A 69,336-nucleotide genomic window follows, 5' to 3' on the forward strand; every position below is an offset into this window, starting at 1 on the left:
TGGCATGGAGAGGGAACAACTGGCAGGCAGAGGCCTCCTTATATAGACAATGATGAGGGAATTTAGCTCCAGGGGAACAGCTTTGAGGGAATTTGGCTGGTGAGAAAGTACCACTGAGGGAATTTAGCTAGTCTATCTACAATGCGTCCCTTTGATATGCAAACAAGATCATATATATTCATACAAGGATTTTCCAAGACCATAGGTATGCAAATGGGAAACAAACATATGCAAGGGAAAATGGGAGATGAGGACTGATAAAAGGAAGGAAGAAAATTAATTCATGTGCCGTATGCATTATGCCAAGTATGGTAACCAAGAGTTGAGTCTGTGTGTGAACCCGCTCAGACTGGTGCGTGAAAGGGATGATTTGTGTATCTTCTGATCTGGTAGAGATATGAGGGTGGTTTCAGTGGGTGACTAGGGGTTATTTTGGTCCTAGATTCCATTTCTTCTGTCCATTTGGCTGTATCTTGAGGCGTTTTGTGAGTACACATAAAAGTTTTAAATTTTTCCTCCTACAAACACAGGAATAATGACCACACCGGCCATTGAAGAGAGTACACACCCTGTGCAATGGCTGGTGCAACTTGGCCATTGAAGCCCTCTGATGGCTGAGTTCCACCAGCCATTGAACATAGTGTTTACTCCGCTCAATGGCCGGTACAGCCCGGCCGTTGGAGGGAGTCTGCCTCTGATGGCCGAGCCATACCAGCCATCACAAGGAGTTCAGACTCCCTTTGATGGCTGAGTAGTGGCCACCAATAAAAATACATACACAATTCCTTCAATGGTAGCCACAATATGGCCATTGAAGGGAGTCAGAATTCCTCGCGATTTCTGGTACAACTCAGCCATCAGAGGCAGGCTCCCTTCAACAGTGTGAGCCTGAGTCTCTATAGTGACAGCAGGACACAAGAAATGGGGGGGCAATAGTTGGATTTCTTGGGATAAAGAAATTACAACTATAATAGAAAAAGAGAAAGAGAGAGAGAAACCAAGCAGGATAAGAAGGAAGAGAAGTACTAGGTTATTCTAGTGGGAATGCACGTCCACTGGCAATGCTACTCTTCAGAAGAGTGCTGCTAATCTGTGCAAGAAGTGCTATAGCTTCCTCTCAGGAGGGTATCTGGATTAGATAAGTCTTAATCCAGCCACAGTTTTTTAGACTTCTCTCTGGACAGTCAAGGTTCTTAAGGGGAAACCTGAGGGACAGCCCTGAACCTAGATTTTGAGGCAAAGGCCTGATGATAAGAAGGGACAGCCCTGTGATCAAGATGGAGGCAAAGGCCTATAGATATGGAGGGACAGCCCTGTGATCAAGGAGAAAGCAAAGCAAGAAGAAAAGGCAGATCCAGCAAGACACAGAGTTGTACCTCTGAGATAAACAAGGTTCAGTGAAAGAGGTTACTTACTGTCAATATCCTAGGCACCTGTGACGGTAGGTATACTGGGAGTATAGTAGGCTCTTTGGTGGTGATCCTGGAGTTATCTGGGTGGTGGTTCTGGTGTGCTGAAGTCTGTGGATCCGCCTCAGGCAAGGGGGATCCTGACTACGAAAATTTTCACAGTTTGCTTATGTAATTTACATATGTACATGTGGTTTGGCGCGCCTAGTAGCGCTGACACGTCACAACTGCGCAAGGGCGCTACAACTCAGTAACTCAGGGAAGGAGTATAGTTACAATGAATTGGTAAGTAGTAACTAGGGTTAAAATTGCATGAGGAAACAGAATATGAAGTCAAAACAGGGATATCTCTTAAGATGAAAAAGATATAAAGTAATTTATATGTAACAAAGGTAGAACAGGCAGCTTTTAGGTCAGCTGTGATGACTCTAAGGCTGACAAACAGCCAGGCTGTACCAGTCATTGAAGGGAGTCTCCCTGAGATGAACGATTTGCACCTGTGACATAGGTGTGCAATGTCACAAGGGTTCGTGCTTGACAAGTCCACCCTCAGGTTTGCCCAAACCTGAGGGTGGACATGGGCAACAACATTCCTTGCTGAGCTGGATATATACAAATATATCCAGTTTACCAAGAGGACTCCTCCCAGCGAGCTGGATACATCAGTACCCAGCTTGCTGGGAGGACCCCTCTCGGCAAGCTGTATATATAAGTATCCAGCTCTCCAGGAGCAGTCCTCTTAGCAAGCTGGGTATATATATATATATCTCCAGCTCAGCAATGGAGGTCTCCAGCTTACCAGGAGGACCTCACTCACCAAGATGGATACATATTTATCCAGCTCACTGGGGTGATTCATCTTGGAAAGCTGGATTCATATGTATCCAGCTCACTGGGAGGAGTCAACCCAGCGGTAGACTGGTATGTCAGCTTGCCAAGAGGCATCCTTCCGGCCTGCTTGGCTGAGAGGGCCTGTTAGGAGCAGTCCCTTGTCTTGGTGAGCTTATCCAGCTTGGCAAGGGAGGTCCTCCTGGTGAGCTGGTCACATATCAGCTCCCTGAGTGGACTCAACTCTTTGATGGAAGGCATTCCTCTGATCAACAAGGTGTAAACAAATCCAACAGGAGGGATTGATTCCTCCAGTCAGAGGTGTGTAAACCTCCTCAAACACAGTGCTTCCTCTGGTGGAAGAGTTATACATAAATCCAACAGGGGGGATTGATTCCTGTGGTCAGAGGCATATACACCTTGACTGCAGGTATTCCTCTGGTCAAAGAGGTATGTCTGCTTGACCAGAGGGAGGTCAAAGAGATGTACACAGCTCTTCAACAGGAATACCTCCGGCAGAGGGGGGTATGCCTCCTCAGCCAGGGGGATACCTCCAGTCAAAGAGGCAGTGCAGCTCTTTGACATGAGGAATCCCTACAATTGAGGACTGTTATTGGAGGCATTTACCCAGTCAGAGATGTGCAATTGTTGGAATTTCTCCAGCCAGAGCCTCAGAGGTCAATTTGAATTGCAGCACAGCAGTTGTGCTGTTGTATTATGTGTAATCCAACTGTAAAGATGTGGTACAAACAAGACAACCTGCGGGTCACAGATGTATGGTGAGTACTTGTACCAAATACTTGCCTGTTGTTCAGTCCAATATCCTGGCACCTGCACCTGCACCCGGCACCGTAGATGAGTACTTGTTGTAAGGCTGAAAGTAATACCCTACGAGTGCTGTGTACTTGCCAAGGAGTACTTTGTGCAATCCCTATGAATAAGCATGTACTGCACTGCTGCAACAGATGGCATGTTTGATGGTTACAGAAGAAAATATGCCTGGAAGTATCTCAATTGCCACAGCCCCGTGTTGTGTTTTTAACTCACCAGATTATACAAGCATGACTAGAGCAGAGATTGATATCAGTTGAACATGACATCAAGCTATCACATGAAAGAGTTAAAACTGAGGCACAGCTCACATCTGGCAGCCTTCCTGAAAGAAGTTACCATCTGGCACTCTCTGGAGAGTGCAACCATTTCCCCCCTGGTGACATGTGTATCGCTACATCAATGCATATGTATCACTACTTTGATACAAATGTATTGCTACTTCTTTACCAATGTGGGGTTACCTCAATAAATGGGTATTGCTACATCAATACATAGATAGTTAGCAATAAAAACAGCTGCACTGCAGCATCATCTCTAACCTGTATTGAGTGACAAGACACATGTATCGTATGACGATACACATGCATTAACACCCGTGCGGTCCGGGTGTGCGAAAACATTGGACACCGCAATAACCCTCTCTGATCAAATACTATCATTGGTCTAGAGGGCACCCGGTTGTGCTGACCTCTCGTACCAATACACGTGACGTGGATCAAGATGGCTGCAGGAGATGATTTATTGCAGGGTCCGGTGTGCTTGGGTACCCAGACCGATGCATGGGTGTTGATACATACATGTGTATTGTCATGCAATGCATGTGTATCTTCATCATGACGCAATACATGTGTATCGTCCCGTGACACATGTGTATTGTCACTCAATAGATACACATGTATTGAAGTAGCAAGACATATGTATCAAGGTGGTGTTTCATGTGTGTTGTGGTGGCAATACACCTGGATTGATATGGAGATACATGTGTATGGATTTGACAATACATAACTGGTAGCAAGTTAGCAATATACATGTAGTGATATGGCAATACATATGTATTGAGATGATGATACATATGTATCGAGTTGACAATACATATGTATCAAGATGGTGATATGTATGTATCGAGATGACAATACATATGTATCGACTTAGTGATACATGCAAATTGAGTTGACAATACATGTGTATTGAGTTGACGATACATACGTATCGCGTTGACAATACATGCGTATCGATTTGACGATACACACGTATCACGTTGACGATACACATGTATTGATACACTACACATGAATCGATACGCTACACATGAATCAATACATGTGCTGTGGTGGTGGCGTGCACGGATGTCGGCCCCTCGGGGACGGGAGCGGAGTTTTTTGTTCGGAGGTGGTTGCGCAATTGGCGTGATTTGGCGCGATTTGTGTCCCCTGTGAGCTTCCGTACGAACAGCGTAGCGACTTGCCGCTAATTCAGCGACAAGCGACGCGGAAAGCCGCTACGAGCCGCTGAGAATAGCTCGCTAAAAAAATAAATAAAAAAATGCTTGGCGAAAGCGAAGCGCCCAGCCCGCTATCAAAAGCGCAGCGAAGCGGAGGCCAAAAGCGCTACGCTTTCGCTTTCCTCTGGTGGAAGAGTTATACATAAATCCAACAGGGGGGATTGATTCCTGTGGTCAGAGGCATATACACCTTGACTGCAGGTATTCCTCTGGTCAAAGAGGTATGTCTGCTTGACCAGAGGGAGTGATGTTCAAGTTGTCTCCACATAACCGGCTTTTAGTTTTATCAAAATTTCAAGTGATGTATGAAAGAATAATCCGAGACCTGATGTAATCCGTATTGAATTGAGTGTGAAAGATTGACCTTTGAATTCCTCGCGAAGGGGCTCGATGAGCTTTAGTTTCATGTCATCAAGCCACCGACGTACGTGATGTTGTAGTGGGTCCTGATGGTTGCACTAGGCCCCTTGAAGCTACTACTCTCGAGGACATCGGGATAGGAAGTGCCTTAATGGAGGAGGAACTTGATTGTCTAAGAATGAGTTTTCGTAGGTTGACGCGCTTGTTCGGCCTCATCGTATCCGGGCGATCTCTGTACCGATGAATGTTGCCTATGTGGAACAAAGATGGAGACCTATTGAGCTTGCAATGGAATCAACCAACAAAGCAAACTGAAAGAAGGACTGGCCATGGTCCAACCTAGCTTGCCCTGACAGACGTTGAGCACGAATTCCTCGATGATTTGTTTACCATGGGTGGAGTGGGTGAGCTCCGGCTGAAATTGGACTCCAAAGATGGGGTTGGATTTGTGGGCGATGGCGGCAGATGAGGTGGTGGCCACGATTTGAAAATCGTCTGGTAAGCTGTCTGGACGATCGCCATGAGACATCCAGACCTTTTGTCAGCAACAATCAAGAACAGCAAAGACAGAATTTGGGGGCCCTCGAAGTTGATCATAAAATAATAAAATAATTGAAGCAAGTTCAACGCTTTCGGGAGGGACCCCCTCCTAGCTGTTGACAGGGCTGTATCAACCAGGCGGACCTTCCAGGTCATCAAAGCTGTTCTTGTCGACCGAGACGGATTCCGCCCGGCCTTGAGTCTCATCGACCGGGCGAACTGCCTCCCGGTATGTACACATTTGAGGCTGTGCAGTCCTATCGAGCCGGGAGAAATTTGCGCCGGCCTCGCTCGCAGTTGACAAACTCGAAATAGAGTTCTCGTCTTTCTCAGGCGGAAAAGGGCACTGAGCATAACCCCAAGCTTCGTGCGAGGCAAAAGCCTTGGCAGCGATCCATGCGGTCAAAGCAGAAGAGAGTCTCGCGGGCCTTACATGCACGGACCTCCAGCAGCAAGCAGTTGTTTTTCCTTAAATCGTTGTCCTCGATCAGATTAGTTAGTTATTCAGCGCTTTGTAACGGTCAGCAGTCGTCTGGCGATCCATCAGCTCGTCTGTGAAACCGGATCGCATTCGAGATCGCCGACAATATCTTGGGTTCTGTGAGCTGAAAGCCGGCTGGAGTGATACAAACCCGACCTCCCTCGAACCCGGTTAGCACGTGTCTTTGTTCCTGGTGCCGCGGGACGAGGCTCGAAAGCCGTCGGCCAGTCCGAAGCGATGGTCGGGGCCAGTACGAGGGGAACAGACACAGAGGCACCAGGCACACGATCCAGAGTTGAAGTCTTATTATATAGTCTGCTACTCCTCCAAGACCCACATGGGTTTCCCGGTCATCGCAGACGTGTTTTGGGCCACATCGACGCTATTCGGCAAGCTTCGCCCATCGAGTATAAACTGGCCCTCTGGCCTATCCCGGCCTCGACCCTGTCTCCCCGTCTATTTCCTCAGAGAGATTCCTAGAATCCACAGCACTCTGCCCAATCCCCGAACCCTGCCCAACACGAACAGCGCACATAATAAATAAATATTTAAATACTTTAATCATACCTTCCGACTGGAACAGTTTCCTGGTGCAGATACACTTGGTTCTGATCACTTCGAGACCTGGCTTACTTTCTTCCAGGGTGAGGCCACTCTCCCGACTCGAGGACATATACTCCCCTCCCCCCTTGAGCCTCTGTAGTCTGCACCTCCATCTCAGGTACACGTCCTCCAGGATCTTCAAAGCCTCATTTTGCATCTAACTTACTCACAAACACTCTTCTAGCCCGCGCAAATCCCCCAAGCTCCCGCCCGGTTCAAGCGCTGCTCGGCACAACCGAACCAAAACCGTTTTGCATTCCTACCAGGAGACCAAGAAATTGTAAGCAAGCAAGGTCGAAGACGGGCATGGAAAAGTCGGCCTGCATGGCTAACTTACCGCAGACATTCTACAGCTTTCGCGGGGAAATATGGAGCGCTCAACGAGTCGGTCGACCTACTTCTTCTTCCCAAACTACGAGGACCATTTCCCAGAGGACGGCAGCCCCCCCGGCGGCCCCAACAAGCGCGAAGAATCCATCCCATTCCCGGATAGTCCTACCTACGACGCCAAATTCACCCGGCCCGTGCCATTTGCCAGATTCAAACACCCCTCCTCCCCTCCTGGCGATCTATCCGGGAACCGGGAAGCAGAAACCAACCTGATCCTCCGATATCTTTACGAGGCCACCCAGGGCTCTAGCCTCAATCAGCTCTCCGACGACTTCTCGAAACCCTCTGCCTCCTCACTCTCTTCCAGCTTCCCGAATCACTCTACCCGACTACCGCTCGTCACTTATCTCAAGAAGATCTGGCGATCGAGTTGAAAATTTCATCCCGCTCCCCCAAAACTGTTGTACTATAAACTACATCAGCATCAACACTCCAGGCGCTGCAAGTGGTTCCAACTCTCAATCATTTTTTTTTGAACCCAGGGCATTTCAGCTCGCTCACTGTTTATCAAGCAATTTTCGACACTTTATGTACTTGTTTTCTGACTTAATAGATGTTGATGTAGTATAAGATTCCTTCTAATGTACCCAGCTCCCGCCACAGCTTTCACTCCCCAAAATGTTAACCATATGATTACTCCAAGACCATTTGAGGGTGTATTTCTATCAGTCATAACTTATTAGCCATATTACCTGTAACACAACTTACTATTAATATTACCCGCGAATCAAACCATCTGAAAACCTGTAACGTTGCATTTTTGTCTTATGCAAGTTTCTGGAAGATGCAGTCAGCCTCAGGGCTATATTTCACAGGGCCTTGGCATTGCGTAATTGACATGGGATCTCTTAGAATGCAGCACCATGATATGTGGCTTTGCGGAGAGTGACATTGGTCTTGATCCAAAATACTTGAGATCCCTATCCAAGGGCTGGCTGCCTGCTTACTGGCTGAACCACCGAAGATGTTAAAAACACGCAACCAATGGTTGGAGAAAGGTGATTTGAGAGTATGTGTGTGCCTTCAAGTTGCTTGCAATTTTTGCTAACTGTTTACCATCTGTGCTTGTTCTATTAAGACATCTATGCACGTCTAAACACAACTGCTATAAGGCTTTGCAAGGATCTAAACATCTAGAAGAATCAGTCTATTTAATTAGGATCGATAAAGGGAAAAAAATGCCAATGATGATGATGCAAGAGGTTGAGTCGGAGGGAAAGGTGGGCTGGAGGTTGAAAGAGCAGTCTATGTAAAGGACGGAATCAGCCGGAAAGACGTGAACAGGTGCCGATGAGAATAAGAGATGGAACACTAGAGCAAGAATATTAATGAAAATGCCTTGAAAGATGACACAGAGAAGGGAATGTGGAACATGTACTTGTAAATACTTGACCATTCTATCATATCAGATGGGTTTGTCACGCTAAGAATGAGACACGAACGAGTAAAGCTATTTTTGTTAGTGGTGATCAAGTGCCACCGCCGGATCGTTCGACGGGAATGACTCGACTTAAACTTCCGGATCCAGGCTTATTTTTCAGATGTTTTAATATATGAAGAGGGAAAAGGAACAACCACACAAACAGAAGTGTTGGTAGAAAATTCGGGTGTGTTTTTGTGCCAATCCATCAGGAATAAAAAGGGGAAAAAACATTAAGTCAATATATAGGTTATAATTAATATATATTATGTGTATAGAAACTTCTTGTTTTCTTTTTAGTTTTGGGTCCGGGAAAACCACCCAGGTTAAAATTCATGGTAATGATAGAGGGATATGAACGACGAAGAAGAGTAAAAAATAAATCCCCCGCATGACTTCTCCTAACCGACCTTCAGATCATTTTTTCCATCCTTGACGACCTCGTTTCCATGGGGGCCAACAGAAGCACTCATCGTGTTCGGCTCGGTGATCGGTGAACTTCCCTCCCCGTCATCGCTCAAGAAGTTTTGTAACTTGTTCGACAGAGATACTTCTTTGGCTGCTACCGCAATGTCAACTACAGACCAACAAAACCAGTTTTGTGTTGAATTCTTCGACCGCATTTCATTTCTCTTACTTTTTCAGATCATCATTGTGTTGGTAAAAAAACTCACGGAAATCCGAGAAATCGATCGAGCCGATATGATTGGTCTTAGCTCCAGAAACAATCATGTCCACAGTTTCCTACGAAATCAAGGAGTAAGAAAAATGAGACATCATAGTGACATGGTTTTGAGGTTTAGACGTGTCATCAGGCCAATAAAATATGAAAACTGAACCTTGGGAACATTGGCGAAATTCAAATGTTCAAGCGCGCTCTGCAAGTCGTTGGGAGAAATAACTCCGTCCCCATTCGTATCCAAATCCGCAAATTCCTTCCTCAACTGGGTTAATTCTTTCGGACTAAACATTGCACGAGCTGTAGAAGAGTGGAGTTAAGAGGGAGATTCAGACTTAATATGAGAAAACTTCCAAGCTGTGTTGTGGGGGAGGTGCTGCAGATGTTTTCTGAACGGGATTGCAAACTTACAGAACAGTTGACCCTCCTCAGCAGTTTGTTTCCTCAATAAACCTCTACGAACGTCGGCCAGAGAAAGTTTAAGTTTAGACCTAGGCAAGCCCATAGAAAGCAAGAACTGTTTAGAGTGACTGAAGGCGGCCTCCTTGTGCATATTGGTCCATCCCAACTCTTCGGCCATGATGTCGATCACCCGAGGTAAGACTTCCAAGGCGGCTTGGGCGTTCAAGAACGAGAGTCTAGTCCGACGAGCAATGATATCCACAGGTGTAATCGCGTATTCGTTCCGGACCACATAGCGGACTTCTTCTTCGAGATAAGGGTACGATGGGTCCAATCGTTTGCCATGCACTGGCCAACGGTTTCCCGTCGGCTCAGCCAGCGAACAGACCGACCAGGCTCGATCGCCGTAATTGTCCGTCAGATGCTTGGCCACTTCACTCTCCAATCCAAAGTCCTGAATCAGCTTGATATACAACGTCTTGTGCCAGCCATGAGCGCCAATCAATTGAAGAAGCTTGGTCACACATGGACCTCGCGGCTTTAAGTTGAAGGTCTCGATCGCCGCATCCACTGTCTCTTCGGCCATTGCTCGATAGGTCGTCCACTTGCCACCAGCGATCGTCAAGAGTCCCGATGGTGAGACATGAACCATGTGGTTTCTGACCAACGATTGGCTATCTTTTGCCGCTGGGTTGCGCACCAAAGGACGAAGTCCACACCACGCGGATAGCACATCTCCTCGTCTTACTTTGAGTTCGGGACTGAGATAGTTCCGAACTTCGCCAAGAACCCATTGAATCTCTTGTTCTTTAGGGAGAGGATCTTGCTCGACTGGCGCGGGAGAATCGGTCGTGCCTGCGATCGCATTCCCTTGCCAAGGCAGAAAGAAGATCACTCGGCCATCCGATGTGGCAGGATCAATCAGACCCATATGGCTGGGTGCGTAGTACGAAGGTAGAGTGATATGAACGCCGGATGAAGGAGCGACGATGTTCGGCACGCTCGGGTCGTCTAGCTGTCGGATCCCATCACAAAAGGGACCGGTGGCATTGATGATGCCCTTGGCTCGGATGTTAAATTCTTCTCCCGTAACCTGATCACGTAGTCTGGCCCCTGACAATACTCCAGGGCTTTCCGCTGATCCTCTAGGCTTCACATCCGTCTTCTCATGGGCCGGCTTCTTGTGCACTGGCAAAATAGCATGTATACATATCAGTCACAGAGCTTGATGCGGTGCATGAATCATCTACATGGTTTAATATATTAACTCACATTCTACTACCTCCATGTGATTAGCCACGACAGCGCCCTGGTGTACCGCAGACATCACCAGAGCCATATTCATTCGAGAGTCGTTGTGAGAACCTGAGAGAAGTGATTAAAATAGTTTCAATCTCATTGTGCACATACGCAAATAAAAATGAAGTCGAAAGGCACAGCGAAGCTCACCGTCATAATACACAACAGCTCCGCATAAACCATCGGCTTTTAACATTGGAAAGTTCTCTAAGGCCTTCCCCTGTATTGATTTTTGGGAGAAAGCGCAATCAGAATCCTGAAAATCTGAGGAGCGAGATGCAGAGATGCATTTAATGCTAAGGATCAAATGACTGACTTTTCCGACAAGATAACTAGTTTCCATGTTTTCTGAACCAGCGAGCAAATCATACATCTTACAGCCAGCATAGAAGTAGGGCACTTGCCACCACTTGTAAACTGGCAGCATGATCGGTAGGTGGAGCGAAAGATGTGGAGCGATATGTAAGAAAGTCTTGCGTTCATGGAGAGCTTCCCTGACTAATTTATACTATGAGGCAAACGAAAAGGTATCATCAGTATAAGAGGTAAATTGATGCCTGTTACGTACAAGATAACCGGGGTATTTATTGACATCATAATTATTGCTCGATCATGAGAAGATGAAACTAAACAGGACTCAACTTGTTCATAGTCCAGATTGAAGACTGCTTTTTGGAGATATCTAACTCCGCCATGGACCAACTTGGTACTCTTACTGCTCGTCCCACTACTGAAATCGTCACGTTCGACGAGAGCGACCTTCAAGCCACGACTGGCAGCATCCAAGGCGACCCCAGCGCCTGTGGCCCCTCCACCGATGACGAGAAGATCGTACTGGTCCTCGGCGCCCTTGGATTGGAGGTCGGCTGGAGACTTGATCTCGTGGACGAGCTTGCTAGCCTTGAGCGCATTGATCATGTCCTGTCTGCTCGGCGGGGTCCATAGTACCGGAGGGCGTTGGTTTGCTGGGTGGTTGACATCTCGGCTCGAGTCCAGCTGAAGTCTTGAGTCCCTCGACCGGTACTGGTAGTATAATAAGCTCGAACCGGTCAGCAGGGCTGAACCACCGGCTACCGCTCTAAGGTTCAAGCGGCCTGCGTTCAGGCGGAGACGGTTCATCGGGAGAGCTTAAGCCAAGCTCCGAAGCTGATTATGTTTCCTTCGTTGTTTCTTGAGGTGCTTGTTATGAATCTTGTTGACCTTGCTTGTGGGATGGTGGTGGTCAAGAGAACAACTCGGGAAGGTCGGCAACTGAAACTCTGTCGATCGACCCTGGGGTTCACGCTGTGTGACACCCTCTCATCCGGCTTGAACATCATCCATCGTGTGATCGACGTCATCCCTCCAATGGGACGCCACAACATTTTTCTTCAGCCAGGAGCTGCCAGGAGTCCCCTTTCCTCATCATTCAGCCACCCGGAACAATTTTTTAAGACGCGATGGATCTCACCCTCTTACACCCACCTCAAAGGGAATGAACTGCAGGGTTTCTGCTCACATGGTGTAAACTACAAAATAATTCGTCAGAAACTCATCGGGGTTAAATTGGGAACAATCAACTCCTTGTTCATCCATACCCCTCAGCGGAAACATTTCGAAATGGTTTTCAAGGATTATGAGTGCAGAGTCAAAGGCTCTTTTGAACCACTTCTGAATTCCTTGATTAGAATCTGCCATCAGTGGTTGATATCTTCACTGGATGAGATTTCATCCATGTGAGTAAAGAGAGGGGCCAGTGAGGTAATCAACAGAGTCTTCTGAAGGAAGGAAGCTCTCAAGACAAATGGTTGGATGGCCTTTCCCTCCTGCGACTGATCTATCTTGCCGTCCAAGGACTCTGGGCCTGATAGAAGTTTTCAAGAAGCAAAGGAAAGGAAGCAGTCGCAGTTGCAGTTCAATATCACCACGGCAGTTAATATTTGACATTGTTTGCCAGCGTTGTAAGCCGTAAGCACCAACATCACACAGCTGCCACCTTGTCCAAAGAAAGCAGACAGCCAAAAATGTGAAACATGGGACGTAACGAATAAATTAAGCAGTTCTTTCGCAGTCCTTTGACATATATCGTCTTCTTGGGCAATTGAATCCAAAAGTGTTGATGTTACAACTTGAAACGAAAACTTGAGTGTACATAATAATTAGTGCGATCGGGCGTCAGCAGAGCTCGGTGGCCCGAATCTGTCAATGTTTTTTCCGAGATAAATCGGATGGGCTTGCACAGGCAAATAAGTAGCACCGTAGACAAGCGATTCGATTGGAAATTTCTTGGTTTACGGCTCGCTGGGGCTTGACTCTACTCAAGGATTCATTCACATTGTCGGAACCACCTGACTGTGATTCCACTGAGTACGACTATCTCACCGATTGCAAATGAGCTTGATGAAATGGGAAGGTGGCTCTCAAGACCAGCCGCTCGTGTTTCTGAGCTGGTCCTAGCTAGGGCTCGTTGCCTTCCCAACACAGGAGGAGAGATACACTGGGGACAGCTCGTCATGGTTAGGCTGGATTCCTACTAGGTCGCAGAAATTCATCCGGAGATACTCACTGAATCGAAATTTCATCGCTGGACGACATTTTCAAGCATCGGTGTAAGTCATACCATTTGCTAATTGCAATCACAGTAAGGCTCTTCGAAAAAAGTCAGAAGGGTTAACATATCTAACTTGCCACTTCAAAAAACTTAAACCTACGATATTTGTTTCTTCTTACAACCTGCGTCATTTTCTAGAAGCCTGAGGTCTCTAGCTAATACACATAGCAGGTTTGGTTTGTAAGTATTTCATTCTTGCCAACTATCAAGAGTTTGCCGCATCGTTCGAGCTCACCTCACAGCCCTCACCGGCAGAAGTAAAAAAAACTGGAAGAAACAGAGTCCGCCATGCCGATAGGAAATACGACACATGCAACTAGGGTTGACCTCCTCACAAGCGCCACGCCAGCAGATCCTTTCTCCCCGATATCGGCCGCTATAGCTTATCAGTTTACTCGGCCTTTATCTAAGACGACAATAGCCCTCTTGGCCACTTTCCTCGTCTTCCATGCTTTAATTGCGCTGTTCAGTCTGGTCATCTTGCTCTTGCCCTACGTTGGTCAGAAGAAGCGGTCTCATTGGATCTTCAGGACGGCTTTCATCCCTAACCGGCCGGGAGAACCAGGCAAGCAAGAAGTTTCAAGCTAATCGTTGAGAACGTGGATGGATGCTCATAACAGTCGGATGATCTGTGCCTCAAGTCTGCAAGACTCCTCTTTACCTGATCAATACCGGTTTCTTCATGTGTATCGTGCAACTGTTGGGTTCTCTCAGCACTATCTCGTTCATATGCCTTCAAATCAATCCAAGTCGTTCGTTGGATTATGCCTTACACGCTCAGCCCCTGATTGCGTGAGTTTCGAATTCCATCCTGCCTTAGTTGGGGAGTTCTTCAATCATCCGTGTTTATTTTCTGATAGATGATCATTGGCCGTCCGTTCTTCAGCTTAGGTCTGATGTACCTCTTTGAACATCTCGCGTATTGGATAATGGCACACTGCTTTTTGGCACTGTTAGTCCGCTTGATTTGTTGCAAGATACTCCCAATTGTCACGCTAACATGCAGCGTTCTACGTCACAGCTCCTACAGCGCCTGTGAAACTTCTGGGTGGACCTCCAAAGGGCTGATCAACTGGGCTCCACCGCCAGTCTTGGTGAACGTGATATTTTCTTGCCTTCCAATTTGCTTTATTGTTGCGATCGCTGCTGCAATTGCACGCGGAGCTGTAGGTTATGGTATCATTCTAGAACAGACAAGAAAGACACTCGACTTTCTCAGCCAAGGCACATCAGTTTGGAATCAGCTACAAGATTCATCTCGCTCTGCGGACCAAAAAGCCCTGCTTATGTCCCACCTCGCGCGAATCCAGGGGGAGCTAAAAAGTTCAACCGAAGAATCTGTGACCAATCTGAATAGTACGATGCGTTATCACCACAAGACTCAAATTTTGTACTTGGTTTGCATCTGCGTGACTTGTCTGGTAAGCCTTTTTTTTCAAAAATCAAATCCAAGCACATTGGATGTTGAGGGCTTCACTGATGCTGATTTTTGGGGCTATACCACTTACCGGATACCTTAGGTTTTCATATTGTCCTTTTGGAAATTGACTCAAAAGTTGGTACTACAGGGCCAGAATTCAGTCTTCCATCCAAACGGTTCTGCCCAACTAGACAGTTTGCACGAATACCCCACCTCCCAAAAAGAAGCGAAAGCGCCATTTGGTACCACTGGTCGAATCTACTTGGGTGCTTTGCGCACGGATCGCCAACTTTGTGAGTACGCAAGTTAATGCATCCCAAGCATACCGATCCGCATTTTTCGGCTTCTTCGTCCGTTATCCTACAGCTAGATCCATTCGCTGAATCGGCAATTACTTCGTCAATGAATTTCAGTTGGTTTCACAGTCAGGGCCTATGCTACAATTTTTTCAATGATCACCATGATGGTCTTCCATCTAATGAACATCTTCAGAACGGCTGACGCGATCATCAAGTACGCGTTACCATTTAGCCTTAATGGAAAAATATGGCGCGCTTGTAAAATCTGACTTGTTCTTTTTTAGCCCTACTTGGCACGGAGTGGTCACGTGGATGCCCACTATCAGCGGGTCCTGGTCTGCTATTCCAGTTGCATGGCAATGCGTAAGTCTAGATGCACCTATCTTAATCAATCTCTCCCCGGCTATTTACCTTTCATTTTGTAATCTTTTTTTATCAAACAGTGGAGATTATACTGCGAGTAGCATTGAGTCAATGTTGAGCAGGCTCTAGCTCCTAGAAAGCATTCTTGGCCTTGGAGCTTCTTGTACAGTCTAGGGAGTCTGGCGGGGGTACAGACCAAGTGCTGTAATCTAATGTATATGCACGAAGCTAATGAGCTGGAATCAAATAAAGCATCCTGGTTATTTGTGTTGAACTTCTATCATCTTTTCTCTTCTTACCGAAACCAACATCATCACTATTTGAATTTAATAGACGCCTGCTATAACTTGATATGATCTATATGTTTATTGCAGTCTCTTGCAGTCGGGAAGTTACCCTAATTAATTGGCTCCATTTTTATTCTCATTCAAAATTTACCTCTCCTCTGTATTCTTTATTCTTTTCTCATTCTTCATAAATTAAGATATTATAAGGAATAAACATCACTGATTCTCCTCTTGTGACCCTGTTCCCCAAGTGTGATACTGAGGCCATTCAACTCTTGTTTCTGTCCTTCTTTGTCATCACATCTATTTCTTAGTTGAGCCTATGAATGAGATATATGAACTTGGATTGTGATTTGTAACATTGATGTATTGTGTTTCCAGAAAAGCTTGGATCAGGGCTGTTTTTCATTTATTTTTTTTGCTTTTAGAGTTTCCCCGTCAGCGGTGGCCAGCTGGAAATCCATACAGCTACCAGCTTGAAAATCCTCTGGTGTTCCTCCACCGGCAAAGCCGGTGATGACAATATTGCATCTGAGTTTGTGAAAATACAACTGTACACATCCAACCAATGTCCCCACCCCTCAGCATGATATTGCACACCTCTACTCAACAAATCAAGTGCCATCCCAGCATTGCCAGGTTGATTTTTTGTGACCGGGCAACAAATCAATACAAAACAATTCTTCACCATGGGGTTTGTTGCTTACTCGCCAGCAACAAAGGTGCGTCCACATTTCCCTGATTTCCTAACACCCGACATTCCTTTCAAGCTGTCCATTAACCCCTTTTGATGAAGGTCGCAGTTTTGAGGATCTCCAAGGTCATCCAAAAGATTTCATCCGCAAGGCTCTTGGCTACGACATCTCACCGCAATCGTTTGCTTGTTGGATTTCCCTCTTTGAAGAAACCCGATGTGTAATTAGGAACCCTGACACCTACGAGGAACTCGGTAGGCCGCGAGTGCTTAGTTCTGAAGATTGCACTTTCATGATAAGTCTTGTAAGGGAGGAGCCGGGTCTTTTCTTATCTGAGATCCGAGAGAAACTGCATGATAATGGAAACCCTTTGATGAGTGTCCAAGCAATCCATACCAACCTCGTCAATCGCTTGACTTTCACTTTGAAGAAGGCCAACACTTCCCACATCCGCAAATTTCTCGTGGCAAAACAGTTGTTTGTGGAAGAGATGATGTTCTTCCCAGCGGAGTTTTTGGTGTTTACTGGTGAGCAGTATTCCTTAAAACACACCTGGGAGAGTGGTAGCTGATGCCGGAAACACAAATATGAGAGTGCCATCTGTAGTCGCAACCTGCTGAGAACCTCTGCAAGATCTGAAAAGGGGACCCCTTCCACGCGCATGATGATTGATTCTAATGCGGAACGCTTCAGCCTCCTACCAGCAATTGGAATTAATGGTGTGCTTGCCATGACGGTCAGAGAAGACACATTCAACGGACCCAAATTCGAGCACTTCTTGAAGTGGGACCTTGTAAGTCACACAACACCCTTCCTTATCTGTACGAGTTGTATCCAATCAAACTGATGTAACCACGTCAATTTTAGCTTCCCAGAATGAACCTTTATCCAGCAGTCCACTTGGTTCTTGTTCTGGACAATGCTCGCATTCACAGGGGCAATAGAGTTCAGGCCCTTTGCAATGCCGTTGGCGTCCAACTGCAATTTTTGCCGCCATACTGTCCAGAGCTCAATCCCATTGAGCTCTGCTTTGCCACCCTAAAAGCTCACCTCCGCGCAACTCAGGTTCTCAGCTATACTCTTGATTCTGAATGGGAAATCAGGGATTCCTTTGACAAGCTAATCACCCAAGAACTTTGTTACAAGCTATACCAACATTGTGGCTATGCCGTTCCTGCTGTGTTGTAATTACAGCTTTATCTGTCTGCCTGTCCCTTTTTTATATTTTCCTCCACTTCAGCAAATCAAGATCCTTTAAGAATAAAGCCCATGGGCCTTATTTTTCTTTGCTCACACTGAGAAAAAACTTGAGTAATAAAAAAGCCTATATTGCTCAACAGCTATTATTAAAAAGTCACAAATTTTTTTGTTTGCCCTCTAAGTGGAGCCGATAATTGGCTACATTATCACACAGGATGGCAATGAGTCCGGCGGGGACTGCATACCTTGGGTTCTGAAGCATTTGGATGACAATCGGAGAGGCAAAAAGCTGGCATCAATCAATGTGCTGCTCCACGCATATGTAGACTAGCAGATTGTCAATGACCTCATTGCTGATATCACAGTAGTCAAAGTAGTTGCTCAATGGGGGTTGGCAAGATTTTGTGGGATTTCCGAGTCCATTAGGCTGATTGGATAGATTGCTTTGAGGGTTGGGTGATTCTGGGTCACTACATCTAGGGGGCTGATTACCCTTAGATGCTTGCTGTATGTCATTGCACCCTCAACATGAATCATTGGCAAACTACAGGTTCATGTCTCAGTGATTATTGGTATCAAAATTTGGGGCAAAGAAAGTGCACCGTTCCGTTTTTTTGCAACTCTGTGTGCTTGATGGCTTGACGTTTGACGATTTGGTTCTCTTGAGATTTGGTCGTAAGCTAATTGATAAAAAGATATTTTGGACAATAAGTTATCAAGGTATCAAACACAATAAAATATTTGTCTATCATACCATCATCAGCGAAATGTTGGAATCAGGCTTGATTTGATCTATTGACACCACCCCTTTCCCTGTTGTTGTCACACTGAGGCCCCAACGCCATTGCAAGTACAAGCTGTCATACTTGGGTCTCCACCGGACAAACTTGCGGAAGAGAGCCAGTTTGTTATCCGTCATTTTTAAACCCCAAGATGTGCAAGGGAGAGCAGACTTCATTTTGTTTCTGATAAGATCAGGTAGCTGTTCTTCATGCTTGCCGATAAATTCTAGAGCGAGTTCCTTGAAATCCTCAATTGAGGTCTGGCAAGTGTCAATTTTGATGAAGGTGTCATCAGGGATTTTGTAAACTAAGAGCACTATCTGACCGTCCTGGTGTTGACCAGGGTAATGGAGGGAGTACTCCACTCGAATCAGCACTTTGTGCGAAGCTGGAGCCACTTTTGTTGGGTTGTACGCGACTGGTATCTCGATTGGCCTCTTGTGATGCATTTGAAGAGTTGAAGTTGATTTTTAGGGATTAGATTACCCAGTTCGATGAACCAGATCATTTACAGGGGTACTAACAGTGACAAATAGACAGTGTTGGGGCCGATATTGGCCCAACACCAAATATCAGACAAACAGTGTGGCTCCTGAAACTACCAAACTCATGGTGTGTTAATATACGCTAGTGAAGGTGACCAATTCATGTGGCCTTCAAGTTTTTTTTTTTCATTTCAAAGGGGAAAACAACATGTTTTGATTCTCAGCATATTCAACGGGAAAGAAAAGGGTTCCAGACATGCCCAAGTCTTTTTTTTTAGAAAGAAACATGTGTAATGATAAAGAAAAGACACTGTTGGTTTCGCAAAAATAAGCATAGAGGCCACTGTTGATTTTACAGAAATAAGCACAGAGGCCACTGGCCAGTACAAGAAACATAGGGAAGAAAGAGGCAAATATCATTTGGTTGCTAGGTATTTGTCGTAGTTATCAACATTGTCAAACAAGAGGGTCACCACCCCAAGGGTCAAGCCAAATCCAAGTATTTCCTTGCAATTGAGGTCTTTGGACTTGAAGGCTTGATGGGAAGAGAAGTCGTTCTCAAGCAAAATTTCAACAACCTTGTTCACATCTCAAATGGCAAGGTATTTGACGTAGTCTCAAATAGTCGCCGGGTTTGGATTGGATATAAATGCAGGAACGGGATTGCTGGAATTTGTCGCAAGGGGGATGTGATTTTGCATTGCTTGCAAGGTATTGGTCTTTGCCTCCGAAGAAATCCGCGCCTTTTTTGCCGGTGTGAGTAATTGCCACTTGATCAGCAAGCTGGTTGGACTATGAACTGTCACACCAGGCTTCCCTTCAATCTTCAAAGAATAATGTGTCAGATTAAAAAGTTCATCATGTTGCAAAGGAGATCAAATGCAAACTAACCATCAAATTGGCCCATCTTTGAATGACAAACTGAGTCAACAAGGTGTATTGGTGTGGATTTCTGGGGTCAATATAGACAGGGGAGTATCAATCGTATAGAACGTTGGGCTTGTGAGCTGCGTGAATCTTCTTCATCTGCAAATTGATTGTGTCCAAGTCAAAGGCATCGAGCTCTCTAGTTTCCTCTTTGTTGGGCTCATCCCCTTCTTTGACGCTGTTACGTTTTCTTGATGTGGCTAAATTGATTCCCTCTTGGCGAGTCACCTCTTTCTCGAGAAGGATTTTGCTGCCGCTTCCTTGATGGCGTTGATTGGGTTATCCATCTTGATAAACAATGAGACATTTCTGCAGCAAAGATCAAGGGCAGCCTCAAGCCATTTGCACATCTTGCTATTGTTGGTAATGAGGAAATTGTCCAACTTTTTGAAATTATCTTCACCATTGATGATACCTTGCCAAAACACTTTAGAGGAGCCGTTTCCAATTGAATTTGGAATGATGGCACCGGAGTGTTTCAAGAACAAGTCACATGCAACGGCCGCTTCTTCCTGCAAGTCGGAAAACAAAGTTGATTGGGCAAAGATTATGATCGGAATTGTCTTCTTCTTTGTAGTGATTAACGTCCAAGTTTGCTTTTTTGCTTGGGTTTGGTTTGATAAGAATAACCTGAAGCTGATCTTGACGCATAATTTGTTGTCCTGACAAGAACCTGAAGTTATTTTTTTGTTGCAAAGAGCAAACAAACAAGAAAAGGACAAACTTCAACTTCTCGGCTGGTTTCTTTGGGCTGCTTTTTCTTTCAACGACTATTGGCCTTTGGGGGAAGAGGGTTTGATTGATCTGGCATGATTTGTTCAATTTCTTCCAACAATGATTCCAACATGGTTCTGATGCTGGATGAAGAGAACACGGCCTAGCACACCTTGAGGGTTTATTGGGGTGGACAGATGGTATGCGTTGACAGGCAGCCTGAGGGGATTTGATGCTGAGCATGATGCATTATTTGGCCCGGCAAGCTCGGCACTCAGCTCTGAGTCTGAGTTTATTTGTGGACTTGGTGCGGGTGAAGCCTGATTGCTCACAGTTGGTCACATTTCCAGTGGAGGAATAGGAAAATATTTTCAAGCTGGTAGCTGTATGGATTTCCAGCTGGCCACCGCTGCCGGGAAACTCTAAAAACAAAAAAAAATGAAAAACAGCCCCAATCCAAGCTTTTCTGGAAACACAATATGTCCAGGTTTGATATTCTTGCTTCTGTACTGTTATGATGTTTGAGTCAAAACTCACAATTATCAGGCATTAAGGGTCAACTTTGTACATACTTGAGGTCTTCCTGAAGTTGAGTGGAGGCAACCCAAGATCAAATATTGTATTTATTTTAGATGGGGGTGTTTGAATCAGAGAGCTAATGGATGTCAGCAAACCTGGTAATTAGGGTACGCTAGTTAATCTGGGATGCACCCAGCCCAAATTTTTGACATGATGGGTGAGGAATACGTAGCCAGCCTTGTTTGATGGATTTTATCTTACAGATATGGTTACATACTGGGCTGGTGGCTGACTTGAACAATTTCACTACCTCTCTGATGAGTCATTTCTGCTGGGGCACAAGGGGGGACAGGTCAAGACGCAACAGCAGTCTGACAAAGATTGTACCTAAGGAGCATATGGTTACAAGGAGACACACATGGGGCATGAAGCTAATTCCAGCCAATTTTCGAGAAATCCAGGACCATTGATGATAAAGGTAGTACCATAAACTTGCTGATGACAACAGAGGGTGGATTGATTGACATGCAGATGAGGTGCTCCCAGTTGCATCTGGGGTTGTCACCATGTACAGTACAACTTTTCCCGCCGAGTTGCATTTTAGTCGCAGACAGGTGCTTGGCGGAGGTTTTGGACTGCTTTGTGAGCCGTCAGGAGGGGGGAGATTTTGGATTTGAACCAGCCATGTTGGACTTGGAGGGCAGCTGGAAGCTTCGCCGCAAAGATGTTTCGGATGGGTCCGCCACACGAGCAAGGTCGGAAGGGATTGATTTACGATCACACCAGATGGAGGGTAGCTGGTTTTGTGTTTTGTGTTTTGGGTTGTCGTTTGGGGGGCTGTACATCCCTTACAGCTCCCCAGACATCCACCCCATCCGAGCCAAGCGCTAATAACAAGCTGCACCCCAGCTGTATGGTAGTGGGCCAGGGCGTAATTTAGTATTGTGCTCCCCTTGGGTGTGTGCTTGGCAGGTCTTATGTACTGCAACGCACCATACAAACTTCCCCTTTTCCGTCCCTCCATAAACAGACTCCAATCTCTGGCCGAGCACCCTCAGACTCTCCTCCCCTCATCTGTTTGTCTGTCCACTCACATCCTCCTCAGCCAGCTCAACCAGCCATCAGCCGCCGCATGACCCACATGAAATGGCCTCGGACACGTACGTCTGCTTTTCCCTTTCTTTCCTTTCCAGCACTCAAAAGCACCCACTGACCATAACCGACTCTTTTACACCAACCAACCATGCTCCGAATGCATCCCCCTCGTCATGCTCAAAATCGCCATTCCATGCCCCCGCTGGCCGGCCAAAAAAACACCCACGCACTTTCCCATCCCCTGGCATGGCACCTCCTACCAGTTCCTTCAAAGCCGCAAGCACAAAATCCACCTCAACCTTCATCTCGGCCTTGATCATCTCAGCAAGTGTCAGTAAACAGCAGCCCCTCCGGGAAATTCATCAACAAAAAGGTCTATGCGATTCGAGCACACCGTAACACTTACACATCACCATTCCTCGTTTTTTTTATTTTATGTTGATGTCAGGTCGCTGGAATTCAAGTCGCCGCATTTCTCATCCTCAGAACCAGCATTAGAAAAATATACGCCCCCCGTGAGTAATGTAATGTGTCCCATCCGTCCCTTGTTGACATACGAGGATCTAACTTTCATACTTCACCAGGCACATATCTTCCCATCCCTTCCAAACGAGCACAGCCCGTCTCAGTCACACCATGGGGATGGCTCCTCCCTACGCTCACGTCCCCCTCAAAGTCGATGATCCCAACCGCCGGCCTCGACGCCTACATGTACATCCGCTTTCTGAGGATGATGATGTAAGTACTCAAGTCGGCCGCCAAGCACTCGTGTATTCACCTAGACTGGCTTGAAATTCCCAGATTCATCTTCGCCCCAACCTCTTGTCTGGTCGCGGTCGTCTTATTGCCGCTCAACTCGGTGGGTACCAGTGTCTCCACCACCGGTCTCAACAGCTTTGCCTTCGGAAACATCCCCGCAAACCAACAGATACGATACGTCGGCCATCTGCTATGCGCGTACGCAATCACTAGTGAGTCCCCACAGCTCCTCCTTCCAATCGAGGCTCACTCTGACGATGGTTATGATATCCTTCCCCCCAGTATGGACCGTGTTCCTGATCCAAAATGAGATGTCCGAGTATATCCAAGTCCGTCAACGATATCTAACACGCCAGAGCCATCTTGACCTGCCCCAATCGCGCACCGTCCTGGTGACCGGCGTGCCGAAGAGCTTCCTATCCTCGGAAGTGCTCAACTCACTCACAGCCCGGCTGCCCGGCGGAATCAAGCGAGTCTGGATCTCGCGGGCACTCAACGACCTCCCGGAGATCTACAAGAAGAGACTCGAATGCGTGTCGATGCTGGAGTCCGCCGAGACGACGCTGGTGAAGAAAGCCATCAAGCAGCACAGATCCATGCTCGCCTCGTCCCCCGACGGCTCCCACTCGATCCCGCCCGAAGCCATCAAGCGCGCCCGGTCGAAGGAGCACAGCGTGGCCGAGGAGCACGACCCCGTCGACCAGTTCGTCCGCCGCAAGTCGAGACCCAGCCATCGGCTCGGCTTCCTCGGCCTCTTCGGAAAGAAAGTCGACACCATCGACTACTGCAAGGACGAGATCGTCAAGCTCACCAATCAGCTCGAAGAGGCCCGCACCAAAATCGACCAGCACCACCCCCACAACTCCGCCTTGTACGTCGAACAACACCCCTCTGTCCACCACTCGCTCACCTTCACCCATCCTTTCCCCCCAACAGCATCGAGTTCAACGAAATCCTCGCCGCCCAAATCTGTGAGTCGCACCCGGGCTCCCGCTGACCTGCTGAGTTGAGCGCTGAAGTACATTTGGCTCTGTTCTGCAGTTTCCCAGATAGTGCTCTACCAAAAACCTCTCCGTATGGCCAAACGTTATGTCGATGCGGCACCACAAGACATCATCTGGTACGCTGTCTAACCTTGTATCACGTATCCACAACGTAAGCGCTAACCACCGCGTCGGCTACAGGGATAACTTGAATATCAACCCATACGATGAGCGGGTTCGGAACATGATCTCATGGGTCATCACCTTGGGGCTTGTGATTCTGTGGTCTTGTACGCAATTACCTCTCCGTTCCTCTTCCAAAAAACGGGATGTTGACAGCCTCCATTTTACGCTCCTGTTTCAGTCCCGGTGGCGTTCATCGGTTCCTTGTCTAATATCACTTCCCTCTGCACAACTGTTCATTGGCTTTCATGGCTTTGTCAAAGTCACAACCATCTCCAGGATGTCATCCAAGGTCCGGACTAGTCACAAACCCTCAGCCTCCCAAAGACATCCTACTCATCTTCCCCCAATCTTCTATTCAGGTATCCTTCCTCCGGTCCTCTTGGCCCTGATCTTCTTGATCCTACCCATGCTTCTCCGCCTGATTGGGCGATACTCGGGTGTACCCCGGATTTCTGAGATCGAGCTGATCCTCATGACTCGCTACTACATCTTCCTCGTCATCCACGGTTTCGTCGTCACCACCCTCTCTTCCGGTCTCACAGCCGCCATCCCTGAGCTTTCAAAGGACCCCTCAAAAGCAGTCACCATCTTGACCGTCAACCTACCCAGGGCCTCGATCTTCTTTATGACATATATGATTACCACCTCTCTGACCAGCGCGTCTGGCGCACTCCTCCAGGTTAGGGTCCAGATTTCATCACTTCTTTTCTTCGAATGATAGTATGGCTAAATTGGCGCCTTTCAATAGATCTTCCCCCTAATCATCTACTACCTCAAGCTTTTCGTTCTCGCATCAACTCCTCGCAGCGTATTCGACGTTCGCTACGAAATGGCCCAGCCGCAATTCGGAACTTTGTTTCCGAACACAACACTCCTGGCGACCATCGGACTTGCCTACAGTATCACTGCGCCCATCATGTCGATCCTGGCACTCTTTGCCTTCACCATCTACTTCGTCGTCTACAAGTATCTGTTTTTGTTTGTCTATGACGTTCCGGCAGCACACGAAACTGGCGGACGGTTCTTTCCCCTGGCGATGAACCATGTATTCATCGGGCTCTACTTCTCACAGCTCTGTCTTACCGGTCTATTCTTCCTCGCGCGCGACGTCTCAGACAATGCCAGCTCGATCCCACAAGCCGCGATGATGATAGTCCTCTTCGTCCTCACCTGTTTCTCTCACGTACTCATCCGCAACAGCTATGCCCCGTTGACGATGTTTGTGCCGCTGAACATGCTCGAAGAGGAGGTAATTTCGAAGACCAAAAAGCTCAAACAACAGACCCCATCGGCCTCCGAGAAGCAGTCTCCGGCCGATCGAGTGAGGTTTACAGAGGGATCGGCTCAGAAGGACTGGTCCAGCCCAGCCTCAGACAACACCAACGAAACATTTGTCCAGCGGTCTTGCTCAGAAGCTGATATGACCCAAATGTCGATCTCCAAGTTGGATGGCCAAGAGTTCTGCCAGACTGTTCTGACCCCTATTGGCGAAGACGCGGGCGAATACCTGTCCCATTCCCAGAGACCTCCGCTCGAAAACCATGCAAACGCCGGTGGTCACAGTTGGGGAGAAGAAAACTTTGTGACTGAGCAGAGTCGGACTGCTTTCTTGCATCCAGCTGTGTGGGAAAACACGCGCCCCGTCTGGATCCCGGAGGACCCGATCGGGGTCGCCAAGCTCGAAGTTTTGGACATGAAGGCTCGCAAAATCCCGGCGTCGTTGAAAGGCGCTGAAATCACATCCTCTGGAAAAGTCTTTGTTACTCGGTGAGTCTCCATAAAAATTTACATTCGCAGAGAGACAAACAAAAAGGACTGACTGAAAATGGTGGACGCAGATCGCCGCCGGAGAATGCGGAAGTAATCGAGTTAGAGCGCAACAAGGTCCAGGGTATCTTTGCCTTACCCGGGGCGTTGGGAGGTGTAGCCCGGGCGGCGGGTGGGACGATTGGCGGACGAGTGATGCGGAGCGCGTCGGCGAGGACGAACCAGACGCATGCGCGGAACCACTCGAGCTCGTCGAGCACACAGTCACTGACGAACGACGGCTCGGCGCCGCCGCCGGCGGTTCCCAAGCTTCCGCTGGGGATCGACAGTCTCAAGACGGGCCTGTCGGCCCTCGGACGCAGGAAGACCCTCAGGCCGTCCCTTGAGGCCGACGATAGTCGCTTCCTCAAGCACATGAGCGACGTCCCTGAGGAAACTCCGACTACCGCCGTCAACCCCGGGTTCGGCTTCGAGCCGGGAGAGGACTCCCACGAGCTCCATTGCTTCGACCACGTCGCCGCTGCCCCCAATCAGTCCCACCTCCTCCTCCGCCCCACCGAACAAGCTGATCACCACTTCCACTCCCGAGTCCATTCGGCTGAATCCTCGGCTGCTGGATGCTCCTCTAGACCCGACACCAGTCCTTCCTTCGCCTATCACCCATCTGATCGTTAACACTCATCCCTTCACTTCCCAGAACTCGCCAAACCAAATAAGGGATGAATAGCTTTTTACCTCCTTGTTTTTTCTTCTTTTTGGTTCGTCGGGTCGGAGACTATTGCTTTTTGGATATCCTTTCCATCTTCACATGGCTGCTTGACCGCCCAGACCGTCTATATATAAATACATATCTCTTGATCTCTCCAACTATCTAATATATCTTCACATCGTTATACATCTATTTTCCTTCTTCCTCGTTGCATCCTAAAAAAACTTACTTATTGTTGTTCTACAAACAAAATATATACATATATATCGTCAACACCTCTTTTATTGATTTATCTTTGCATTGCTTATACATAGCCTTGTCGTTGTTTCTTCTCCTATCTTATTGGCTCACCCATATCTATTTAATCTTGTGATCTTAAAACCCTTTGCCTACGTCTTATGGATCCCGCTTGTCCTTTTCCCCGCTATCGCACGGTACCAATCCACACAGGCTTTGTGTCACGCCACTTTCTTTTGTCGTTCTTTTATCTTGTATCGTTCCTCGTCTTCCGTCTCCTCATTTTTATTGTTACATGTGCGAGGGACAGATATATAGAAATATATGCATGTGTCCTGATGGCATGCTTCGTCCATTCACCAGTTCTTTTTCTTGGTCTGTACTGAGACCCTCCTCTTGATAACCACAACCAAAAAACATCACATCTGCATAAATCGCATCGTTATCATCGTCGTCTTATATGTACAATAAGGGACTGGATCCGATTGTCTTTATCTATCCGTTTTTTGCTTCTGTTTTCTGTGATCTGTTAACACCCAATGTTGCTAAGAAGCATCTCTTGGGAGTGTCTCTTGACCAGCCTTCGGTTTAAGGATGCCTTCAGAATGACTCATCGGTGAGGAACAGAGGTGAGCAGTGCGCGAAGTGCGCGGTTCCCATTTGATCTACTATTGACAAAGGGCACCTTTACAGCTGTCGCGAAAGGTCGCGAAGTGAATCCAGTACTGAAGCTATTCGCGCATCTCAATCCTTCTCGGAGTAGCCACAGGAGGAGAAAGACAAAAAAGGTGGCTTTCCAACTCAAATCTGAATTCTCATCATGCGAGAACTTTGAGTAGGACGCAGGCCTCCGCCCTTGTAGATCTGATCAAGCAGCAAGCTCGCGCTTTTGGCACCCAAGCAATTCTTGGCGCCACTCACACTGCAGCGCCGTACCCGCTCTCCCGCTCCGATCATGAGGGAAAAAAACACTGTGCAAGGTGATTTTATTAGCGGAGTGGTGCCATTGCTTCGGCGGCGGTTCGAGTGGCGGGATCTGCCAATGGCTCGCAGATGAATGCATTGGTGCAGGCTTCGTACATACGAGTCACGACGCATCTGCTTGCTTTACTTCTCTTCCAATGAAAGATGCTTGGAACAGGCCCTTCTATTTGACTTTCCTTCGTATCACAAAATGACTGAATTGTCTCACACCCAGCGCTGGACTGTCGAAGCCAACAAGCCGGTGAGCGACATCAGATACAAGACAACTCACTACGCGTTTTAGGTTGCGGATCAAGACCTATTTGAGCAAGTAGAAGATCAAAAAAGAGTGGACGTTCCTTTGAGAACTGAAGAGTTACATTCTAACCAGCCTAAGTCAAATATTTCGAAATAAACGAATAAAATCATGTGAATTATCAGGCAAATTTCCGGGTCCGTAGAACCGGGTATGATGCTCACAGTATCCTCGATGGCACAGATACAATTTGGTCACAATATAGGTGACACGCTTTGCATTCCCTTCTTGAATTTTCTGGGTGGTGTCGAGACTCTACCAGTCAGATTCATTCGGTGTAGAGAAGGCTGCCCAGGTGAAGTACCTTGCAGCCAAGTGACGCGCCGAAGAAGACTATTCAAGCAACAGGTGCTAGCGACGATGTAAGGTCGATCAAAAATGACATTGTGTAACCGGTCCCACGCTCTAGAATTGGTGGCATTTGTCCATCTTGACGCGTATGACCCTGCCGCAAGAAGCTTTTCTGCGAGAGAGGACATGCCTCAGAGCTAGCAATAACAAATTTTGGGGTGATGATTTGATTCTCTTTAGGCTAGCAATCGAGCAATATTTGGTCTGATGAATTGATACAAGCACAGCCAGCAGTAGAAAAATTCTCCTCAAGAGAAAGGGCCCAGCCAGTGGCTCGTGGCCCGTTGACAAGTGATTCTACGCGCCTTTGTTTTAAAACTTAATATACCGCGACAAATTGTGCTCTATTCGATAGAGGCTGAGCACTCAGTTTGGGACGCTGCCGCACCGAGATTGCTATTTCATCTGAGCGCTCCCCTCCGAGTCGGATCAATTACTCCTCCTTTATCCCTATAGTAGCGAAGAGCAGTACTACCTAGAATCGACAATTCCTTTAGGTGTTTTGATAACCAATTTCAAACTCTCTACTGCTTCACCACATCCATAAGAAATTTTTAAATTCCGAGAAAAATGCCTTTGCTACAGGGGAAGATGTGCCAGGAGGAAGAATCCGACTCAGACGAATCTTTCCACTGTTGCGGAAGGCCAGAGGACCTGCTTGAAGATGCCCAATTGAGGATGGAAATTCCTAAGCCGGTTGGAAATGAAGTACGCGTCCCCGAAGATCAAGACTACTACCTCTATTCCGCTGGCCTTGGACGACTGAATTCTCCCAACGACGGGCCAAACTGTGGATCACTTTCATCAAGTCACGACTTCCAAAGGACTCTAACCGTCTGTTCCTCTGATTCCGACCGCACTCGGGTAGGAAGCCCTCTCCTCATCATCAAAACTGGCGAGGTAGTCTTACCAGCCTCTGCACTCGAGATGAGGTAAGTAAAAAGAGTGATTCTCTGGCCTTCCTGGGGCCTACTCCACAATGAAAAATGCCAGGTATTAATCAGGTGCTTTGCTTAACTTTGATTATGTAGGCACATTCCAGTCCAATCAGGCAAACCTAGCCTGCCTGCCAAGCCAAGGAAGAAGCCACAATGGAAGATTCAAATCCGTCCGCCCCACAGTTTTCTCCGAATGGCGATCAGTCCAACCGAAGACCCCGCAAACTCCCAAGCTTCTGACAGCCCAAGCCTCAGCCCTTCGTGGTCCATCACCACCAAAACGGTCTCTTCGTCGAGGGGGAATGGTTTTCAATCCCAGCAGCCTTCCTGTGCAATTGAAGGAATTGGCCGAGACTGAAGATTCAGAAGGAAGTGGTACTTGAACAAAAGGCCCAGCAGCTTTTTGAAATATTTGATTAATCTTGCCCGATTAAGAGCATCCCACTCCTCCATATTTTGTTTTTCGGTTCTACTCTCTTTAACATCCATCTAAAGCTGTACTGTGTGATCACTGCTCTACGCATTCATGATATATTTGCAGCTTGAAGCAGATTATGTACCATCAAAAGGATTCTCAAATCATAGAAATTTTGTATCTTCCATATTCCCAGTGCATGAATGATAAATTTGATTGAACCTGCTATCTGTCTCACTGCAGACATCCTCATGCTGTAAAAGCTCATCGCAAAAGTTGACCATGTTAGATGGGACGTATTCCCCAATTTGATTAGTATTCTCAATCATTTCTGTCCAGAAAAAGATTATCCTAGATTAGATAGCAAGCGGCAAAAAGCCGTTGAACACGCTGTAATGCAGCGTAGCGGCCACATTTTCAAGGCCTGCGTGCGCAGCATCAGAGAAAAGCCCCCAACATTCAAAGGAGATCCTGTCAGTTGTCAACAGAATTGCGCTTTACTCTGCGCCAAGTAAATGCTACTAGCAGTGTCAGCCTAGCTGGCCCATCGCTGAGATGATTTTCTGTTTCCAATCTGTCTCTAGACGATATCTGGACCGAGTGATGCAAATTTGACCAAGGGATACGGTGAATGGAAAGTAACTTCGATGATAAGCATTGAGATATGTCAGTAATCTTGGATAGGCAAAGCAGTGCAAAAACAGAAAAAGTAACTTGGGTGCACGATAGGTATTAGCGATATCATGAAATCATAGCTGCAATATATTCACAGGTAAGGTCTCATCCGGGGGGGAGGCTTTTTTTACAATCATCAGGTCTCGGATTATTCTTTCATACATCACTTGAAATTTTGATAAAACTAAAAGCCGGTTATGTGGAGACAACTTGAACATCATGTGTGAGTTGTGAACTAATTTTAGCTGGTCTTCAAATATTATGATTGGAGCTGAGACAATAAATATATCCCTAAATCCTCAACTTCACGATTGAACTTGCCAGCTTCATACGGCTGTAGAATAGTATAATTTGCGTAGGTGGAAGACGCCAGACACACAAACAAGGCTAGCAAGTACGTGAAGTGCTCTGGACAAGCCCTTTTTCCATTGCTCAGCTGCTGTAATTTATAAAAAAAGGCGCCGCGACTCTGTCGCTCAGCTCCCGGAAGCTGCTGAGCCCACCTACTCTACGTTAGTCCTTTGTGCTGCACCTCGCGTTGCTAGGAGAGACGCAGCAGCCTCAGTCTACAACTTGTGCAGGCTCAGCAGACAATTGGCATACATATAAAGACATCCTATTCTTGGTTTCTCTGCCCTTCACCAGCTAGCTCGCCTTCTCCATCCACAACAGCTCTTCCCCCCCCCCTCAGAAATTACAAGGTAAGCTTGGCCTACTTGTGCTTTCATAACAAATTCCTCCCCTCCATAGCCACCACCAAAGCTTTTACCAAAGTCTGTTCGTTCCTTCAATACAACCATTCTTCTATCATCTCAGCAGTCTTCAAGTCCCCCGATTCTAGCGCTCTAAAGCTTCTAGAGCCCCCGCAATGGTTCAGGAGATGCCACTACGTAAGTTCAGCGCAGCTATTCACACTCGCCTAAATACCCGGTACCGAGGGCTGAAAGTTGTGTCTAACTCTTATAGACATTTTCATGAGATATCATAGCACCTTGGCAGGGATGGCTGCTGTCCACTGGCCCGAAGATGAATACCAGGAAACAGAACGAGAAGCTTCCACCGAGCCACAAACATCTTCCTCGCCCCCGCCAGCAGCGCCTTTGCAGGCTATCCCGGTACATTCTTCCATTGAGCAAAGGGATGCTCCCGACACTGAAGGTCCCCGAGTACCATCATCATCCTTAGAGCAATATAGCACCTTGGCACGGATGGCTGCTGTCCACTGGCCCGAAGATGAATACCAGGAGACGGAACGCGAAGCTTCTGCTGAGCGACAAACATCTTCTTCGCCCCCGCCAGCAGCTCCTTTGCAGACTATCCCGGTACATTCTTCCCTTGAGCGAAGGGATGCTCCAGACACTGAAGGCCCCCGAGCACCAGAATCATCCTTAGAGCAATTGAATACCCCCCCTGCCGAACCGACCCGACTCCCTTCATCTTTCCTTACGCGTTGCAACGAGGCTTGTATTGCCGACAGAGAGCAGCGAGCTGCAGGAAGTAGATCACAGCGGCAAACGCTCCCTTATGTCGACTGGGAAGCAAAGATTTCAACGTTAAACGAAATTTGCGCTGAAGAATCGCCATCAACTCGCGCCGGAGGACCCCGCCACCCACGGATCCACACCCTGATCGGCCAAGAAGACTTGATTCCTCCGCCACGACGAGGAACCCCTGCCACACCGGCTGAAAACTCTCAATGGAGGTTCAACAGGAGGCTTCCACTCATCTCACCTCGACCGCCAAGCAGCCCAATCGGGCCAGTCCGGCGAGAGAGGACGCGCTGTCCTCGAGATGACCCCTACGCCGCGAGCAGCCGTACCCGAGCCAGGGGACCATAGGCGAGTGGAATTTGAATCATAGTAAGCTTTCGTTGCTTTCTTCTTTTATCTATGCAGACTGTGAGGACTAGTGCTGATAGAGAACTTCTATAGATCAATCATGTTCTTTTTTTGTTGTTCTTAAGGGGCTCTCCTTGTCACATCCGAACGATATCATGTACTTCTTTTGCCTAGAATTATTGCTAGTAATCCATTTATTCTTCGACTCTATATCCTGAGCGACTCCCATATCTTGACCATGTGAGCAGCCCCGGCGTGAATTGCTTTGATCAATGAAGGTAAAGGATCCCTCAAGTTTTGCATGTTACATCCACATGATTCATTTATGTTCGCTCAAGCTTCCCATTACACGATCACGAGTGCATGTAGGTTATGAGCGATGAATTTAATAACGATGGACTTCAACTTGAGGCTTAAAATTCTTTGACTGTAAGTACACACTCCGCGCCGTCTCCGAACCAAGTGGACCAGATTAGCTGACTGATTTGGACATTAACCAAGTTCATGCCTTTGCCTTAGGAAAGACTGCGATGGGTATACGAAAGAAGGGCGAGTGAAGACTCTCAATAGCTAAAGACTCTGAAGAATGACTGATGCGGAACAGTTCAGTGATCGGATGACGCGACCTGGCGCTGCTCAGCGACGAAACCCGAACCCGGATCATGCACTCGAACAGACTCGAACCACGCAGCCCCGGTCGCGACACATCATGGTTCCTTCAACGCAACGGCGAACAGCTCGCCCATCAGACGGCTATAACGCACCGAATTGGTAAACGTACACTGGCCTTTCTACTGGTGTCCGACAGAGGGGCAGCTACCGAGCCCTGCAATTCGGAGCGTGCGTTGAGTTTACCTTCTCTGTGTCAGTGCGACGTTTTGCTGGAATGCTCGTCCTCTTGCCACAGGAATTTTGGGGCTATTAACACCTGAGAAGGATGTAAGTGTTTACTTGTGCGACTTTCTGGCTTTGTTTCTATGCCGCAAAGTCCCCACAAGTTACCACTGTGCCCCAAGACACTGTTACCCTTTAGAAGCTGGAACCTGACAAGGCTTTCCTCGCGAAATGATTTCATCAGAGTCGAAAGCGCTGTGGTGTATCTTTATTTTCTGATTGACTTCTTTCTTAAAATGCCGGTGTTTTGACGAGAAATTAAGTATGACTTTCGAACACTCAGCTATCTCCTTTTGAACCGCAGCCCGGCGGCCCCAGTGGCTAAGCGTCGGCCGGCTTACCCCACGGCTTGCGCAGATGTTAAAATTCAACCCATACGCCGGCCGACGGACTGCAACGTCACTAATGGGCAGGAAACCGTCAGAACACCCAAGGTGATCGTGCCGGCTCTGAAACCACCGGGCGGAAGGTGGCGAGAGCATTGGCAGAGGCTGTCAGGAGTGTCAGCTCTCACAGAGGTTGAATGTCGGGCGGATGGATAGTTACGCCAGCCAGGACTAGGAAATCCGGACGGTTATCCTGCCTGCCCTTACATGCCAAAGGGGTATCTTTTACATGTATTCATTGGTGGTGAGCTCACACCAGCGACCCTTGAGCATGCAAAAACTAATATATATATAAAATGTATGAATCCCTTGTTGGGAGTTCATGTTGGGTCCATCTGGGAGGTTGCACCGGCCGCGGCCCCTGCAAGACACTCCGCACCCAAGCATACTAGGGTGGTGTTGGGGAGGTTGGCTCGCTCCCATGCAATGTTGAACTGCCTTCAATTGTGGTTGATGTGCCGTGCCCCACTGGCAGCGCCGCAGCTTCTATGGCAGTAGTGAACGCTGTCAGATGCACAGCAAAATCAGTGCGGTGACAGCGAATTAATGGTCAGCAGCCAAAGCGCGTTTTCCCGCTGCGCTGCACCTTTTTTCAGTGCTACCAGCTGATTCACACTAGGATGAGGAAACAGGTGCGGACTACATAGATAGGCCTTCCAGGTCTTGTGATATTCCTTGTGAAGCCCCGCAATATACTGTGTCCAAAAAACTATGTAATGTGCTGGGTCTGATTGCTCATTCCAGAACCTGTTGGAAGAAATCTGTCAAACAACTTCACAAACATTCATGTCCAAGCAGTTGGTTTACACAGTGTTTTACTGTATCCACCAAAATGAAACTCTATAGAAATATAATCCGGCGGAACTGAGGCAGTCTAGCTGATGATTTGAGGAATATTGTGGTGGCTTCAAAAGCTTGTGGATTGACAAGGGCATGGCTGAAAAGCTATGGAGGCTCTCAACCACCAACATGGCCAAAATGTCATTTTTGTGAAATGAAGGCAAAAACACACCACAGTGCACAATGACACAGAAAAGCAGCCAATCCTGTGATGGTTCTCACCTGGCACCAGATATAAGCTCAAACCAATTATGAAGATTTTAGATTAAACTAGATCCAAGGGGAAGACACTTTGTAAATACTTCTAGGCCTGCATAGTCCCAACTCCCACTTCAGAAAATAAATGACTGGACATGCTTGTCCAAGCAGTTTCAGGCAGATTTTGTTTCACAAGTTCAGCATCCTGAAAATTGGGAACAGCAGAGTGCATGGATTATTGAATACAGTCTGTATGTACACAGACTGATTTGCCACCCTTGTCCAAGCTGTTAGTTTCTAAGTTCCCTCAATGGGTAATTGTAAACATATGACTTGGGCACATAGCCCAAACTTGCTTGATCTACCACAAACATGATTGATCAGGTTTATTACTCTCCTTGAATTTATAATACTGAAATTATCATAGATTCTGAATCTGATTCTCTGAATCAGATTATCAGTTCCTTAATTAGGCCTGTACCATGGGCTTCAACTTGGGGAAGTTTCAATTAATGAAATTCTTAATTTTTGGGCTCAAAAATGTTTTTGATGGTCATTTTTAGCCTGAAGAAATGTTTATGGGGTCAAAGTTGGTTTGCATATTTCTATGCATGCGTAAATCATAAAATCATAAAAATATTTTGGTGAGAAAATTTTGTATTACATAATCATACAGTCATATCCCCTGCACAAGATTTTATGATTTTATGATTTATGCATGCATAAAATTATGAAAACCAACTTTGAACCCATAATTGAGGGAAATAAATTTGGAGAAATTCCATTTTTATGACCTACAATACAGGCCCTTAGATTTTCATATTGGTAATCCTATGTAGTTCCTACAAATATGAACAATGCTCTTTCCTTGGTCTCTCAACTCCCTGGCTTCTTTTTACAGGGAAAAACATTAGGGAAAGACTCAGAAAAGGTTGTGTTTTGGTAAAAAAATAGTTCTGAAAGAAAGTGCTTGGCTTTGCATACGTACCTGGGGCCATGAGATCACATACTGCCAAGTTAAAACTACACTCGGTGTCAATTTTGATTGGCTTTGAACTATTCATGTTTGGTATAATTGAGTCACCAAGTTATTTCTTTGGCATTCTTGATGACTAAAGTTCAGAAAATGGAAATATCACTAACGAATTCCAGACCTCAGGCTCAAACTCCTTAGTGTTTGATTGACATTTCCAGGCTCTTTCAGTTAGAAATTCTGTGGTAAAATTGTACTTGTCAAATACTAAATGACCATTGTAAATTTCACTTGTGATTTTGTTTCGTGTTTTGAGTTGAACTATCTTCATCATGCTGTGGAAAGGGAAAATAATGTCAGCCCAATCATTGGTTTGATATATTCCAACCTATGTATCAGGATTTCATAACTCCTCTCACATGTTATCTGGGTTACAGTAAGACAATTCATTCTTTTTTGAGGAAGCACCATTTTTCCCATCTCCATCACAAGGGTCCTAATTAAAAAAACACAATTGAAGTCAATCAATCTTCTAAGGCTTGTAGCAGTATCAGCCTTATCCAAAATATACTGTGATTCAAATTTCTCACACTACCACGTAAAATGAAAAACTTCTATTTTTTTCAGAGTGAAAACAAGAATGAGAGATTGTTCTTTGCTCTATTCATGCTGCAAAAAAAGAGAAAATAATATTATAACTCACTTGTTTTTCCCAAATAGCTGCCAAGAGATTTAACTGAATGGATAATTTCATCTCGCTTTGTTGACCAGCTGCAAGATTAATAAGGTTTTGACAATGGACATGGTCTATTAGGAAGCCTCCATCTTTGAGTACTCCGTAAATTCCTTCCTCTGTGCTGATCCCGGAGCTGATAATCTCTTCTGAGTTCTGGGTTAGTTTAGTCTGAATCAAGTCTTGAGTTTTTGAAAGCTGGTAAATAAAGTAAGTCCACTGAATGATAAAAAAGGGAGTGATTCAATGTATTTAGAACTTGGGTTTCAGTACAACATTTGACGCTTTGCAGCTTATAAGAATGGATGACCATACCTTGTCGTGTTGGTTAACCGGATCGGGTATGACTGCGTAATCCATAATGTTGGCTTCACCCGCTGCCAATCCAATTTGTCCTTGGACCAATTGCATCCACCATTTGGTGTTTGAGATGTGTCCTTCCGTTGGATGTACTTTTGCACAACTCGAAAAGAAGGTCAAGTATGCTTTGGCTATTGCCCAGTCGTCATGCTTGTCCGGGAAGAAATCTTTAATCTGAACTTCAAAAAATCATTCATTCAATCTCTTTTTTTAGTTTGCGTCTTTCGGTGACTGGGGTCCTGGAGGTGAAGAGTAAAACCGCTAACCATTGATGGAATAATTCCTGTAGAATCAACCAGATTGTCAGATATCTGCAGCTGACTAGCTCGTCTTATCGTCTTGGAAAATTTGAGTTAAAATGTGCATATTCCATTACCTTGCATCATGGTCATGGCAAATCCAACGGCTTGATATACCACATTCATGTAAGAGTTCCATTCTTGCGCGGCGACCAAGATATACCAATCTTTCCCTATAACTGGCGAGCAAAGCTGAACTGGACATGTTATAGTTTTTTGTCTTGTTAAAGTAAGGTGATGTAAACTTTTTTAACTTACTTGACCGGCGTAGCATAATTTATTGATTCCACAATCAAAATTCAATAATTTGGATTTAACTGCTAATTCCTGTTATTCCAAAGAGGATTTTAAACCAACATCATCAAAAATAGAAAGCAAATTAATGCTGAGGTCAATAATGAGGTATCACGGAGCTTAAGGAATCGGTACCTCAAGACTGGTTTGCTGTCCTCCGGGGTATTCGAGTAAATATTGATTCAAATTCAACTTGGACCACAGCGTTGGAGAAAGTGTCCTGGGTCGACAAGCATCCCTGGCATTGTTTTCCTGTGAATTCGTCAAGAGTAGTGGGTGAGCCAGAGTTTGAGTGGGGTCAGGGATTGGTTCGGTTTCTTTCGTTGCTCTGCGGATCAATCCGGGTGAGCTTGAGTGTGGTTCACCGACTCGGATTCCATCGAGTAAGACACCACGTGCAGTAGAAAAAATGATCACAATGAGAGCAAGATCCCGATAAAAAGCTAGGGAAGAAGGGTAGCTCTTCCAGGCTTTCATTTTGTCTTCTTCTGGCTTCCCCTAGCGTATTGAGTCACGGTTGATATGAATTTTGCACAGCCTTGAGGTTTGAGAATCCTGCGGGAGAGAACCTCCATCAGTTCATGATTGATGATGTTGAGCGAAGGATATGCGGCGACTTATGGCTCATCGAGCTTGTAAAAGTGAAACATAGCTTACCAAAATGTAGATAAGTCCCTCAAAATTTTGAGGGACTCGAGGACGTGGTTCAGCTTGATGAGACCAGCCTCAGGTTCTGTCTAGAGTATACCTCGGGTGCACTCGAACGTCTGGGGACGGGCTGATCCTTACGTCTCACGACAGGACCTCCCCCGCAACATCATACGGCCCAGTCACGGCCCCCGTGCCAGGCCCCACGACGGCACCGTCTTCCACCCCCTAGCCCAATCTTCCACATCATCAGACGGAAGCAGCCGACGTTAGTTGGTTGCTTGCAGCACGTCCACCAAACGGGGTGGCCAGAACAGACGGCCAATGCAGTGGCTCATAAACCACACGGCCGAAACAATGCATGCCATTTGTACGGCACCCCAGCACAGCTACCGCGTGCGACCGTCTGCGGCAAGATCAAACTGGCAGGTTTTGCCCGCTCGCTCGTGGTGGCGGGACGCAATGTGCAACGCACAATGCCACCGATAACACGTGAGAAATATTAGAGAGAGTCGGTGTTTATTGCGCACACGTCCGAGGTAGGAAACAATCTGCCCGGAAAAACACATTGCAATAAAAAAAAATAAACAAAAGTGAAGCTGGAGAAGTGGAAAGAAAAGAGAAATACAAGAGCTCAGTACAGGGAGGGTTAGAAAGTTGGGAACCAGATATGTACAAATGCATAGATCATAATAGCTCACGGGTACGGATATTTGATTGAGGTGCCCATGTCGAACTGTTTTCTTTTGATTTTTTGGCAGGTTTCCGCCGGTGTTGTTTGTAAATGAGCTCATGCACACACGCAGGTTGGGATCATCTCGGCGTCAACGGCAATGCAGCCACTAAGACTCGGAGCTTCGCAAATGACGCAGCCAGCCCTTGCAGGCCCTTGCCCTTCCCTACATCTCCCCACGTAGGAATCATTCTGATTGTATGGCTGGTGGAAAGCCGAAGTGTCTTGTAATCAAAACAGGTCTGCATGCCACCCATTTGTAGGGGGTCTCCAGGGTCCTCCCATGTGGTTATTCAGTTCATACTGAAAAAACCCATGGGAGAAGTGGCCGGTTTCTGATGAACTTGCTTGAAAGAAATGTACCAGATAGCTGTGAGCCTGTGCTCAAGGGCTACAACATGGCATCCAACAATTTGAGTTATCAGCTGAGGGAGAGCTATAAAACAGATGTAAGGACGATAAGCAGGATTTTTGAAGAAAAAATCTGTCAGCACCAGGCCAGGAGTGCAATTTTAGTCCTAAGCCTCTCCTTCGGAGATGCTTCGCGCCTCCTCCGAGAGGCCAGTTAAGCTCAAAAGCTTTCACACCCTCCCGAGTTAAGAGTGTGGCTCAAGCATACCCCATGGGCCTGCCACAAGCAACCCAAACAGCCAAGGATGTATTTATTTTTGGTGTTTTGCTTTCAAAGAAACAGAGAGAGAGACATGCACAGAGAAAGAGACAGACAAGAGAGATTCTAAAGGGATGGGTTTCCAGAAGGAGCCTTGTAGCCATACAGCAAGAAGAGAATAAACCAGGTAGAAAAAATGAGACAAATAAATCGACGCAGGTAACTCTCCAAAACCGCCATACATTAGCCTGTTTTTCTTTCTATAATATAAATGTAAGGGTATGTATATATCCACATGAGATGAGTACATTACATTTTGTTGCATTTAAGAGCGGCAGAACAGGCAAGGAAAGAGGAGAGAAAAAGAGATGGAAGCTGGAAAAAGAGGATAGATAAAAGCAAAGAGAGACGACGATGATAAGTTACGAAAAGAGGGAGCCGAGTGAGGGTCTGTTTTGGAGACCATTAAGGAAAGGGGAGAGACGGTATTGTTCAGTGGTTGGGAGGCGAGGGCGGCGGGGTGAGCGGGTTTTGGGTGGCTGTGGAGACGGGATGGGTCTGCGCGGGGCCGGGGGCGACAGGCTTAGTGTGTGCCGACGGTGGTTGACTGGGGGAGACGGGGGAAAGAGGGGGTGTAGGGTGGATTGGGTTTGGGTGGGGGGTGGCAGTCTTCGCGGGGATCTTGAGCTTGATGACGGTGTGGCTCTTGGGGGCGGGGGGCGATTTCCTGCGGGCGGCCGGGGCGCGTCTGCTGGCGTGTTGGGCCGCCGGATGGGGCTTCTGGTCCGTCCGTCTCGTGGTCGGCTTCGGCGCCTCCGCCTGGCCTGTCGGGTCCTCGTCTCCACGCTGGCCGTCACTGGACGATCCGCTGGCCTTCGGGGAGGGCGAGCGGGCAATGACCCGCGTGTTTGGGGGGCTCGGATTGGCGATCGGGTAGTAGCGCATCTGCGCACAGCCGCGCACCCATGCTGAATCAACACAGAAATATACGTCAGTTTCTGACGTCGGGTATTGGTGACGAGGTTGGATCCTCTTAAAGCTTACAGTTCCAGATCACCCATTTTTTCAGTCGCAGAGCTGCTTCACCAGGTTGGTGGTTCGAATGCATCCTCAAGACCGCCAGCAGCTGAGCCTTCAGTGGTGCGACTTGGGGGCCAGCAGGGGAAGCGGCGTGCGACATGCCGTGGGGCTTGGCCAGAGGGACAAACTTCGGGACTTTCGAGGCGCTCAGGGGGGACCTGGGCCTGTGGTTGGACTGGATGATCCAGCTCTCCGGATTGCCGGTATATTGCGCCTCGCGGGGGCGCATCTTGCTCGATTGCCCGTCAGCAGCAGCAGAGGTGTGGAGCCACTTCGGCTTCTCGATCGGCTTGGAGCGAGACGACAATGCGAACGAGCCGGGGGTGCTCGTGGCGTAGTTCACTGGGTAGAGCACCTGCGGAGAGCGAAAGAAGGAGTGGTGTAGCTTGATCTTCTTGGAGCGGACGTGATGGGCTTGCGGCAAGGCCAGTCGCCGCTTGCTTTGAGGCCTGCAGGATGGCGATGTGATGGACCAGGTGGGAAACGGCTGCAAGTGATAGGCCGTGGGTGCGGGGAGAGGGACCGAGTGGCGCTGGCCAGGATGGGGTGGCGGGAGGTGGCGGACAGGGGTGGGCAGGGGGAAATGGAAGACGAACTGGGCGGGGAGCGGTGTCGCTGGGAAGGAGAGGAGCAGCGGCGGTGGACGGTGTGGCTGCGAGAAAAATGCGAACGAGAGCTTGGGCTGTTGTCTGGGGTTGTCGGCGATGGGCGAAAGGGCTTGCAGGGGTTTTAAGGATGGGAAAGGGTTTTTGCGAGCTGTGGATGATCAAGGAGAGAAAGCATGACATCAGTATCCTTTCAGTTGATGATGGTGTACAACATTCTGCCAATCCAATACAGACATCCATGTCTGGACCCGGATAGGATGGATACAGCCCATCAGGGTTGAGTGGGACAGTGGATATATGTATTGTGAAGTGGGCTTGACTGATCGACTGGTTGTGGATGGTGTATCGATAAGCTTGGAGAGGGAAGATACAAGCTGGTGTATTTATTATGTGTTGTATATGGCGGGATCATCATCCTGGGCGCGATCGGCCAGGTTGAGAGAGAGGGAAGTTTAAAAATAAGAAAGTTTTTTTTTTTTTGGTTGAACCTACCTGGGCGAGCCGGCGCAGGATCAGGCTGGTTCGGATCGACAGACACTGAAAGTGTCGAGGAGACGGTTCCCGGAGCTCCGAAGGCGGTCGCAGTGAGGGCCGAGTGTGGGATGGACAGGCTGAGCGGGCTAGTGCTTGGATGGGAGCCGGCGGCCCTGCAGTGCTTGGAGCTCGCCCGTCGGCGCTTGCTCTTGGGCGGGGGAGGCGAGAGGCCGGATGTGGCGGCCGGGCTCTGGGGGTGGGTCTGGCTGCTGAGCCGGGCCGAGCAGCGGAGCGGGGTGGCCCTGCGCTTGAGGTCGGCGGGCGGGGCCTGGATGGGGACGAGGAGAGGCTGATGATGGCAGGCAGTGAGCCACTGGGTTTTGATCGTCGTCTGAGTCAGAGTGGTGGCCGACATCGGGGGGTGGCGGACAGGCTGGGCTGGAAGAGGCTGGAGTCTAAAGCACCCACTGGGGACTGCTGCTGCTGCTTGAGCGGCTTTGGAGAGCGATCGACTGGCTCGGCGCCTCCAAGGGTTTCAAGGCGGGGATGGCCGGAGGTAAGGCTGGGAGGCGATCTGGGACTTGGCACTGGCTGCACGCCGCAAGATTCGAGGAGAAGAACAAGAAAGGGGGTGGGGACGGGGTGGACGGCTGGTTAGGAGCTCCGCTGCCACGAGATCCCTGGGCAGTGTGGTGCGGTGGGGATTGGCGTGCTGGTTGGTGGACGGCGCGGCGGACGAAAGCTTAAAAGACAGCCGACGCGACGAGGGTGGATGGAGGATAGAAAGTGTGTTTCAGGATCCTTGGCTACAATTTTGTTTACGTATTGTTTATATAAACAGCTGAATAAATAGTAAATAACGATAAAGGTTGTTGGTATGTATGTATGTATGTATGTAAGATGTAAATCAACGATCAACACGTTTGGCCAAGCGTCGGGAACAGGGTGATGATAGAACAGCCAGCTGGGGGATATCCGATGCAGATATGTTGATGGGTGTGTCGGGGTGTGTTTATGTGTTGTAGCTGTGGCTGGAAAGTGATGGGTGCGAAGTTTGTTGGCTCACACGGCGCGCGGGATGAGGCTCGGGCCGAAACAGATCTCAGGGTGTGTTTTCCGGTACTGTGTATCCGACGGGTGGAGAGAGGTGTTGGCTGGAGTGTCTGGGATTTTTCTATCGAGCTGAGGGGCGTCTGGTCGGGTAGGTGGCCGTCGCGGAGCCTGTATGATCCAATATCCACTGGGAAGCGGCTGCTGGAGAGTCTGCAACAAATAAAATTATTCTCTGAAACGGCGGGCTGCAGCTGTTGATCATGAGAGGCCTGGCCTGTCGCTGTTCCGATCGTGCTGTGAAAGAGCATGTAACAGCCGCAGCCCGACATCAGATGGCTCTCGATCACGCGTGTGGGTTGAGGATGCTGTACCACATGCCACATTGCAGACTTCTCTCTTGCAGCTCCGATGGACCTCCTCCATATACGCTGTGCGCGGATCCTGGAGCGCCGGCCGAGTCCGCACCCGATGAAGGCGCACTGATCACCACTGCAGCCATCTCGCTCCATCCTACCGGTCATCGGCCGGTTCCGTTCAGAAGCCTGCAAACGGCCGACCCCGCCCGTCTGTATCCAGACATCTGCTGTATGTACATAAAGATGTCTCGGATCCTGTACTTCATCGGCCAGGGGAAGGTGTACATAGTCATACATGTGGGGTGGCCAGTGGCGTCATGATGAGCCGTATAGAGTGTTTCATAAAAAAGAAACATCTGATCATGAAACTTCTATATGCATTTAGTACATACAGCTTCATTATCGCCAAACTCCAGGCAGAAACCACAAGTGTACCAAATTGCGCGCGCAAACAAACACAACCTCATAACTATGAATCTGCATTTAATAAGGGGCCCAAATGTATGCGTGGTGGGTTGTCGGAGCATGTGTATCGATCATGTTCCCGGTTCGATCTGATCGAGTTTCGGAGTCTGCAGATACAGTGTATACAAGATAGATGATACAGACCTCTCAGCCATTCCTAGCTCTTCCGAGCTGCCCGCGTCGGCGTCTTGCCCTGCTCCCCACTGATTTGCTGGTTGTTTTGGCCAGTTTGTTTTTTTAAAAAAGAAAAAGAAAGAAAAGAAAGAAAGCTAGACTAAGCCTCTCGGGTTTTGGTGAACCTGCCCGGAGGGCTCTTTGTAGGAGAGGCTTATGAGTAATGTCTGCAGGCTTTCAAAGAAAAAAAAATAACAAGCAACAAGTGCAAAAATATTATTGATATAAATGTAGAAGATAAGATAGTCCAGAAAAATAAGGTCAAGCAAGAACAAAATGAAAAAAATAAGAGATGCAACATTGAGAGGATCTTACAGTGCACACATACAACAAACAGCCCCAAGAAAGGCAGGAGTGTTGGAGTAGGAAGGTAGAAAAGAAGAAGATGGATGCTAGGGGGAAGAACAAACATAAAGAGATGCAGATAAAAATTAGTAAGAAATACAGTCATATTTATTCAGAAGATGGTTTAAGAATATTGATGCTGGCACCAGGAAAGCTTTGGGGGCACTCTCCAGGAAGTGCCACAGCTGAATTTGGGCTCAGGCAGAAGTCCTTACAATGTGATGGTGAATTGTTCAATTACTGAGCAAGAACTACAGACCAATCTAATTTGGAGTGATATGTAACCATTGGACGTGAACTATCATTCAAAAGATTGAATTCATCTTGAAGTCAAGTTCATGTCAATCCTAACTTAAGTTCTACATTTCAAAATCAGTTAGCTCCAAGTCCGGCAAAGCCTCCCCCTCCTTGTTTAGGCAAGTTCACTGGCCATCTTGGATGGACAAGTGTGTTTTTTGCCTTCTCCACTGATTTTTAGGCAACCAACCTTGATTTTATTCCTCCTAAGTTACCAACACAACATGCCAATGGTCATTCCTGCATGGAAACTTGAAGTCAAAAAAATGACTAAAAAATTTCTCAAATACCTGTCCTGAGCAATTTACCCATGAAAATGCAATGCCCCGGGGTTTGGGGCATGTCAGAGTGCCATCCAGAGCCCTGAACCCTGGGGTCCAAGCCCCGGGGCATGGGTTTGGGTTACAGCCTTATGCAGATTGATTTCACCCTCTGGTACAAACAACATGTGAGTGGTGCTTTACACTTCAGTTAAACTTTGGTTACAGACATTTTGTGTTCTGTGGTCCAGTTTAGTTGCTACTGAGTTCCAGATTAGTTCCAGCTGAGTTATGGATACTTCATATATAGTTGGATATCATTTCATTTTTGATTATACATATGATGTAGTAGACATTGCATTGATTTATGAAAACAATTCAAGGTAGGCACTCCCTGGGGAGTCCCCCCCAAGCTTCCCTGGTGTGGGAACATGGAATTTGTGAGTGGAGGCTTGTTTTTGAGGTTCAGTGAACTCATTGAGCAGAGATTTGATTTGGGAGACATATGACAGCTGACAACAATAGGCCTTTACTATACAGATATTGGTATAGTATAGTTATCGTATTTTGTTTGGTCCAATAACAGTACTGTTATTTCCATTTTCCATAATGAAATTTTAATACTATATCCAATTGCATGAGGTTTTTTTCTTTGAAAATACTATGTCCAGAGCGCCCAAAGCCTTTCCGGCCTCAGCAAAGTCCCCTGAGAGGGAAAAATCCTCACAAAGCCACATAAGGCTGCTGAAGGATTTTGAAGTAGTTGAAGGGAACAGACGACCATGTCTGGATCCACACACGTCTGCAGCCACAGAGAACAATCTCTCAAAAGAACAAGACCTACCCGGTGTTCCTAACAACAAAGGGTAGTTACGTTATTTTGCGTTATCTGCGCAATTTTGGTAATGTAACTATCCCTGTTATCTGGGGCCCCCGTTACTTTACTAGTAACGGGGCCATTTTAGGCCCCGCGTGTAACGTAACGGGCCTCATTTTTGAGGCCCGTTACCGCGTTATCCCCCAGATAACTCAATAATGGACCATTTAAGGCTTTTTAGCCACATTTTTTTGCCTGTTCTCAGGGGCTCTGCACGCCCGGATAACGCAACAAGCATGAAAAAAACCGGCTTAATGTGGTGCAATAACATAATTGTACCGCCGTTATGCGTAACACATAGATAAAGACAAAAATTCCATTACGTTACCGTTATCTACGCGTTAGGCATAGCGTAACTACCCTTTGTTGTTCCTCAATAAGCCCTTGCTATTGCCGCAAGCACCAGGTAGGTGGCATGGCTCACCTGTACATTCATCAGGAGCCCACATGTCATTGCCTTATGTTTACACCTGGTTAATTGCATTATCGCGGTAACCAGGGGTAAAAAAAGGTTACTATACCTGTATTTTTTGTTTCAGAGAAAAACCAAAGAATACTGTACGGGCCAATTGCAGCAAGGGCCAATACTATTACAGTTATTAGTATAGGGTGGTACAACCAGACCTATACAATAACAGAAAGGCCTGGTTATAGTAGAGTATAGTTTAGGCCCATTGTTGCAGCTGATATCCTCAGACAAAGGAAAAACAGAGAGCCTAGGTGGTTCAGTCAAGCTTTATTTGTTCCCCCTGGGCTAGAGATGGCAATTTGCACCTACAAGCAGGTACCTTGTTCCAGGTACACCAAGGCTAGGGCAGTAGCCAGAGAAATCCTCCGCAACAAGAGGATAAACACGGTCACAACCAGGACTCTCCTCAAAAAACCCCTTGGCCGTCCTGTCCACCAAAGCCTTCATTGAGCTCTTGGCCAGACTCCCTCAGTTCCGGAAGGAAGAAAAATCTTGGGGTGTCCTTTAGGATCCCCTCTCCTGACTTTCTGAATCCCACTCCTCTCCCGTCTTTCCTTTCCCTTTTACTCTTCCCATTCTCAAAAAAGAAAAAAAGAAAATCCAAATTAGCACATAAAATACCAGAAGATCCATTAAAATCCTTCTCTCTATTTTTCAATTGTAAAACTATGTGTTTATGTGGTATAGTATATTGTCTCCTATTTTGTATATGCATAGTGCGCAATGTTAAATCAAATCTGCACTTTAAAATAAAAAAGTAGGTACCTGTCAAACTTTGGAAGGCACTTTTCTTCCCTTGAAGGTGCTGTCTTCTATAGTATTTATGTGTCTTCCATTTTAGTGAAAATTCATGTAGGTAGCTGTGCACCCGTCATGGGTACCTGCAAGGGCAGAAAGGTCACAGGTATGTGCTGAATGGTGACAGGTACCTGCCAGCGGGTGCCAATCAAGCATCACCACAAATTAACAAATGAGGGGACTAGGTGTCAGGTGATGTGAAGCTAATTCCAGCCTTTATTCCAACCTTACTCCCAGGAAGAATTGTTGAAATCCCCTGATGGTAGCAAGGGGGCCATTGTTATTCAAGGGGTGTATTGCTGGAGTACCATTGGACTTTTAACACATTTTACTGCATGTCACCTGACACCCATTCACATCACTTCTTTCATGGTGCATAGTAATTCAGTACCCGGGTGCCCCACGACTTTTTGACCAGCTTTAGATACCTAGTACTGCACCTGGCCTCGCCTGGAAAGTACCATGGGTACTGCTGGCGGGTACCACAGGTACTGCCTGTGCTATTTTGGGCCTCCATTTCAGTAAAACTCAGACTCAGTCACTGAACTCAATTTTTAAAATTATCACCTACAGTACTGTGCAAGCATCACCAACTACCTGATTTTCTACCACATATAAACTACTTGATACCCAGCCTCTCTTTTGGACTTCTTCCCAGCCTTGATCCCATTATAAGGTGCCTCTTTCCATGCTGCCAAGGTGCCTTCTTTGAGTAGAAAGCAACCATCATTCCACCACTGATTGAGTTTGGTCCAAGTCAGTACCTCTTAAATTAGGGTGGGCAGTTATATTATCAAGTTATCCATTAATTTTGTCTGTAAGTTAGATTTTGGTGGCCTATATCTTTATTTATTGGAAATCAAAATAGAAAAAAGCTTTATGTGGTTATACTGAATCATTTTTTCAACTTTGGAGAAAAAGGCTTTACCACTGTAAAAAATTATCCCTGAAAAGAAACCAAAAATTAGTTATCCAAGCAAATAGTTACAGATATCTGAATTTTTGACCTAGATTTAATGATTAAAAAGCATCCAATGAGCCAATATGTAAATCCAATGAATGTATGTTAGGAGGACTATCAAGCAACACAAAGATACAATAACAAATCTATTGCACATCTCTACAGCTTTTTACAGTCAGTTGCAGACAGATTTTCATCTGGACAACTGCCCACCCTGACTCTTTGATGATATGTAATTGCTACCAAACCAGCTAAATGCTCACTCAACATCAACAGATTTTGCTAATTAATCAAATCTAAGAATGTTAGATGGAGGAAAAATAAGTCAATATTAAATTTTGGCTCACCAGGACATTCTAAAACATCAAGTTCCATATGTACAAGGCCGCCATGTGTGTTGCCAGAACGCTTCTAGTGAATCCACCACTTCAGAGGATTTACTGGATTGTTCTCCTAAAGGAGAAGGCTGCTGGCCAGACAGATAAAAAGTGCATTGGACTAGCTGTTTCCTCCTTGGGCAGAAGCAGCATTGCGAAGCACAGAAACACACTTGTCTTTGGCTGTCAAAAAATGTCAATAATACATACATAGTTATTTTTGTGTAGTAATATAACATCCAATAAAAGACATAAATTACCTTTGAGGCGGTAGTTGTCAGCCCTTGGCTAGTCCAGACAGCGCTAAGGCTGACACTGCACGCGCAGCAGAAGAACTGTGCGCGCATAGTGCCGCTCCAAGCACAGCACGCGCCAAAGACAATGAGTGCGTGAGTAAGCGCAACTAAGTAGAGTTCCACAACACTCACGGGTTGTCAAGCTCGAGTGAGCACAATCCACGCGAATGTTCCACGCGTGGACTTTTCCACAACACTCACGGGTTGTTGAGCTCGAGTGAGCACAATCCACGCGAATGTTCCACGCGTGGACTTTTCCACAACACTCACGGGTTGTTGAGCTCGAGTGAGCACAATCCACGCGAATGTTCCACGCGTGGATTTAGTCTGTCAAGCTCAAGTGAGTACAATCCACACAAAGGTTCCACGCGTGGACTTAGTTTCAACCAAGAACGTTGTGAAGACCTGACATCTAAGTGCGGCCATCACATTTGGCTATAAAAGACCTGGGGCCTCCGCCCCACAAAAGGTCCAAGAGATCATTTTTAGAATACAACACCCATCTACCTTGTTTGATACAAACGACCGGGGCTTTTACTTCTATTCCGCATCTCAACCCTTTTTCCTTAAAGTTCTTCTCCTTTACTCCGCCCTCCTCTCACCGCTCCGCAACCTCCTTCAAAATCCGCTTCCGTACCAAACCCCGGACCCAACTCCTTCTCCTTGACCATCTTCCTTCATTCGCTACCTTTCAAGGTAAGCTAGAGTTTAAGAACCACTTTTAGGGCTCAGGTACGACTAAGCTCTACCAGCCCCTCCTCCGGAGGCGCGGCTTTCTCCTCCCGCTCCGCGGTTGAGTCAAGCGTGTTTTCCTATTTAGGAACTCACCCTTTGTTATTTCCTATTCAGGCGTCATCACTTTAGAGACGCGCCCTGAAAGTAGTTGCAGTTGAAGACTGGTGTAGAAATAAACACCAGGGGTGATTTTGACGCACTCTCCAGAGAGTGCCATACCATACCCTTTTTCCGGGACTGTGCTGGATGCTTTTGGTGAAAGTAGTGTCAGAAATAATGAACAATGCTTGAACTCATCTACAACTGTTCTGAAGCTGATCCTGGATTCATCCATAAATCATCAAGAAGTCATGCAGAACTCAACTGGAACTCAATCAGAACACAATTGAAACCACTAAGACACAGTGGCCACAATTGCATCATAACTCAATTTGACCTGTTTGTTGATTGGGATGATTTTTTTGGGGTTCACTTCATATTATTCACATGCTCATGAAGGTGTTCATTGTTTTCACTTTGCTAATTTTTCCCTCATGTGGGTGCATAAAAGGTTGTTACAAATTGCAGGCTGGGCCTCTTTCAGATCAACAACACGTACACACTGGTAAGAATGATGTGAAAGGCCGGCCTGAATTGTCATATTTCCCTAAAAAAATGCAGGTATCATCTGACATCTATAATTGAGTCAAAAAAGGATGAAAATAGGGTGAAAGTATGTTTCAAGTCAAGCTTGGATGTTTTTGGTACCAGATTTCAGCTACACAACTTGCCTTCTTAACACATATAAGCTTGTGAGCTGTTTTCCATTTTGACAATGTCACCTTTGTGTACGCGCGTACATTGGGGTGACAGATCACCAGAGGGGACTTCACAGCTCCATGACAAGTAAAAACTGGTCAGAAAGCTATTAAAGCCCCAGCTAGTCACATTTATGTGGTGTGAAACCCCTTGCACATAGAGAAATTGATCAACATAAATTCACCAGCAATGATTGATAATTAGACATTGAGTAAATATCATTTCATTATAGGTTGTAATTGAGTTATCCTCAAATAATGAAACAGTTCTATGCAAAATTGCATGAGGTCCTGTGATACTTCCTCATAAATTATGACAGACTTCCAATTGACTTCTGAATAATTTATCAATCATTTCTTAATACACATCTGACTGACATCAGACCCAGAACAACATAAAATTACAGTCATGCACTCTCTGGAGAGTGTGTCAAAGTCTCCCCTGGTGAAAGGTTGGGTAGTGTGTAGAAATGACCAATTCCGCCTTCTTCAAGAATGTATATCCAGGCTGAGTGATTATTGATTTCTTGGCTCCGCACTGCTATGCTCCACTAGCCTCCAGCGCTCCGCAATGAGCCTGATCTATAGCTTAATAATCCGCAAGTGATGAAGCTCCATACTCCACAAGCACAAGTCCGCAGTAGTAATCAAGCAAGTAAGCAAAATAAGGGTCAAGTAAAACTCTTCTGATACTCTAGTAAGTCCGTAAGTCTAATTACAATGACAAGAAGTAAGTAAGATGATGAAAAGAAAAGAGAACCCTTGAGCCCTCCACGCAGGTCCATCTCTGTTCCCACCCAATTCAGACATTTGACCCTTTCCCGCACTAGTCCGCCATCTCCGCCCAACTTCCACACATCACTTTTCCAGAATCTGCTCCTCTCCAACGCTTAACCTCCCTTGACCTCTGTCTAGCCCCTGTCAGTCAGTCTCTCACCGGTGCCTCTGCTGTGGCAATTTATATGGGGCTAGCGGCGTAGAATGTCCGCTCAATGCAGCACATGCGGGAATGCAGTGGGGCGGCTGAGCAGATGCTCAGTCTACATATCCAAAAAATGGGGATAAGCATGCGTGCTTATGCCTCTGATATGTAGACTGAGTGGAACCTTGAATTTACTGCTGAGAAAGCACACAGAAAGTTGGTGTACGGGGAGTTTCAGGACTGGGGACAACGGAACCGGTTTTCAAGCCACAATCTGGACAAGCAGACTTAGCGGAACGGTTGGAGTAGGACTTTGGCAGAACTCATGGACGGACAGGCACCAGGTGAACTGGGGGGATGACGTTGGGGCGGATGCGCCTGGTAGAGACTGGGGTCGGAGGCTAGTCAGAGGGTATGGGAGAACAAGTGTTGGAGATGTTCTAGGCTGGGAAGTGATGCATGCGGAGTTTGACAAGTACGGGAAAGGAAGGATGTGGGTGACATTGGCTGGGAGCGGGGTTATGCTGCAGGTGGAGGGAGTGGAGGAACAGGGAGCTTTTGTGGGGCTTTTCTCTCACTTCTTTGTTTTACTATCTTACTATCTTACTACTCATCTTGCGGTATAATTTTAGTTGGAGACTTACTTGTGGAGCTTTTGTGTATTGCTGCAACACAGAGAGTTTTTACCACCCAAACCAACAGTGGGCCGCTAAACTAAACTACACCAAACTACACAAATCTACGCAATTAAAAACTGATAAAAAGCTAGATGGGTGTTATTGTAGCGCCACAAACATCCCTCTGGAGTAGTGCTTTGGCCACAGAGGAGCACAGGAAGGAATGCTTCGCTGGTAGATTTGTGTAGAGGCCAAACACATTCTTACTTACTTGCAGAGTTTTGCTACCTGCAGACAGAATGGCTGAAGATTACGCGGACTAGGCAGATCATATCAGGCTCATTGCGGAGTGCTGAAGAGGTATGTACATTGCAGAAACCCAGTGCCAATAACCATTCAAGCCCGGATTTATCTTAGAAGGAGGCATAGTGCCTATTCTCTTCAGGCAACACACTTTTATCTTGACACCGCCCCAGCTCACCTGCTAATGCACTGCTGCTATCAGTCCCTGCATTCGGTCCGCTGCAGTCCAGCTCTTGCCTTCCCTTATGATCAGCCACCCAATCCAAACTCCGTGGTATGCAATCCAAATATCATAGGATTCAGATTCATGCTTTCTGTAAGCTTTTTCTTGTTGTGCTTTTCTGACATCATCCTCAGTGCTTATTTCACCAAATTCACTCTAAGCTCAGCTGCTTGTGCATTCCCGCCTGCGCTATTGCCAAGTGGACATTCTACCACACTTGTAAATATAAATCACCACACCGGGGCTTGTAAAATGATGCACACACCTCTCAAGCCAAGCATATTGCGTCTGCTATCCATTTGAGTTCCCAGTTGGCCAACTTGAAGTATTCATCCTTAAGCAATGCATGGGTGTAGAACTGGATTGACTGGTATTTCAGTATGTAAAGCAGACAGAAAATTATAACTTATAAGATAATTTATAGGTATGAATGGCTATTCTTTAAAGCAGAGAGGCATTGGTTAAACTTTTGAAGCTATGACAGGAGGTCGAGGAGAAGAGGAAGGACGCAAGGAAAAACAACCCAGATAGACTCTGAGGGAAAGAACAAAAGGGGGACAACTCCAAGGAAGCCCTCAAAGAGGGCCAAAATCTTCTAGCCTGCGCGGCGGAAAAGCGCCTGCGCTACAGGAGGTTGTATTCTGTAGGGACCTCAAGGAAATGCGCGCAGAAAGCAGATGAGTTTTATTTCTTTTCCTGGGGATCTTTAAGATATTACAATATTGGGGACGGATTTTGGGACAGAAGGTGAACATTGTATATGCACCTGGAGGGAGTGAGGGAGTGGCAGGGAGTTAGGGAAGGGAAAGAGGAGGAAAGAGAGACCAGCAACACTGGAATTTCAACATAAAGTATAGTATTTGTTGGTTAGTTTCAATCCCAATTGACTCACATTCCTCATTGCTGGAGGGTAGTTTGGATCAATGATGACTGTTGAGAGGCGCTTGGCAGCTTGGTCAATGTAAACAACAACATGAGATAAGCAAGCCAAGCCCAAGATAGATAATTTTAGTGTTAAATCATGGAAAATGGTCCACCAGGGGAGATATGTTCCCACTCCCCAGGGAGTGCCAGAGCTGAATTTTAGGTGAGTTTTGGTCGGATGTGAGCCTGATGTGGATTAGTAACTCATCCCCAAAATAGTAAATTGGATGGAGAAGTTAGTGAAAAGTCAGTCACAATTGATTTGGAAGTCAACACAATGTTGTGTAGAATTCTTTTGTTTTCTATGTACAACTGTAGGAAGAAATATGATGAAATGATATTTCACCAAAGTCCAACTCATAAATTGCTCCTGTTTACTGATTTTTAAGGATAGCAAAGCAAAATTCCCATTCTCAAAAGTAATTCCTCCAAAAAAATGGGTTTCTTGTAATTCACATTATATGCCCTGATGTACAAAATTAAACTAAAAGTCGACTTGGTATTATTGGGTTTAGATTTTTGGAATGTGGTAATGTTGCAGTCATTGAAATTGAAACCCATTTTCTTGGAAATGCGGGAATTAATTTGAATTTGGCTGATAAAAATGACAAAAAACTGTTTTAATAGGGTGAAAGTCTGAGTTAAGTCAAGGTTGGATTGCGGTGCCAATTCACTTTGGCCATATATCCTGTCCTCCTCACAAAAATGATCTAGTGAATTTTGTATTTTTTTGCTTTTCAAAATTCACATGTGCACATGCAAGTTAACCTTTTTGCACTTTGCTAATAGTCACCCTGATGTACGCGTGTACATTGAGGTGGAAATATCACAGGATGGGCCTTTCACAGCCACATGAAAAGTAAAACTTTTGTTTTGAGACACCAATTGTCCCCCTGATGTACGCGAGTACATGAGGGGGAAAAAATCACAGGCTGGGCCTTTCACATCTCCATGGAAAGGACACACTGGTCATGGAGCCAAGAAAGGACTATATTCTGGATAAGTTCTGGATGAATTATAGATGAGTTCTGGATGATTTTTTGGCAATTTATGGTTTATTTCTGGATGATTTCCAACTGATTTCCACGCTGACTTCCAGTCTTGTTCATACCTATTCAATATTGCTTTACCAAAGGCCTCCAGCACAGTTATGGAAAAAAGTTACGGTAAGGCACTCCCTGGGGAGTGGGAACATATCTCCCCTGGTGGTCAGTGCATGGACCAAATTATGTGCCAAGTTCAGGTCCTACTAATTCAATTTATGCCTAAAATAAATTCCATGCCTTTTGTCATGCTGCCACTCAAGATTTGGATAATGAGTCAGTAAATAAGATAATCTGACTGGCAAGACATATAATGAGGGGCTTACATAGCAGTTTCACACCTAACAATAGCATTGAGCTGAATATGTGTCAATTTACCTCAAGTACAGACATCTCTTGGAACATTGTGTGGCTTCAGAACACCTTTCTCTTGAAAGATTGCTAAAAATTCAGCTTTTTAATGGGGTGAGTACCTCAATTTATTTGCAACTGCTTGAAACTACACAGAAATCTAATGTCAGTTAATTTGACATTACAGTTGCATGAAATGCATCCAGTTATCTGCATTGGCCAGAATTTTTTTGCATTTTTCAGTTGTATAGCAATCACTTTCATCTTCATCACTGGCACCATCAACATCTTCCTTGCCAAGTGATTGGTATTATCTTCATTGGTTTTCAGTGGTGATTCAACCTCAATGTTGTCTTTCAATTCCACTGTGCAGTCTTGGTGGCCTTGGGGAATCCTAGAGCAGAAAGCAAAGCCAGAAATTTGTCACCTAAATTAATTGGATAAATAATCTGAAGAATTGAGGGAGTGACAGGCTTACAGTCTGATTTGATTCTCTGAATCATTAATCTCATCTTTTCAACTTGAATTGTCGCATCTGAGGCCCCAGAAGCTTTCTTTGGTTTCAGAGGTCCAAAAGGCCAAATAATTGCCTGCACTATCAAGCTGAGGATGTGCACAAGGCACCAGATATATTTTGGCTCACCTTTGAGCTGTGGCCAATTGTGCTTCTTGAGTTCCTTCACCATTACTTGGTTGTTAGATCTGTTGTTGCTCAAGTCACACTACCACATATCTGAGAAACGGTCAATGTGGAAAATTAAAATGAACCAATTAATTAGCGGGATAGGGCTTACCTTATCCTTAATCCCAAATTTATTCAATACTAAGAATACTTTCTTGGCCAATTACTTGCCTGGGTGGCTTTGAAGAAGTCAAACAAAGTCTAGAGGCATGGCCTCTAGATTTATATCTGCATTGGATTTGATTATCAATTGGTAGATTACTATACCCAAGAATCAAGATGTTGAAGCCATTCAGAGAATGCCAGGCATCAACTCCAAGGTGCATCTGATCATAAAAAAATCAGTCAAGTTAGTTGAATCTAATCAAAAACAATACTCACATTCAACTCATCCAGGTAGTTGCTTTGTATGGCTGAATATAGCAATAGCATGTCCTTCAAAACCTCCCCATAATTGGGTAAGTGCTTGATAACTGTTGTGGTGCACTATTCCATACTCACAGTGGCAGGATTCAGTCATGACAGTTCCACAAGTTTTCAAAGTTCTACATCCGCTTCTGCTCTGCCTCCGCCCCCAGATTCACAGTGTGTGTGTCAGACCTCAAGACATTTTGTGTGTTTCAAGATCACAAAGGCAGACTCTTGGATAGTCAAGGTTGTGGTGATTTGCTCCGTTCTGCAGGTTTCTTTTCCTTATGTCATTTTGTTTTGTTTTGTTTTGTTTTGTTTTGTTTTGTTTTGTTTTGTTTTGTTTTGTTTTGTTTTGTTTTGTTTTGTTTTGTTTTGTTTTGTTTTGTTTTGTTTTGTTTTGTTTTGTTTTGTTTTGTTTTGTTTTGTTTTGTTTTGTTTTGTTTTGTTTTGTTTTGTTTTGTTTTGTTTTGTTTTGTTTTGTTTTGTTTTGTTTTGTTTTGTTTTGTTTTGTTTTGTTTTGTTTTGTTTTGTTTTGTTTTGTTTTGTTTTGTTTTGTCTCCTGTCTTTTTCTCATGTATGTAGTGCGTGCAGGGTGTATGATGACATGTCCCACAAGATGTCACACCTCCAGATTCTGAGTTCTGCACAAACTCAGATGATGAAGCGGCATGGGATTTGGATTTTCTCTGAACCATATAGCAGCCATCATTTTTGTTTCATTCTGATTGTCCAATCCTGATATTCTTGATTACTATCAATTCTGGTTCTTGTTCTCTGTTCCAATTATCAATTAATTCCTCCAATCTGCTTGTACATTTCCAAGCTCCAAAACCTTGAACTTAAGGCCCTCTTCCCCAAGCCCCCAACACCACCAACAAGTCTCAAGACTTTGTTTTTTTTATGTAATACACTATTCCCCAATCCGCTTTCTCTGATCATCTTGACCAGCCCTGAAGGCAGTGCATAGCACAATTTTCCCTCCCCCCCACTGCCTCCACCTAGGACAGATGATAGGAGTCTCATACCGTTGGATGTAGGATTTGTTTCAGGTTAAGATTAAAAATTGCCAAAAACGGCCTTGCTGCTTTGGCACACCACATAGCGCATAGTTGCTTACAGGTGGTACCTGGGTACCACACCACTTTCTGGCCAAAACCAAGTACCTAGTACCACACCAGGCACCACTGCGCGGGTGTGAGGTGGGTGCAAGGGGTACCTGCCAAGTGGTATTAGGTACCTGCCACGGGTACCAAATGGATAATTTTTCAACTTCATTAATGGAGCAAAGATTTACCTTCCATGGCTAATGACAAACTCTCAAAGTGTGCATCCATCAATGATCATTTAGGAATAACCTTGGGATTCCCTCATCTGCTCCATTTTGGTGACAAGATGCTGTGCAAGTGCCTTCCTGGGAAGATATCATTTGCCTGAATGTGGCATGAAGTTGATTTGTGCAATTTCTTTGGAATATTAAATGGTGAATCCCAGGAAGCTGATAGGTATATTTTCTTCAAGGAGATGGCTGATTGATTTTAGAAGATAGATTTTGGGAAAGAAAATATCCTAGTCCACTTGTAGGGGGAACAATTCCCTCAAGACTAAATCTGTCTGGAGGAGATTAGATGAACTAGCTTCTTTTAAACACTCATACAGTTCCAGTTCACACAGGGTAATCCTCCTCAAGTTATCATGTGTTGGGTGAGGATTTTTTCTTTGATAGCATCCTCAATGTTGAATGAAAGCCTGGGTTGAAGCACACTCCTACTTGGATGTAATTTTTGGCTTGCTTTAAATACAACTGAGTGTAGCCCCCAGAGATCTAGAGCCCAAAAAGCTAGATTTCCCTGGAAAAATCTAGAATTTTGGGTCTAAACCAACATCTGTGGGGGCCCCAGATTGCACGTGAAGCCCTCCACTGAAGGTATCTGTTTGTTATTGTGTTTTTCAAGAAGCTTGGACACATTGTATGGTTTTTTTTCATATTCAAGATCAACTTTGGATTCAATTATCCCACATCTCTCTTGTACTTGCAGTTGGCATAACGAACGCGGGCTTTGTTGGCCCCTCCATTCAGGCTGAAGGCAGCTGTCCAGCAACATGAGGGCAGGAGGGGTGTTCTTTCAGCCCTGGTTCCAAATATGAACTCGCTTTTTACTTGCTAAAAATTGATGGCTGCTCATGCAGGTCTATGCAAGGATATTCCAGAAAATAAATAGAGTTCTCAGCAAGACCTCCCCTGTAAAGGCCTTGCTGAAGGGAATGCTCATGCAGTATTTTTTTTAAGTTTATGCAGGAAGCGTGCATGAGATTTGAAGCCATCTATGACAAGCAGCCAAAATCAGGCTAACGTGAACCCCCCTATTAGCTTACTGCTATCCCTGCTGTACTTTATAGTTAGGGTGTTCAAAGTTGACTTGCATAAAATCATAACACCATAAAATCATAAAATTCTAAGCTGAAAAAAATATGTTGCACCCAAGCACTCAATTTAGAGCAACATTTCTAGAATGGTACATATGAAATCATCACTTAAAGTTTTATAATTTTATGATTTTATGCATTGAAAATTTTATGATTTCAACTTTGAACACCTTTACTTGCGCAATGTTAAATTGAACTGCACTTGAGAAACTGCCTGTGAATATGGGGCCCGGGGCTTTCTTTCCGCTGCAGGCAGTCGGGAGGGATGCTTACGTGATCCGGATGTTGCATGCCTGTACCCTCAACCGGCCAGACCAACACCACTGAACCAACTCCCGAGCACACCCACAACCTCGGTCTTGCCGAATATCAAAGGATTCAAAAAAATTGAAACCCGTAAATCAGCCAACATTCCGCCAATCAGTGACCCGTTGTCGATGGCAGGGCTGACAAAGATTGTCTTTGTCGGCAATCTGCCATACTCTCACTCGGACGAGTCAGTCCGAATCAAATCTTGCTTCCTCCATGACTCTGACTGTTTGATAACTCTCGTAATCTTTCTTTCTTCTCCCCGGGTGTACACAGACTACAAAAACAACTTGAACAAGTTTTCGGAACAGTGGGGCAAGTGGCTTGTTGGATTTGACCCATTCCCTATTCACTTGATAGCCGCTGTTTACCAATCGATCCGATTTCAGACTTGACTAATCGTACATTGAAATCGCCATTTTCTCCTAAAGACCCGTGTCCAATTTCAGAATCGCGTATGAAAAGGAATCGGGGAAGCCACGCGGATTTGGATTTTGTGAATACTTCGGTCAGCCTCCCTTGCTTTTTCTTGGCAGTATGGAGGTTTCTAAACCCATACATTCAAAAGGATCTCATTCCGATAGCTTAGGCCTCTTTCTAAACCATATCGACGACCTCGATTTTTAGATACCCAAACCGCCGAATCTGCTATTCGAAATCTACAAGGGATCGAGATTGGTGGACGAGCTCTCAGACTAGATTTCGCAGACGTCGGTAATCATGATACCCGGGAGGCAGGAGGTCGACCACCCCCAACCAAAGGGAGACGAGCAGGTGGAGCAGGCCCAGCCGGCGGAGGTAACATGCCCACAGAGCCCAATGGATCATCCGGCCGAAATACGGGTCCCATCACAACCGGACTGCCACCTGATTTGCCACGTGGCCAACCCTTGGCTGCAGGTCAAACTGCTACCGATCAAATCTCACAAACTCTCGCTGCTATCCCACCAGCTCAATTGGCTGAAATCACCGGCCAAATGAAGGTTAGTTTGAAATCCATGCTGCCGAAGTCAACGATTCAGTCTATCGTGTCTTTCATTTCGCATGTGCTTGTTGTTCCATTCCCTATGAACTGAAGAAGACGCTTGCTTTTCCTATCCTGACAGCAACTGGTCGCAAGTGCCCCCGATCAAGCCAGACAATTATTGAATGCTAACCCACAGCTGACATATGCTTTATTCCAAGCAATGTTGATGATGGGAGTCGTGGACGCCTCGATACTCACACGCATGCTCGCACCGGCTGCGATGCAAAAACAACAACAGCAGCAACAACAACAACAGCCCGTTCCACTTGCAGCTATGCCTTCACACCAAATGCAAGTCGGCTTCGGCGGAAATGCCTACCCACAGCAGCCTATGAGGCCAGCTGGCATGCCACAGCAAACCTCATACCCCGCATCGCTAGCGCCCCTTCCGAACTACGGAATCATGTCACAGCAAACTGCTCCTCCACAAGTCCAGCCCGCACCAATTATCACCCAACAACAGCAACCCCTACCTGGACAACAGCCTCCAGCAAACTCTGCCGCTCAACAGGCTCAACTGATCCAACAAGTATTAGCTTTGACACCGCAGCAAATCGATGGACTCTCCCCGGAACACAGAGCGACCATTTTACAAATCGTTAGTGAAGTTTTTCCGATTTTTTCATCGAGCTCAACACCTGATCAATTGAAATTTTGTTATCACGCTGTAGCGGCAGCAAGCGCTAAGCAACATGGCAGGACGGTAGTAATCAAATACCAAGCGCAACAAAATAGTTTATTGTTACTTGAAAAGACTCAGCAAACGTCATTAAACACCCCTGCTCTGTTCTTTTTTGCTCTCTCCTTGATTTTTTTATCAGTTCTTTAGTCTCGTGTACAGTTCTGTCTTTTGGTTGACTATTTTTACCTTTCTGATGGAGGCTGTTCATCAAAAAGTCATACCTTTCTTTTCATCTTTAATTGTCTTCTACCAGTTACATTTGCAGACAGAACCAAGTAAAGAATGGTTGCTTTATTGTTGCAGATGTACTACAAACAAACATATCTTGTGATCGGAATCCTACTATTCACACAACACGCATATAATTTTTGGTTGCAAATTAAGATGTATGTAACAGATGGGTTTCGTCCGCAATCTGACATCGCAAGCGAAGATGTTGAATTAAGGAAACAATAAATGATGTTACCAGTTCACATAGATTACACTTGGCTAGCTCTATTACCAACTTCTGTTGCAGTCTTAATTACGTTGGGATGTCGAGGAAGGAAAAACTTAAATGGTTATAGATCATGTCCGAGGTTCGCAAGGTTATAAACCGTTGACAGCGCTGACCCGTCATGCTCCCCTGGCGTAATGGTAACGCGTTGGACTTCTACCAGCATCCTGTGGGCCCCCGGGATCCAAAGACTGCGGGTTCGAGCCCCGCGGGGAGTGTGTCCGCGTGATGACCCTAGTGTTCGCTGCGGTTTTTTTTTTCGTTCAGTTTCACGTTACAATTACATCGCAGGTTAAATATGGAAGACTGTCCAGGCGGGAGCGGGAGTGGTGAGCAGCGGCGTGTATGTCCACCCTGGTGGACACCTAGCTTTATGGAATTTTTTGACTGGGGCTGAAACCCAGCTTTTGCATTGTTTTCCTCCTATTCTCCAATGGTTTCTATTTTATATCAATCCAACCAATTTATCAGGCAGCTACCACCTGTGTCAATCCAATCCATTGGGTTTAAACCAAAGATAATTTTCCCATTATCTTTTGCTTTTCCCCTTGACCATCCATTGACAGACCTGCCCTGTATAGGCAAGGTTGAAAGCGATGTGCTGCAAAAAGCGCGGCGGGTTTGGTGGCCGCTTTTCTGCGCTGAAAGTAGCGGCCCCACCCAGTGCTGAGTGCACTACTGCTTTTTCCGTAGGAGAAAAGGTGGGGACCTTCTACTTTCAACAATCACGCAGCCGTTTCCCCGCTGCGCTTGCACTAATTGGGCTGTGGCTCTTCACCCTGAGTCTGCTGAGAAAGAAATCAGCACTAGTCCACTTTGTGGACTGTTGTTATGTCAAGGCAGATGTTGGTGATCACCTTGAATTATCTCAATAATTAGGAGACGGAATTCTCCTTACTTCTTTTGGGGGGTTAACCTCACACCAAGAACCTTTGAGCCTTCTGAGAAAGACAGAATGAGAGCGAGGCAATGTAATCTGCAATACAGTGTAGCTATTAGCAAATTTTCTTCTCTTTTTTTTCTTGGTTTGAGCTTGATCACTCACCTTGTACTTTTCCTAACAATGAGTTAGCGTTGGTGATGACTTCAGCCTCTTCCATGAATCTTTCTGTGGAATCTATTTGATGGTGTTAGAATATCTAATCAATTAATTGAGAGACAGCCCTATTTCTCAACTTTGGTGTCTAGGTATATTCCCTGCAATAACAACTGGTGAATAGCATTTACCTTGGGTATTTTCTTGCTTTTGGTGGTTGTACCTACATTCATCAAAATTGATTTACTCAGTTATTTTGGCCCACACAGCGCAACATTTTGGACTGTGGATGTGGTTAAGCTTTTCTTCCGCAGCTGTTTGAGCTTGCAGAACCTTCTTCACTTCTTGAGGACGGTACTTCTCACCTTGGCTGGTATTCCCAACCTAGACTTGTCTGCCTGCTCCTTTGAAGTTCAAACCTTTGCCTTCCTTTCTGTGTACCTTTTCCAAAAAAACCACTCATCTGACTTCCTAAAAAGTCTCTCCTCTTTCATTTGGGTGGTTTGGATGGGGATGTTGGATCATGGTTTGATGGATCCCTGGTCTATTAATTTTGCCAATTGGAACCCATGGGCTCAAACCACTGCCAATGTTGAGGGCTGGATCCCTTGACATGCTAATGAAGCGTAGAGGGGGAGGCATCAAAAGATTGTCCTGATCTCAACACCAGGTACTTCCGCATAGGCCCTGAATGTAACTCAGTTTTCCAACTTTGAGGAGTACGCACTCCTGGAGCAGAGAGGGGAATTTTTCCACTCAACCTTGCTGCCGCCGGTGTGATTGGGCAATAAATGCGCAGGACCCTTGTTATTCCAACAATGTTGGTGTACCCGCCCCTCTCCTCCAGGAGGCCGTTGTGACAACCAAATGATCATTTCTGACCCCGTCAGTAAATTTTCCCCTGCAGAGGGAATCAACATCCGGGGGACACAGAGGCAGGGTTTCAACAGGAGATTGGCCTGTACCAGTGGTGTAGGCAAGGAGTGATGCAAGCAGCCAGGGCAAAGAGGTAAGGCTTCTGAGCATGTAGTGCTTGTGGTAGCCTGCCCTGAGATGTGGATCAAGGGGTTGGTGGATCCTGATTGAAGAAGAATGGCCAAGTTGGGGGAGACAGTATGTTGGGGCTGGGTTTTTCTGTGGTATTGAGTTGAGCTGTCAATGGCATAACATACCCAAACAGTCTAGGATCTTCAGTAATACTTAAGTTTAATGCTGCATATTCTTCATCCTATGAAAATCTTAGCAATGGGGTGGCATCAGAACACAAGATATGTGGGAGTGTGGTACCTCATGTTCTGACTTAAGAATTTGAAAATTTTCATGGCACATATAATCTGAATAGTTATAAGCTACCTGAAGTTTGGAGACTGATGGGACATGTTAAAAAATCATACTGTTACACTAGAAGAAAAATTCAAGCAAGTGCCATCAGTGGACATGTGAGAGTAGGGCTGGACCCCGGGTGATACCCAAGAGCCTCCAGCCCTGCCGTGGTAATACCCGTCGGGAATACCCGAGGAGTAAAACCAGAGGTTTTGCTCCCGTGGAAATACCCGCGGTTACCAGGTTGGGTACACGGGTATGCGCGGGTATTTTACCCGGAGGGTACCTGCGGATACAGGGTATATCCGCGGGTACCCGGTCTCTCCAGCCCATTTCTGGGACGTGTACATACAAGTTCAATGTGGCAGATTCCCTTCGACCACTCACCAATAGGCATCCACATGGATCCGGCGACCAAATCGGCCCCCGCGAAACTAGAGCCTTCCCAATCAGCCCGCAAGTCATGGGTTTGGAAATATTTTGTTGACTCACCAGAGAACGACAAGCTCCATTGTACTGTTGTTTTAAAGAAAACTGGACAAGCCTGTAACGCTCCAATTACTCGAGACAAAACTGGAAGCACGAAGTCAATGATGGAGCATCTACTCCGTAAACACCAGCTCATGGACCCCGCCAAGATTGAAGCTGGATCCAAGGATATAGTCTCTATGTTCAAGCGCCAGAAGACTGAGCAGGGAAATAAGGTATTGTTATTTTGGTGGAGACTGTAAAATGAAGATGTGTCTGGTGAGAGTCGAACTCACGACCTCAGCTATGCTGAGACACATACTGGAGTGCTGCCTTTACCAACTAGGCTACAGACGCTTGTGGCTGCCAGCTGGGTGGTTGGTTGGTAGTGCTCATGGGTCGATCCGACAGCCCTCCATACTGTGGTGATACATCATGGTAGCAGACTAACAGACAACTCAACACCCCCCCTTGCTACATGATGGGAAGTGGGGATTGACCCCAAGAGAGAGTGGGAATGAGACCCATGAAAGATGATCAGCGTAGGGATTGAACCCATGATCTAGATGTAGGCTTATAGGGGTTTGCGTGGTCTTACAAGTAAGCATTCACAAATTCATCAAGTCTCTATTGTAAGCGAGTAGCGCTCAGGTAGCTCTGGGCTCATAACCTTTGGAGACTGTAAAATGAAGATGTGTCTGGTGAGAGTCAAACTCACGACCTCAGCTATGCTGGGACACATACTATGTGTCTGTTAGTCTGCTACCATGATGTATCACCACAGTATGGAGGGCTGTCGGATCGACCCATGAGCACTACCAACCAACCACCCAGCTGGCAGCCACAAGCGTCTGTAGCCTAGTTGGTAAAGGCAGCACTCTAGTATGTGTCTCAGCATAGCTGAGGTCGTGAGTTTGACTCTCACCAGACACATCTTCATTTTACAGTCTCCACAATTTTGACCTCAGAATTTTTGTTATATTTTTTTCAATCAGCAAATAAGAAATTAATGATGTTAATTGCTATTGTAAGTTCATCTCGGACGGGCGTCTCACGTCAAACTCGTTGAAGAAAGCTATTGCCTATATGATTGCCGATGCTGATCTACCATTCTCCTTTGTTGAGCGCGAATCATTCCGGAATGTCCTAGAGCTGTTGAACCCATCTGTCCAAACCGGCCAGATGCTCTTTGGGAGGAAGACTATGGCTCTGGAGGTACATCATCTCTACGGTGCACACTCTCAATACTTGAAAACGTTCTTCAAAAATTTCAAGCATGTTGCATTTACACTTGACGCTTGGACTTCTCCAAACACAATGGCGTTCATGGCCGTTACTGCCCACGCAATTAACTCCAAATGGGAGCTTGTAGATGTTGCAGTTGCAATGCCTGTTATTCGTGGTTAGTCAAAAAAAACTCTACACCCAATGTGAAAGATTGTTGTTCTGACGTCAAATTTATTTGCAGGGGCTCATACTGGAGTTAACTTTGCCAAAACCTTTATTGAAATCCTTGAACAATATGAGCTGGTTGAAGCAATAGTGAGTATCACAGCCAACAACGCATCCAACAACTTGACCTTGGCGACAAAACTCGAACACGCTTTGGGTGGCCACTTTGAAGCATCTGAACATCTCTTGGGCTGCATGGCTCACGTCATCAATCTTGCCGCCAAGGATGGTATACGGGCCTTTGACTTGTCTACAAACGACAACCACGATGAACAAGAAATTACGCTTGACCAAATGGATCGCAATGCTATCCCCCCTAGGACACCTGATGGGACCGGTATTGATCTCAAGACTGTTATTTCTTGAATCCATGGGCTCACAACCTACGTCCGGGCTACACCACAACGCCGCAAACAGTTTCTGACATTCTCCAAGGCAGCCGAGACTCAAAGCCAAAGATCCGATGAACAATCAAGTGGCTCTAGTGCTGTACCAAGCGCCAACAAAAATAACGATGATAGGCTACCCATCCTGGATGTCAAGACTCGTTGGAACTCAACCTACAAAATGCTCAACCGAGCTTTAGAGCTTAGGGACACATTTGACATGTTTTCTCATTGCTCAGAGGCCTCAAAGTATTCCCTCAACCCTATGGAGTGGGACAAAGTTGCACAAATGGCTGAGTTCTTGAAGCCATTGAATGAAGCTACTTTATTCCTTTGTTCCAACAAGTACCCAACACTCAACATCTCGATACCTTTCTACATATCCTTAATGAAAACTCTCCTTGAAGTTCGCAATCGGTGTGACACCGGTCAGCTTATGGAACCAGCCAAGCAGATGGTAGTCAAACTCAAGAAATACCTAGTTTCTGCGTTGGACAAACCGGCTCCGCTATGCGCAATGATACTCAATCCTCGTATCAAGATGGGCTACATAGAAAACAACCTCTCATCCTTGTCTGACAAACTCGGAATTGGACTTGATCAAGCCACTATTCTGGCTAATTTCAAATACGAGGCTTGTTGCTTTGATCGCAGTCCTTCTAAGTGCGGTACCAGCAAACCACAACAATCACCAGTTCAATGTTCAATTCTAGCGGACGTCTTTGGATCTGTACAGACAGCGAACAACCTCGAAGCGGAAATCAGTCAATACCTCAAAGAGATAGCCGAACCAAGCGAGACCGAGGTACTAGAATACTGGAAGCGCAAGAAATCAACCTACCCTTCGCTCTCAGGAATGGCGAAGTGCTTCCTAGCCATTCCTGCCACCAGCACATCGTCGGAGCAAGTATTTTCAAAATCAAAAAGCATCATCGGTCCCCAGCGCTCAAGTCTCAACCCAGAATCAGTTGAGCACCTCCTTTGCCTTAAGGAGTGGTATCGAAGAATTGGAAACTTAGATCCATTACCTTACAACAAAGACCAGATCACTGAGACCACCCAATAGCTCTTTTTCTACTTGATCTCTATTGAAATTTAGAAATGAAAAAAAATACAAAAAGCCCTGACTCCTGAGGCAGCTGTCTTAGCCCAAATATCCGTCGGTCCCCGTGAGATCGGCGGAGTGCCCCAACTCTTATACCCGAGAATGCCCGGCGGGTATTTTTAGAAAAAAAACCTGCCGGCCCCCGACCCGTCGGGTCGGATAGCCGGGTATACCCGTCAACCCCGTCCCTGGGGTCCAGCCCTATGTGAGAGCTCTAAGGAATCTGGTGATGGAACTTCAGCCTTTGTCCAAGCTTCAATGCACAGTGACTGTGCCAAAAGAACTGATTTCTGCTTGAGCGGTGTGGTTATTTATATAGGCAAGCGCGGTAGAATGTCCACGCGGGGATAGCCCGGGCGGGAATGCACAAAGCCGCTCAGGCCGAGTGCATTCCGGTGACATAAGCACTGAGGATGAGGTCAGGAAAGCACGCTAAGAAAGCTTACGGAAAGTCACGCGCGGACTGGAATGCACGGATTGTGGATTGCGGATTTCGGATTGGAGCGGAAAAGACAGGGCTGGACTGCGGCGGGGCTACACACGTGGACTGGTAGCAGCGGCGCGTCAGCGGGTGAGCCACGACAGCCAAAGAGGGTTCCACCAGCGGGCGGAACCGGGGTGGAGGCGGTGGCAAGAGACCGACTGACGGGGGCTAGACAGAGGACGGCGGGAGGTCAAGCGTCGGAGACGAGCAGAGTCTGGGAAAGTGACGAGTGGTATAGCGGGCGGAGCTGGAGGACTAGTGTGGGAAAGTGTCAGACGTGCGGGATCGGGTGGGAACAGCGATGTGCGGGGAGAGAAGGAGGGGGGAAGGGGCTGGAGTATTTTCTCTTCTTTGGACATGGAATTTATCCTATGATTTGGGAGAATTACTCATCATTGTACTTACAACTACGAACGTACTAGAGTTATTAGGAGATTATCTGGGATCTGATCTTTACTTTGAGAGTTACTTGCGAATTTTGTGCTTACAAAGTGCGGAGCTTTATTCAATTGCATATTATTACGCTATAGATTAGGATCAGTAGAGGAGCGCTGAAGGCTAGCAGAAAGTAGCAGTGCGGAGCTGAGTTACCGACAACCACACAGCCCGGACACTAAAGTTCTTGAAGGAGGCGGTCAGCGGACATTTCCACCGACTAACCAGCTTTCATTCTCACAGCACAGCTAGGATGGAAGTTACACAGGAGAATGCCACATGTCAACTGCTGTCACTTGCCTGACTTTTTCTTGCAGTGTTAGCAGTCATTTTCCTACCAAGCCCTCTGTGCACCCCTGATATCTCATGTTTTTATGCCACCCCATTGCTAAGAATTTCATAACATGAAGAATATACAACATTAAAGTATTCCCAAAGTTTTTACACTGTTAGGGTTTAACCAATAAGTTCAGTTAGCAGTCATTTTCCTACTACTTCCAATGTAAAACAGCTTTTGGGAGTTGTTCCTCCAAGCCTCAAAAAATCATCACTATGTTTATTGTTTTAATTTTTTCATATTCATCTTCATATTTGGAAGCTTATCTTGAAACATCTCACCAACAAGAATGACTTGAAGTTGGTAGGTTGAGATTCTAGAGTCCAAAACAGTGTAGTATATACAATTGTCTACCCACTGTACCTGTTATTTTGTTGTTTCTTTTTTCTTTTTTGGTGGGGGGTGGGGGTGGAGAGCTGTTGGCATGTATCTCAATCTGTTGTGTACATGGGCTGCGGGGTACCTCATGTGGTTTGGCGAGGGCAGTCGGTACGCTCGTCAAAATTGTCCTTGCAGAGGCTCTACAGCCGTTGGTAAACCTATAGTATAGCGACCACATTTGTAAAAGAGCCCCCAAAAGGGCACGGGGGTGGAAATCTGCTCGCGTTATACCGAGCGGGTTTTACAGGACAAGGCTCTTATGTCGGTGCCAAACGGGGCCCCAGCCATGATATGAGCCTCACGAAAAGCCCATGAATAATTTCCTCTGGGCGATTATTGTAGGTGGGACAAATTCTTCGTGTGGGCTGGCCACTGATGATAGTCTGCTCTGTACAGTGCTGATGGCGGATGTGCATCGTTTTAAGTTTGCCATACTCGTCGGTGTGCACTGTGCAGTGTTGCGATGTTTGGTATCCTGTAACCCAGCTGTAGTGGATGAGAGACAGACTTGGATGAGACTGGTTACCCACACTCTGGCTGCAGGAGATGGCAAGAACTGGTTGTGTTCTGTGACGAACCCTTGGAGTTCTCCCGATGAAACCTGGCCGAGAAGAGACTTTCCCTGGCCACCATTACCACCGCCATCTCGAGACAGCCATATAAGCGGATGAGGAGCTGAACGCCGAACACACAAGCACCCGCCCGACTCGAGATGTTGATGATCGTGGCCCTCACCCAGCATGACAACCAGCAGTCCTCGCCCTCCCAAAACTCGCTACTCAAACCATTCCAACTCACGTTCACTCAAGGCTTCATCGTCGGCCAACTCTCATTGTAAGATCATCAGCTCTCCTTCTTCAATCCTTGGATTCTCGCTCACCGAACCTGTGCTTGCATCTACATAGTTTAGTGCTCGTAATATGTTTTGTCAGGTATGTCGTATTCGAAGATCCAAAGTCGGCGCAGAAGAAGAAACCAGGCGGACCACAGCGGGTATGTTCTTGATCTTCTTCTACTCTATTTTCCTTGTTTTGAATAACTAACACCCAAAAAACCCAGAAAGCATTCCACGCCCCCAACAACCGCCGTGCCAGCAAACATTCTAGAAGGCTTTCTTTTCACGACAAAGCGCAGGGAACGTCCGAGTCAGAGCTTCTATCCAAACTACCGTACGACCTCTCCAGCCATCCCCCTGAAACAGCAGACTGGCTGAACGTCCTCCTCGCACAAGCCATCATCGCCTATCGGAGCCTCGTTCACGGCCTAGACGATGATCCCTCGATGCCAAAAGGAAACAAGGCAAAGGAGATGGTCGAGGAAGCTATGAATTTCGCCCGCGGCGAATCTCCGGGGATCATCAGTGTCGTCGGTGACCCCTTCCGTACCCCTCACGATTTCGTCCATCCAGGGCTCTGAAACCTACGACTTTTTTTTTTTTCTCTCAGGATTATATCACGGTCACCGAAGTCGAGTTCGGAAAAGAGTACCCAGCCTGTACAAACGCAAGAGTGAGGCCAGCAGATGAAACTGGTAGAATGGTAAGCTAATCGTTCGAATGTATTTGTTACCACGTTTTGGAGAATATGTAGCCCCTTTTGTCTTCTTTGATAATCTTGACCAAGCATAGTGAAATCGATACGTTCGTACATAACAGAGGGTCGAAATCGATATTGATTATTCTGATCGGGTCACATTAGCGATCGAAACTAAAGTCGTCGTTAATTTCCCGACTGCTCGGTTTGCGGTCTTGCCCATCTCACTAGGCTTAACTCTCAACCAACTATCTGCTACGGTAGGCTCAAATATTGTTCCCTGTTCCTTAGCTCAGCCTTCTTCTCATATTGCTCAGCTGACTGCGTTTGTTTT

General features: G+C 46.3%; 13 protein-coding genes across 13 annotated transcripts in view; 8 read left to right on the forward strand and 5 right to left on the reverse strand.

Annotated features, from left to right (window-relative positions):
- Nucleotides 1-5,144: 5,144 nt before the first annotated feature.
- Nucleotides 5,145-5,461, reverse strand: PtA15_9A74 (uncharacterized protein; the record flags this gene model as incomplete). Its single annotated transcript, XM_053172951.1, has 2 exons — nt 5,145-5,183; nt 5,261-5,461. The coding sequence occupies 2 exons, from the start codon at nt 5,459-5,461 to the stop codon at nt 5,145-5,147; spliced, it is 240 nt and encodes a 79-aa protein (XP_053023505.1).
- A 1,463-nt stretch (nt 5,462-6,924) lies between these two features.
- PtA15_9A75 (uncharacterized protein) lies at nt 6,925-7,320 on the forward strand (the record flags this gene model as incomplete). Its single annotated transcript, XM_053172952.1, has 1 exon — nt 6,925-7,320. The coding sequence occupies one exon, from the start codon at nt 6,925-6,927 to the stop codon at nt 7,318-7,320; it is 396 nt and encodes a 131-aa protein (XP_053023506.1).
- Nucleotides 7,321-8,415: 1,095 nt separating this feature from the next.
- Nucleotides 8,416-11,865, reverse strand: PtA15_9A76 (uncharacterized protein; the record flags this gene model as incomplete). The annotated part of the gene is made up of 9 exons (XM_053172953.1): nt 8,416-8,475; nt 8,777-8,943; nt 9,041-9,110; nt 9,206-9,345; nt 9,457-10,635; nt 10,720-10,812; nt 10,897-10,966; nt 11,063-11,254; nt 11,389-11,865. 9 exons carry the CDS (start codon nt 11,863-11,865, stop codon nt 8,416-8,418), a joined length of 2,448 nt encoding a protein of 815 aa, XP_053023507.1.
- Nucleotides 11,866-13,624: 1,759 nt separating this feature from the next.
- On the forward strand, nt 13,625-15,519 carry PtA15_9A77 (uncharacterized protein; the record flags this gene model as incomplete). Its single annotated transcript, XM_053172954.1, has 8 exons — nt 13,625-13,901; nt 13,978-14,128; nt 14,223-14,288; nt 14,358-14,757; nt 14,857-15,049; nt 15,170-15,269; nt 15,340-15,418; nt 15,499-15,519. 8 exons carry the CDS (start codon nt 13,625-13,627, stop codon nt 15,517-15,519), a joined length of 1,287 nt encoding a protein of 428 aa, XP_053023508.1.
- Nucleotides 15,520-22,368: 6,849 nt separating this feature from the next.
- PtA15_9A78 (uncharacterized protein) lies at nt 22,369-26,492 on the forward strand (the record flags this gene model as incomplete). Its single annotated transcript, XM_053172955.1, has 12 exons — nt 22,369-22,452; nt 22,571-22,637; nt 22,707-22,860; nt 22,924-23,093; nt 23,164-23,752; nt 23,818-23,852; nt 23,923-24,001; nt 24,066-24,154; nt 24,229-24,339; nt 24,410-24,729; nt 24,799-25,817; nt 25,889-26,492. 12 exons carry the CDS (start codon nt 22,369-22,371, stop codon nt 26,490-26,492), a joined length of 3,321 nt encoding a protein of 1,106 aa, XP_053023509.1.
- Nucleotides 26,493-28,963: 2,471 nt separating this feature from the next.
- Nucleotides 28,964-29,689, forward strand: PtA15_9A79 (uncharacterized protein; the record flags this gene model as incomplete). Its single annotated transcript, XM_053172956.1, has 2 exons — nt 28,964-29,325; nt 29,425-29,689. The coding sequence occupies 2 exons, from the start codon at nt 28,964-28,966 to the stop codon at nt 29,687-29,689; spliced, it is 627 nt and encodes a 208-aa protein (XP_053023510.1).
- Nucleotides 29,690-31,422: 1,733 nt separating this feature from the next.
- PtA15_9A80 (uncharacterized protein) lies at nt 31,423-32,259 on the forward strand (the record flags this gene model as incomplete). The annotated part of the gene is made up of 1 exon (XM_053172958.1): nt 31,423-32,259. The coding sequence occupies one exon, from the start codon at nt 31,423-31,425 to the stop codon at nt 32,257-32,259; it is 837 nt and encodes a 278-aa protein (XP_053023511.1).
- Nucleotides 32,260-32,921: 662 nt separating this feature from the next.
- Nucleotides 32,922-33,328, forward strand: PtA15_9A81 (uncharacterized protein; the record flags this gene model as incomplete). The annotated part of the gene is made up of 3 exons (XM_053172959.1): nt 32,922-33,099; nt 33,167-33,198; nt 33,293-33,328. The coding sequence occupies 3 exons, from the start codon at nt 32,922-32,924 to the stop codon at nt 33,326-33,328; spliced, it is 246 nt and encodes an 81-aa protein (XP_053023512.1).
- Nucleotides 33,329-35,689: 2,361 nt separating this feature from the next.
- PtA15_9A82 (uncharacterized protein) lies at nt 35,690-37,713 on the reverse strand (the record flags this gene model as incomplete). Its single annotated transcript, XM_053172960.1, has 9 exons — nt 35,690-35,885; nt 35,970-36,046; nt 36,141-36,164; nt 36,254-36,502; nt 36,599-36,817; nt 36,910-36,926; nt 37,020-37,134; nt 37,201-37,269; nt 37,372-37,713. The coding sequence occupies 9 exons, from the start codon at nt 37,711-37,713 to the stop codon at nt 35,690-35,692; spliced, it is 1,308 nt and encodes a 435-aa protein (XP_053023513.1).
- A 2,006-nt stretch (nt 37,714-39,719) lies between these two features.
- PtA15_9A83 (uncharacterized protein) lies at nt 39,720-41,804 on the reverse strand (the record flags this gene model as incomplete). Its single annotated transcript, XM_053172961.1, has 3 exons — nt 39,720-40,195; nt 40,272-41,063; nt 41,408-41,804. The coding sequence occupies 3 exons, from the start codon at nt 41,802-41,804 to the stop codon at nt 39,720-39,722; spliced, it is 1,665 nt and encodes a 554-aa protein (XP_053023514.1).
- Nucleotides 41,805-41,844: 40 nt separating this feature from the next.
- On the reverse strand, nt 41,845-42,941 carry PtA15_9A84 (uncharacterized protein; the record flags this gene model as incomplete). Its single annotated transcript, XM_053172962.1, has 3 exons — nt 41,845-42,131; nt 42,456-42,736; nt 42,814-42,941. The coding sequence occupies 3 exons, from the start codon at nt 42,939-42,941 to the stop codon at nt 41,845-41,847; spliced, it is 696 nt and encodes a 231-aa protein (XP_053023515.1).
- Nucleotides 42,942-57,986: 15,045 nt separating this feature from the next.
- PtA15_9A85 (uncharacterized protein) lies at nt 57,987-59,592 on the forward strand (the record flags this gene model as incomplete). Its single annotated transcript, XM_053172963.1, has 6 exons — nt 57,987-58,045; nt 58,135-58,173; nt 58,290-58,366; nt 58,486-58,841; nt 58,965-59,483; nt 59,557-59,592. The coding sequence occupies 6 exons, from the start codon at nt 57,987-57,989 to the stop codon at nt 59,590-59,592; spliced, it is 1,086 nt and encodes a 361-aa protein (XP_053023516.1).
- Nucleotides 59,593-68,182: 8,590 nt separating this feature from the next.
- PtA15_9A86 (uncharacterized protein) overlaps nt 68,183-69,336 on the forward strand; it is a gene marked incomplete at both ends in the record, with an annotated part of 2,174 nt that continues 1,020 nt past the window's right edge. The window contains 5 exons of the mRNA XM_053172964.1: nt 68,183-68,304; nt 68,376-68,463; nt 68,530-68,835; nt 68,916-69,008; nt 69,125-69,262. Coding sequence (XP_053023517.1) covers nt 68,183-68,304; nt 68,376-68,463; nt 68,530-68,835; nt 68,916-69,008; nt 69,125-69,262 — 747 coding nt within the window. The remainder of the gene's footprint in view (nt 68,305-68,375; nt 68,464-68,529; nt 68,836-68,915; nt 69,009-69,124; nt 69,263-69,336) is intronic.

The sequence above is a fragment of the Puccinia triticina genome, chromosome 9A (genome assembly GCF_026914185.1).
Source record: "Puccinia triticina chromosome 9A, complete sequence".
Classification (NCBI taxonomy): domain Eukaryota; kingdom Fungi; phylum Basidiomycota; class Pucciniomycetes; order Pucciniales; family Pucciniaceae; genus Puccinia; species Puccinia triticina.